The following is a 63,503-nucleotide window of genomic DNA, read 5'->3' as shown; positions in this document are numbered from 1 at the left end:
TTTCACTTGTATTTAGGCTTAGAGATCTGTCGACACTGACATTCAGCAAATGCTCATGCTGGTTATTTGTGGGCGGTGGCATCTAGGGTGGTTTGCGACTTTCTCCTTTGCGGATTTATGTGCCGTTTGGATTTTTATGATAAGCATGTACCATGTTAACCAAAAAAACATCAAAATCACTACTCAGAAACACTGAAGAAAACGTTATAGTGAGTGTAGCCAACACCAGCCTGGAGCAGGGGGGCTCCGTGGCCTGTCCTGGGCTCAGCCCACCTCCAATCACGGGTCAGTGGACACGGGAGGAGGCTTCTGGGGGCAGATGAGTCTCGCTGGGCCTTGAAGGGCAGGCTTGGAGCCTCTGTCTTGCCAGGCGTTCCAAGGATCTAACCTTCCTAGGTCTGCAAGGTAGACAGGTAGGTGGTGTCACCCCATCTTATGGGTGGGGAAACTGAGGCCAGAAAGAGAGAGAGCAGGGGCAGGGCATGGCAGAGCCCAGACCGCGGGTGCACAGCACAGGCTGGACAGGAGCCTTGTGCAGAAGCTGACAACAGAGCTCAGAGCGGGGGCCCGGACAGCAGTTGAGCGGGACCCCGAGGGCGAGTGTCCCAGGCGAGGGGAGGGAGGTCACTCATAGAGGCGCTGAGGGCGGACCTGGGGGCACAGTGGGGATGTCCTCTGACTAGAGAAAGAGGCTGCATGAGGAGGGGGCGGCGGTGAGGGCCGACCCACCCCCTGCAGACCTGGGCTGCCCGCAGCAGTGGGCAGTGAGGGGCTAGGCGGCACGAGCCGGTGGGGACCCCCAGGCCCAGAGAGGAGGGGCCAGGGAGACTGAAGCCCCAGTGCAGCAAAGTCCCTGTGTGACCGCGGCCACACCCGGCTCTCAACCGTGCCACCCTCCAGGAGGCCAGGAGGGCTCCGTCGCCTCCAGAGTCATCAGTTACGCAGCGAGTGGCAGGACTGGCTGCTGCTTCCTCGTCCTCCCCAGCCCAGGGCCTGGGACCTGCAGCTCAGGACTGGGCTTTGGACCCGCTGTCTGGCCACGTCTGACCGTCTGGGAGGTGGTCACCGCCTAGATAGCAGAGGGGCCACCTCCCAGAGGTCTGGCCCCCGAGTCCAGCCTGCTGCTGGGTGGCCTTGGCCCAGCGGGTCAGCCTTCTCACCATCCAGGCCCAGACCCGCACAGGGCCCAGGACACCTACCAGGAACATCAGTCCTGCCCCTCCTCACGTGGACCTCTGAAGCTCCCCCCTCCCTCCTCGCGGATGGAATTCCCAAACCCCGCTCCACCCTCCAGGACTCAGAAACCACCCCACAGGACAAGCTGGGGGTAAACAGTGCAGGCTTTGAAGTCTCATAAACTTTATCTGAATCACAGCTCTGCCACTCACCACCTTTGACCCAGGCTGAGTGCACTAACTTCTCAGAGCCCTGGGCTCTTCAGACGTAAGATGGAGACGATATTATCCACATGTGTCTCTGTCACAGGTAAGGGGCCTGCACACAGCAGAGGCCCCTCCTGCCAGCCCCGCCTCCGGGTCACATCCACGGCTTCCTTCCCACCTGATCCCACTCAGCTGACAGCCTTGGGCAGGCTGGGCCTCGTCTCCAGCAGCAGACAGCCAAGGACAACTGTCGACCCTCTCGGGTCTGGGGGAGGGCAGGGCAGGCTGTGGGCTGGACACCTGGTGATCACGGCTGCCCAGTGTGATAAGACCCCACATGCAGTTTAAGTCTTTGGGCAGCTGCATTTAAAGAAGTGAAAAGAAACAAGTGAAATTAATTTTAATAATATTTTTATTTAACGCAATATACCCAAAATATTAGGGCTTCCCTGGTGGCTCAGCTGGTAAAGAATCCGTCTGCAATGCAGGAGACCCTGGTTTGATTCCTGGGTCGGGAAGATCTGCTGGAGAAGGGATAGGCTACCCACTCCAGTATTCTTGGGCTTCCCTTGTGGCTCAGCTGGTAAAGAATCTGCCTGTAATGTCGGAGACCTGGGTTCGATCCCTGGGTTGGGAAGAGCCCCTGGAGAAGGGAAAGGCTACCCACTCCAGTATTCTGGCCAGGAGAATTCCATGGACTGTAGTCCATGGGGTCGCAAAGAGTCGGACACGACTGAATGACTCTCACTTTCGTCCAAAATATTATCACTTCAGTATGTAATCAATACAAAAAAGTTCCAATATTTTGACATTCTTTTTCTCCTATGAAGTATTTCTTCAGACTGGCCCCAAGGTTTCTCCCCACTTCACCCCACACATCAGTGACAGCCTGGGAGGGGTGTGAGTCCCAGGGTGAACCCACTCTCCCAGCTCCACCTCAGAGGGGAGCAGACACCCAGGCCCAGGCTTGGTGCTTCCCTGGAAGCAGCCAGAACCCCTGCCCCTGGGGAAGCCTGAGAGGCCCTGGCCTCCTGCCTGGTCTTGCCCACCGGGCGGCCGGGCGGGCTTGGGATCCTGGGGGGGTGGGGCATAGCCACACCTCATGGTGATACCCCCTCACTTCGGCCAGCACACATTGCCCACCTCAATCCTGGCATGTCTGTGGGTGGTTGTTGGGTGATGGGAACTCCCAGCCCAGCAGAGACGCCCACTGGGTGCACTCTCCCTTCTGCCCACTCCTCACCTCGACCCGGCCCCCTCCCTGGGGCAGCTGTGGGTCCTGGCAGGGCCCCCTCTTCATCTGTACAACTGGCAGGGACACCCCTTATAGGGCGTGAGAAACATACAAGGTCGCCGGTAAAGACCCAGGGCACACAGACGTCCTTGCTGAGTGCCTGGTCACTTCCTCCGTTCCCTCCTGCTAGGATACTGCCCCATGAGGGCCTCCTACCAGCCCCCTTCACAGTGAAGGGGTGTCCCCGGTGACCTGACCGCACCCCTCTCTGGACCAGGCCCGGTGTCAGGCCCTCAAAGTGGGTCTCTCAGAGCCCACAGCGCCCCTGGGCCCCTGGACCTGGGCGCAGAGCAGGGCTGCTCCTGGTGGCTCCCTCTGTATCTGCTTTTGGTATTAAAGTTTCAAATACTGTTATTTGAATATCCATTTGCTCATCTGGCTGTGCCGGGTCTCGGCTGCAGCACGGGGGATATTTCATTGCAGCGTCTGGAATCTCTAGCTGTGGCTGTGGGATCTAGTTCCCTGACCAGGGATCGAACCCGGGGCCCCTGCATTGGGAGTGTGGAGTCTTAGCCACTGGACCACCTGGGGGGGGTCCCCAAGTACTGATATTTGGAAGGAGACTTCTGGGGCCCCTAAATGTGTAAGTCTCACATTTACAGCCTCTTGCCTGATGGACTGGGACACGGAGGCGCCATCACACATAGCGAGATGCCGGCTGGGCGCTGAGGCTGAGGCTCTCATGACTGTGGTGGGGGGCGGGGGGCGGGGGCAGGTCTGCAGCAGGGGGCTGCCAACACCGGCAGGCCCCACTGCCCTTCCCCAGGCCAGGGTGGGGGCCGGCCTCCCCGGCAGCTCAGACTCACCCTCATCTGTCAACACCCAAGGGGCAGAGCGCCAGCCCCAAGCGCCCAGCTTCCTGGGGCCCCGGCGGGCACCACACTTGGGCAAGCGGAGAGCTCAGAGGCACGAGTGGTCTTAGCCTGGACCCTGCTAGCTCAGCGAAGTCACCAAATCGGGCTGGGGGCACCCAGGGGCCCTCCACTGAGGACACTCAGGGGCCCTCCACTGAGGACACTCAGGGGCCCTGTGTCCAGGAGGGCAAGGCCGTCGAGTAAAGGCTTTGCACACACAAATTGGCACCTGGAGGAGGTGGGGGGAGGGGGAGACAGGCCAGCGCGGGCAGTGGGGATGTAGGGGCCGGAGCCACAGGAGGGTCCCCGCCCGACGCTGCTGAGTGACTGCCCATCAGGCCCCGCCCCGCACGGCCGCGCTGCGCTCGGAGCTTCCCGGCCTCACCCGCCGGCGCAGGCCGCAAGTTCTTGCCTCCTTCTGGTCCTCAGCTCCTCTGCGGGGCGGGCAGGGTCCTGCTGAGTCCCAGGAGGCTCTGCCTGCCCGCGACCTCATCTCCCTGCGTCTACTGCCCGCCGCCCTCCTCCCTCGGCCAGGGCCGGTACACCGACGGCCGGGAGGGAAGGGGCCGTCACGGTCCTCGCGGAGAAGGGCTGGGAGCACGCAGATCACAGGGCGTGAGCTGCCGGCGGCCTGGGGAGGCAGGCTGGGAGCCGCGTCTCAGCGCGTGGGAAGCGGGGTGCAAGCTCGGGCAGCTCCCCTGACGCAGGCGGGGAAGGGGGGCAGGTGCCGCGCCAGCCGCCACCCGAGAGCCGCCGCAGGCCCGGGGCGGGGAGGCCCTCCAGCCGGCGTCCTGCGCACGCAGTGAGCGTTTCCTGGGAGTCCGGAGCCCACACCCTGGGCCTGGCCTCCTGGTGGGGCCGGGCGGCCTTGCCTACATCTGGAAGAGGAGGCTCCCGGGTGGCAGCTCCCTGGGCGAGGCCGGGCCTCGGGGCCGGGCGGGTCCACTAGCCACAGTGCCCAGGGATCGACAGAGCCGCACCCCCGCCGCCTGGAACAGTGGGAGCGCCTCATCCCACCTCCCGGGACCAAACACACTCCCGCCTCCCCGCCATGATATGGTCTGACCGGCCCTGGCCCTGTGGAAGCAGGAGCAAGCCTGGCTTCCACAGCTGCGGGGGGAGACCAGCAGCGTCCTGCCAGAGAAAGAAGAGGAGTTCGGCAGGCGCCCGCCCAGGGGCTGACAGGGAGCTTGGCGGTGCCTGAGATGCTGTCCAACACGGACCAACTCCCTAATCATTTAAACACGAAAGACACCTCTCAGGAAGTTTGAAAATGGAAAGCTCGGCAGCACGGGGGGCCTCCTTCCACCGAAAACCCAGGAACGGTGGGAGGAGCTTGCCTGCCCCCATCCCTCCTGCCCTGCGGCCCTACCCCAGCCCCCAGCTCCGTGGGTCGCAAGCACACACGGTCATTCCAGCCCGCTGTCCTGGGACAGCTGCAGCGGTGGAACAGGACAACGGACAGCGGTGGCACTCAGCGCCGGCTACAGGCTCCCTGAGTCCACGGCCCTGTGGGCGCCTGGCTGAGCTGTGAGCGGGGCTCAGCCTCAGGGGCGGCGCGGGCTGGCCTCCCATCCAACAGGGACTCCCACGTCCCCCAGCAGCTGGCCCTGAGCTAGGAGGGCATCCCGGCTCCCCCAGGAGGAGGGTGTGAGGGGCAGACAACACAGAGGAGAGCCCCGCAGAGGATGGCCAGGGGTGGGGTGCAGGCTGGCCCGGCTCCACCCTGGCCGTAGGTCTGGGGCTTTGCTAGGCAGGGCGGTCACCCCCAAGGAAGGTTGGTGCTGGCCGGCCACAGACCCAGGTGGGTGAGAAGGTCGCTGCCCTGGGAGATACTGAGAAGAAGAGCATGCCTGCCCAGGGGTCACCCTCCCGGGGCCTGTGCCTAGCCTGCCCCCACATCACGGTCATCATGTCCCAGGAGACAGCGAAGCAGGCCGTCCTCGGCCACGCCCTCCTCCGGCCACGCCCTCCACCGGCCACCCACCCGCCTGCTCCTGGCTGGACAGGAGGGGCCCCCACCGCCAGGGAGGGTGTCCCGTGTGAGCTTCTGCCCATGCCTGCCGTGGTGTCCTCTGCCAGCGCCCTGTCCACTCTCCTTGGCCAAGGCCATGCTCTGTCCTCGACGGGCCAGTCTGCAGTCCTGCCTGGGCCGCTGAGCCAGGCCCTGGGGGCTCCACGCTGGCAAGGCCCCTGGCAGCACTCCTTGACCCTCATAGGGACCCCGGCTCGCGGCCCGGGGAAAAGGGACGGGTCTGCCTGTCTTCCTGAGTCCCGGGGGAAGGTGCTGAGGACATCTAAGCGGGCCCGGGCGGCAGCGCCAGAGAGAAGGTGGCATCTGGCTGGGTCCTGCTGGCCCTGCCCACCGCCCACCCCCACAGGCCGTGAAGGACACCCAGACCTCAGGGGCCTGCCTCCCGACCACCCCTGGGAAGCCCCTCCTGGTGACACCCGGTGCCCGAGCCCCGACACTGAAGACCCCAGGCTAAGGATGGCGGAGGGTGGGGGGTGGGGGCTGGGGGAGACACCCCTCCGCCACGCTGGGGACAGGGCCCCTGGTGCAGCATGAAGGTCTCCCAGAGGACCCCGAGGAGGGAGAGGGAGGACCTGCTGGTGCCTACCCTGTGGTTCCGGCTCCAGACGCCTGCTCCGCCCCACGCAGCCCCCTTTACTGAAGGGACGGTTTGCTGGGCCCGCTGCAAAGCCTGTGGCGCCACCTGGTGGTTACCTCTGCGATGGCAGGCCGCCCGGCCCGGGACTCGGGAGGGTGCTAGTGTTCTTCCCTGGAGAATCCCGGGGACGGGGCAGCCTGGTGTGCTGCCGTCTATGGGGTCGCACAGAGTCGGACACGACTGAAGTGACTTAGCTTAGGGTTAGGTATGGACCTAACAGAAGCAGAAGATATTAAGAAGAGGTGGCAAGAATACACAGAAAAACTATATAAAAAAGATCTTCATGACCCAGATAACCACGACGGTGTGATCACTCACCTAGAGCCAGACATCCTGGAATGAGAAGTCAAGCGGGCCTTAGGAAGCATCACTATGAACAAAGCTAGTGGAGGTGATGGAATTCCAATTGAGCTATTTCAAATCCTAACAGATGATGCTGTGAAAGTGCTGCACTCAATATGCCAGCAAATTTGGAAAACTCAGCAGCGACCACAGGACTGGAAAAGGTCAGTTCTCATTCCAATCCCAAAGAAAGGCAAGGCCAAAGAATGCTCAGACTACCGCACAATTGCACTCATCTCACACGCTAGTAAAGTAATGCTCAAAATGCTCCAAGCCAAGCTTCAATAGTATGTGAACCGTGAGCTTCCAGATGTTCAAGCTGGATTTAGAAAAGGCAGAGGAACCAGAGATCAAATTGCCAAAATTCGCTGGGTCATCGAAAAAGCAAGAGAATATTACAGAAACATCTATTTCTGCTTTATTGACTATGCCAAAGCCTTTGACTGTGTGATTCACAACAAACTGGAAAATTCTTCAAGAGATGGGAATACCAGACCACCTGACTTGCCTCCTGAGAAATCTATGTGCAGATCAGGAAGCAACAGTTAGAACTGGACATGGAACAACAGACTGGTTCCAAATTGGGAAAGGAGTATGTCAAGGCTGTATATTGTCACCCTGCTTATTTAACTTATATGCAGAGTACATCATGAGAAACGCTGGGCTGGAAGAAGCACAAGCTGGAATCAAGATTGCCGGGAGAAATATCAATAACCTCAGATAAGCAGATGACACCACCTTTCTGACGGAAAGCGAAGAAGAACTTTCATAAAAAAAGCCTCGATGAAAGTGAAAGAGAGTGAAAAAGTTGGCTTAAAACTCAAGATTCAGAAAACGAAGATCATGGCATCCAGTCCCATCAGTTCAATGGCAAGTAGATGGGGAAACAATGGAAACAGTGACAGACTTTATTTTGGGGGGCTCCAAAATCACTGCAGATAGTGACTGCAGCCATGAAATTAAAAGATGCTTGTTCCTTGGAAGAAAAGCTATGACCAGCCTAGACAGCATATTAAAAAGCTGAGATGTTACTTTGCCGACAAAGGTCCATCCAGTCAAAGCTATGGTTTTTCCAGTAGTCATGAATAGATGTGAGAGTTGGACCATAAAGAAAGCTGAATGCCAAAGAATTGATGCTTTCGAACTATGGTGCTGGAGAAGACTCTTGAGAGTCCCTTGGACTGCTAGGAGATCCAACCAGTCCATCCTAAAGGAAATCAGTCCTGAATATTCATTGGAAGGAATGATGCTAAAGCTGAAACTCCAATTCTTTGGCCACCTGATGCAAAGAAGTGACTCATTGGAAAAGATCCTGATGCTGGGAAAGATTGAAGGTGGGAGGAGAAGAGGATGACAGAGGATGAGATGGTTGTATGACATCACTGACTCGATGGACATGAGTTTTAGTAAACTCCAGGAGTTAGTGATGGACAGAGAGGCCTGGCATGCTGCAGTCCATGGGGTCCCAAAGAGTCGGACATGACTGAGCAACTGAACTGGACTGAGGGGTTCCCCAGTGCCCCACCAGCCCCTCCCCCTCCAAGCCCTGCCCTGCCCACACCCTCCCCACTCCTGGCCCCCACGCTGCCAGACCCCACTGCCCACTTGCCTCTTCCTCCTCCTCCTCCAGCCACTCCTGGCTCACAGCCTGGCCCCCTGGTGTGAGCACAGGGTGGGGGGTCTGGGGGAGGGTCTGTGATCACCTCCACCGTGTCAATCAAAGCCTGGGCTGAAGGACAGTGAGTAACTTGCTCAAGGCCACATTTCCGGTAAACAACAGTGCTGGGATGGGAGGACACCGGCAGGACGCCCAGAGCTCCCTGTTGGGGTGGGGGGGCACGGCGTAGGGGCCCGGCGGAGCCCCAGGAGCCTGCAGCCTGGCACAGGCCCTCCCTGGGCGGTTGGGGGGACAGTGAAGAGAACACTAAACTGGGAGTTAGAATTTAAGCTAGCCCTGCCCTAACTGGCTGTGGGGCTCTGAGCAAGGCGCTCTCCCTCTCTGGGCCTTGTTGGTCCCTACAGGAAGTCATGCCAGATGATTTCCATGGGCTGGGGTCCCGGCCTTAGCTTCTTGGGTGCCCGAGTGTCCTCATCCAATGTCTGGAATGGGCCTCAGGCTGCAGGTGAGGGTGGTAACCCCTCCCCCTTCCACTGCAGGGAGCAGGGGAGCCAGGCCTCTGGTCCCCTCTGTCCCAGCAGCTGGAGTGAAGGAGGCCGGTCCAGGAGCTGGGGCTGACACCATCGAGTTTCGGCAGGGCTCAGAGTGCATTCCCACTCAGGACCCCGGAGGCAGGCAGGACCACAGTGCCAGCCAGTCTGGGGGAAGTCCGAAACTCAGGTGGTTGGGTGAGCTGCCCAAGGTCCCCCGGTGGGCAGCCAGATGTCCTCTACCTGCCATGCCCCGGGACCACTGCTTGGGGATGTCACACTCTCCTTCACCCCACCTCCCCGGGGTCCTGTCACTGAAGCTGCGGAGCCTGGGAGAGCTGCCGCCCTGGCCTCTCTACCTCTGAGGTTCATGGACCACGATGCCCAGGCTTGGCTCCAACCTCCTGGGCCTCCCACAGCCCTCTCCCCTGGGGCTGGAGCATCTTCCAGAGGCTGGTGGCCAGGGACTGGACAGGACACTCCAGGCGGGAGCCTGATGCCTGGGCCTGGTCCAGCCCTGGGCCAAGCAGCCCGTTATGGGCCTGGAGAAGCTGCACCAGGTCTCAGGAGAGACCACAACCAGTACGTTGGTCACCCCGTGGCCAGAGCTGTGTCCCCTGAAGCTCGGTCAGCTCCTACTCCAGGAGGCCCAGGCCACACACGGCCCTCTAACCCAAGACAGTGGGTCTCTTTCCTGTTGAGAAATGCCAAACTCCTGCCATTTATTATCACAGCCAGCATCACAACATTATTACTATCAGTGCTAATATTAGTGGTGGGCCCTCAGAGTAATTTTGACATGTACTGAAGTTTGGGAACTACCCTCACTCGGGAATGGGACATAATGTACGAGCCCCAGCGAACTGAAAATGTGAAGCCTCTTGTTTAAAAATGATTATGAATTTCAAGATAGCAAGAGCAGAACCTTAAGCCAAGTGAGAGCCTGTGCAAGTGTGGGCTCTCCCAACCACAACCGGAGCTGTCCCTAAACTCATTCTAAGACCCAGGAGTCCCATCTTCCACCCCCACACCACCCCGTGGGCTCACCACTGTCCTCAGCAGGAGGTTCCAAGGACTCCAGAAAGGTGGAAGTGAGAGTTGCTTGGTCGTGTCCCACTCTGCGACCCCATGGGCCATACAGTTCATGGAACTCTCCAGGCCAGAATACTGGGTGGGTAGCCTCTCCTGTCTCCAGGGGATCTTCCCAACCCAGGGATCGAACCAAGGTCTCCTGCATTGCGTGTGGATTATCTACCAGCCAAGCCGCAGAGGAAGCCCAAGAATACTGGAGTGGGTATCCTACCCCTTCTCCAGGGGATCTTCCCGACCCAGGGATGGAACCCAGATGGTAGCCCCAAGTCACATTTCATTGTCATTGGTTGGCTGCCGCCACGTTTTCGCAGCCAATGAGAGAGGGAGGCGTGGGCGTGTCCGGGAGGAGGGGCGGGGCTAAGGGGCACTGGGAGCTGCCTGGCGAGGCTAGCGCACCTGGGCTGTGAGGGCAGGTGTCCGCCACAGGTGCGCTCACAGGAAGAAAGTTACCATTGTTTTGTTCTCTTTTTCATTTCCTCTCACCACTGCAGACGTCCCCCAGCAATCCTATCTTATCTTCTATGACTCAATGCAGATGTACTTTGGAAATTATGTACAAATAAAAGGCAGTATCATGTAGCTTAAGAGACGGGCATGGGAAACATCTCCCCCGCTTTAAAATTTGGAACCGAAGACACGAAACTCAGTTGAATAAATCTGCAATGTTTGTGACCTGAATTCATGCATTCAATACTACTCTTTTGAGTAAGATATTTTACATTAAAAAACTTCTTAAAGTGAATTGGGAGAGGAAGGGGAGAAATGAGAGGGGTCTTTTGTATGTGTGTTCAGAGAAAGAGAGGAATTCTATTCAAGTGTTTTATGCAACAGTTACACACGAGTGTAAAAAAAGTATTTTTTTCTGTTTTAAAGAATGTTTAACAGAAAACTTCACGATACTTGCACAAGTGAAAGAAAAAGATCTTGGTAGGTTCCCTAAAGGCCTCCCCTTGGCCAAGCTGCAATTGTTTCCTTTTCCTCTAGCTCTGCACCCCCACCCTGAGGGTAACCACTGGCTGGAACCTGTGTGGATTAATCACCTATATCTCTTTATAGCTGTGCCACTTGTGTGCACATCTTTAAACAGCAGCCTGTTTAGTGTGCCTGGCATTGACCCAGACGTAAATGGATGGACACAGGTGTGTACGCATACATCATTTGTTTCTTTCTATCAAGTTGCTTTTGAGGTAAATCCATGTTGATTAGTAAAAGTTTTTCCAGTGAACGGATGGAAAAGTTGGACCATGAAGAAGGCTGAACACTCAAGAACTGATGCTTTTGAACTGCAGTGCTGCAGAAGACTCTTGAGAGTCCCTTGGACTGCAAGGAGATCAAACCAGTCCATCCTAAAGGACATCAACCCTGAATATTCATTGGAAGGACAGATGCTGGAGCTGAAGCTCCAACACTTTGGCCACCTGATGCAAAGACCAACTCACTGGAAAAGACCCTGATGCTGGGAAAGATTGAAGGCAGGAGGAGAAGGGGACGACAGAGGATGAGTGGCTGGATGACATCACCGACTCCATGGACATGAGTTTGAGCACTCTGGAAGATAGTGAAGAACAGGGCAGCCTGGCATGCTGCAGTCCATGGAGATGAAAAGAATTGGACCACAGCTTAGAGGCTGAACAACAGCATCGTGTTTCTCTTCCTGTCCATACTCTACCAATGTGGATACTGGGTTGTTCCCAGCCTGTGGCTCTTGTAACAGTCACAGTGCCGCCGTGAAACCTTTTCCGGGAGGCGCACACACGAACATTTCTGGTCTAGACTATACACCTGGGGGTGAAACTGCTGGGTCAGGAGGTATCCTTCCTGGGATGGTCAGTTTTATGTGTGAGTTGGCTGGGATCAGGGAGGCCCTGATGGCTGGTGAAACATGGCTTCGGGTGTGTCTGTGAGGTTGTTTCCAGAAGGCATTGCCATTGAAATCTGCAAACACTGCAGACAGTTCTCACCGGGGAGGTCTGAACAGAACAGGGAGGTGGAGGTGGGTGAGTCAGCTCTGTGTCCGAGCTGGGCCTCCACCTTCCGCTCTCAGTCATCCAGGGTGCAGGCTCCTGGGCCTTTGCAGTCACACCGGGATGTACACTGTTGACTCCCGGGGTCCAGCTCCTGGGAATTCGGGTCTGGGCTGGAACTCACCCGGCTCCCCTGGGCCTCCACAATGAGCCTCCCCAATCCCTCAGGGTAAGCCTCTTCCTATCCATCCATATGTAACCTCTTGGTTCTGTTTCTCTGGAGACCCTCACCCATGTGATTGCCACGCTTCACCTGCTCAGGTAACGGTGGACTTTCTCCCATTCAAACCCCTACCAGCTGTGGGCCAGAGTCCCACAGTCACCAGAACTGGGGCAGGCCATTAATTTTAGCCAGTCAGATAAAGGTGATGTGTTATACAACTGTGATTTAAATATTACAAATTAGGGTTTAGAGTTTAGGGTTACACATGAGGTTAAATATTTTTCCATGTATTTCTGAGCCTATAATTGTGTTACCTCTTCTTGGGAATGTCTGTTTGTGTCTTCTGTTCATTTTTCTCTTGAAATGTTTATCTTTTTTGCATTGATTTGAAGGAGTCTTTTAAAACATAATTATATTTATTCACTTTCAGCTTGGCTGGGTCTCCATTGCTATACGGGCTCCTCTCTAGCTGCAGGGTGTGGGGGCTCCTCTCTAGCTGCAGGGTGTGGGGGGCTCCTCTCTAGTTGCAGGGTGTGGGGGCTTTTCTCTAGCTGCTCCGGCTTCTCATTGTGGTGGGTTCTCTTGTTGCTGAGCACGGGCTCTCGGGTGCGAGGGCTTCCGTGATTGTGGCTTCTGGGCTCTAGAGCACAGGCTCAGGAGCTGAGATGCACAAGCTTTGTTGCTCCACAGGTGTTTTCCCAGCCCAGGGATTGAACCCATGTCTCCTGCATTGGCAGGCGGGTTCTTTACCACTGAGTCACCTGGGAAGCCCCTGAAGGGGTCTTTATAGCCACGAATCACGGACAGTCTCTCTGATGTGACTGGGCAGCAGATCTCTTGTCCATTCTGTGGCTTATTCTTGATGTTCTTTGTTCACTTTTGATAAAATGTGTTTAATTTTCATACATACATTTTTTTTTCCTTTTATGGCTTTGCTTTTGGAATCTGAACAAAAACCTTCCCTACCTCGAAGTAATATTTGCCTATTCTAGCATTTCCTAAGATTTAGCTTTGCCGCTTACACATACATTTTTCATACACCTGAAATTCATTTCCATGTTTAGACTAAGGTAGGGACTCAGTCTCAGTTGGTAGACCAGTTGTCCTGGAACAGACAGTAAACACCTCATCCCTTCCTGCTGATCTGTAACACCCACTGTGTCATGAATCAAGTTACCAAACAGGACTGGATTTATTCTTCCTGATCTTCTGTGTAATTTGTGTGAAACGCCCTGTTGGAATTTTTATTGAAAATGCATTGAATCTATAAATGCATTTGGGGACAGCTGATCGATGTCCTTGTGATATTACCTTCCTGGCCAGTGATGTAGTCTGTCCATTTACTTATGCCATTTAAAATTTCCTTCAAGAAAGCTTTATAATTTCTTCACTGTGCACATTTCATTAGACCAATTCCTAGGTATTCTACTTGCTGCTGTTCTAAATGATGGCTTCCCTGGGGGCTCAGTGGAAAAGAATCTGCCTGCCAGCACAGGAGACACAGGAGACCCGGGTTTGATCCCTGGGTCGAGAAGATCGCCTGCAGAAGGAGATGGCAACCCACTCCAATATTCTTGCCTGGGAAATCCCATGAACAAAGGAGCCTGGCAGGCTATAGTCCATGGGTAAGAGAGTTGGATGTGACTTAGCAACTGAACCACAAGAACTGTCCTTGTGGTTCTGGCATCAGATTAGACTAATCTTATTTAATAAGGTGAAAAAACCCCTTCTTTTTCTAGTCTCTGGAAAGATTGTTAAGATTGAAAATGTTCCTGAAACATTCCCACCTATCAGACTTCTGGGCTCTTCTTTGTGGGAAAATGCTTAGCAACCAACTGAATTTCTTCAACGGTATAGGACTCCTCAGGCTTTCTGTCTCTCCTTGAGTCTGTTTTGGTCAATGGTTTTATCTAGGAATTCACACATTGTTGAAATTTTCAAATGTCTAAATGTCATGTTAAAAAGTACCTTTTGTCTCTACTGAATCCGTGATATGCTCTCTTCTTCATTCCTAACGTTTATTTTTGCTATTGCTTGTTTCACTTGATTAAATCATAACAGAAGTTTGTCAGTATTTTAACCATTTCAAAAAGACAGTCTTTGAATTTGATTTTCCTGTTGAAAAACATGTGCTTTAAGTCACTGGTTCCTGCTCTTCATTGTTTCCTTCTAAGTTATTCAAAGCTTAAAAAAAAATTTTTTTTAAGCTATTTGCTCTATTTTTTAAAAAGTTGTTTCATTTATTAGGAAATTCCCTGGCTATCTGGTGGTTAGGACCCTTGCTCTCACTCCCAAGAGGCCCGAATTCCATCCCTGGTTGGGGAACTAGGATCCCCAGGATTTGCACAGGATTTGGTCAGACAGGGGTGGGCCAGAGACATGGGCTGGGGCTCAGGGAGGTCTCTCCACCACGCAGACCCTCAGGACATGCTCAGCTTTCACAGCCTTGGAACTAACTGCAGAAGAGCCCAGTTCCAATCAAACTCTTCCCTCCAGCCAGAAACCTGCCCTCCCCCCACCCATCACCCCCCACCCCCCAACCCCCCACTCCCCCCACCCCCCATCACCCTGGAGGCTGGCACAGAGACTCCGCACAGGAAATCAATCTCTCCCCAGTACGCAGACCCCAAATTCATTTGCAGAGGGTTTGTCTGTGTTAGCCAGCATTTTAATGAAGAAACAGCATACAGAAAGCATCTCCCCCTAGCGTGCAAGCATACACACACACACACACACACACACACACACACACACACGCCATGCAGCCCCGGCCCCGCCCAGGTCCTCTGACCCCTCGCTTTCCCCTCACCATGGGCACATGGACCCAGCTCTTCCCGCCCTCCCTCTAACAGCCCAGCCCAGGGTATCAAGGACTTAGGCTCCATCCTGCAGACAGACCCCTGCCTTCTGATCCCCAAGCGGGAGCCTTGCAGCCGTGCTGTCCAGCAACTCAGCTCAAGGCTGGGAGTCTGAACGCCTGCTTCCTCTGTGTCTTCCCTGAAGCCTCCACACCCCCCTGAAGGAGCTTCCCCCTCACTCGCCTCCCCCTGAGGCTCTGGGCATGGCCAGCATCCTCCACCCCCTTGGATGGGCTCCCCAGGCGGGTGTGGTGTGAGGAGTGGAGCTTCAGGGATCCGCGGTCATCCGGCAGCTGAGGGGCCGGGCAGGGCCATTCCAGGGTGCGGCGGGACTCATCGCTGGGCTCTGCAAAACACAGAGGACCAGGGTGCCCAGCTTGTCCCAAGGTGAACACAACCCCACAGGGGGCCAGGCCTGGGGGGCTCTGCTACGGGGCCACAGCCACCAGACGCTCTCTGAGTTTGGGCCAGGTTCTTCTTCCCCGGCCCCTAGGGTCCCCAGACACTAGTGTGCGCATGAGCCGGGAACTTCGAAATGTTCCTCCCCAGGGTTGAAAGGGTCATCACTGCACAAAAGTCAATTCTGAATAATTCAGAATGTTAGGAGTTACTTTCCCTTCTTGCTTTTCAAAATATAAGATGTTATCAGGGCAAAATGTTTTCTTATTAACACATATTATTTGTCTTACTGAAAAGGAGACTATTGACAAGAGAGCCTCGTGGCCTGGGGGCACTACGTGTCCGTCGCTGGGCATGTTCACAAAGGCGTGTAGCAGCTTTCTCTCTCGTTCAAAACAGGGGCAAGGGCAAGGCTGTTCTGGGACACTTAGGTGGGTGGCATGCAGCCCCTCAAACCAAGAGCTGCTCACCTGTGATCTTGCCCACCGCATCTTACAGGTGAGCAAACCAGGGCCCCAGGAAGACCAGAGGCAGACGTTAAGTCAGGGAGTTCACAGAGAGCCAGGCTGCGAACCTGCCCTCCTGGCCCCAGCCCACCCTCCCAGGGGGCTCCCTGAAGACAGCTGGGGCTGCTCTGGCTCTCCCCTGGCCCCCCCTCCCCGCAGCCAGTGCAAGCCCGAGCCGGGCAGCCTCACCCACGACGATGAGCGTGGCGGTGCTGACCGCCTGGCCCAGCGTGTTCTCGGCCACCGCCTTGTACTGGCCACCGTCCGTGGCGGAGACGCTGGGGATGACTAGGGAGCACACACCCATCACGTCGGTGGTGTAAGCGGCGGGGTGGTTGGCGAGGCTCTGGTCGTTCTTGAACCAGGAGACGTGGGGGCGTGGCTGGCCCTGCACGGCGCAGGTCATGCAGCACTCGCTGCCCAGGGGCAGCAGGTGGGGGCGCAGGCCCACCAGGAAGCGCGGCTTCTGGCTCAGGTCGGGCTCCCGGTAGCTTGGGGCCCTCGCCGCGACCTTGTCTGGCGGAAAGCGGAAGGTCAGAGAGCCGGAAAGGCGGTGGGGAGCCGGGAGTGGGAAGCTCCTGGTGGATTTTTTTCCCTCTGTACTACAAGCTAACACACACGCACTGTGGGCAAATTGGAACATACACGAAATCAAAAGAAGAAATGAAAACTGAGCAGAACCTAAACCTACGGATGACCACAGCTAGCATCTGATGTGGAAACTTCAGACGCTTTTCCATTTTAGAAAATCGTGAAAACGTACATCTGATTTTAGGGCCTGATTTTTCGGGCGACTACTTTGAAGTTTCGAATCTATCTGGCCGCAAAGGACTATCTTCAGAGAAGCACTGACCTCTGTCTACGGCATCGCCCGCCTCTGACTTGAGAAGCCCCAGGGCCCCGCAGGCACCGGGCCCTCGCGTTCTCCCCGCAGAGGCGGAGCCTGAGGACAGGGACGGGGACCCGCCTCCAACCCCGCCCCTGGCGCCCTGGACGCCGAGCTCACCAGGCGGCTGGCGCGGGACGACCCAGGGCTGGCGCGTGTCCGAGGGCTCGCTGTCGCCCAGCTCGTTCTTGGCCACCACGCGGAAGTGGTACTCGTGGCCCGGGAGGACGCCCACCAGGGTGAAGCGGCAGTTGTGCAGGCGCTCGGCCGCCGGACACCAGGGCGCGTGGGCCGAGGTGCGCATCAGCACCGCGTAGTGCAGCGGCGCGGCGCCCGCCTCCGCCTCGTCCGGGGAAGGCTCCCACTCGATGGCCACCGAGCCCAGCGTGCCCTCCCGCAGCACGATGGGCCCTGGCGCCCGCGGGCGCGCTGTGGGGACAGAGCGGGAAGGCTGGGGCTCGTGTGCGCCTGACTGGGCCGGGGGCCCGTGGTGAGCCCTGCCCGGGGCTCCAGTCCTGCCCAGGTTCCCATATCCTGCAAGGGCCTAAGTCCTGCCCCAAGTCCCCGAGTCCTGCCCGACCTGAGTCCCTGAGAACTGCCCCGCCTCCCTGTGTCCTGCCCCAGGGCCTGAGTCCTGCCTAAGTCCCCAAGTTCTACCCTGGGTCCCCGAATCCTGCCTGGGTTCCCAAGTCCTTCCCAGGGCCCCTCTTCCAAGGCCCTGGAAGACACCGTCTCCCCAGGCAGGGGAACCGGAGAGAACTGGGCCAGCCCCGCAGTTACTGCTGGAGTGCTGAACGCCTCTGAAGAGGCTCATTTGGATCCACCTCGTAAGTGACACAGCACACGGGAACAGAGTGGGGCTTCTGTAAGACCAAGTTACAGAGCCCCCGCTGTCGGCTGGTGGCTAGTTCTGGGTCTGAGAAAACCCCTCGGGGCCAGGCCGGGGGACCACCTTCATCCCAGGTGAGGACCACGGACAGTTCTTCCCAGCGCTCCTTGGGCCGATGGGATGGCAGTGACTGTCTCTGCTCACTGACCCAGAGGAAGGACAGCCGGGTCCTGAAGACTGTGCTCAGCTGTCCCCAGGCACCCAGAGCAGGAGGACGGTGAAGCCCCGCTCCCTCGGCCCCTCCTGCTCTCTCCCTCTGGGTGGGCACGCAGCAAGGGTCTGGGAGTGAGTCCAGCCCAGGGCAGGCCAGCCTCACCTGCCACCCTGAGACGGAAGCTGTAGGTGGCCTCCTCCCCGCGCAGGCTCCTCAGCACCACAGTGTAGACGCCACTGTCGTCGAGGCTGGCCGATGGGACCAGGAGCTGGGTGAGGCCGTCCTTGACGGAGGCCACACTCCGCTTAGGCAAAGGCAAGCCGTCCTTCAGCCAGGTCACCTCCGGGATGGGCGTGGCCTGGACACGGAGGAGAGGGGGTGAGAGGGGAGTTTGGTGGGAGGGACGGCTTTGCGCTGGGCTGGGATGTGGGTGCGAGGAGAGGCCCTGGGGCGGAGCTGGCCCGGGAGAGGCTGGTGGACAGGTGGGCATGGCGGGGTTGGGGGGAAATGAGCGGGTGAGGGAGAGGCAGGGCGGCCGAGGGGGTAAGGGCCTTGCACGTCGCACGCGTGCAGACACCTGGGCTTCGTTTTAAGAGCCATGGGCTGCTGTTGTGAGGTTTGACCAGGAAAGCATGATTGGCTCTGGGTTCACCGGACGAGGGGGCGCAAGGGCAGGGGGGAGTGGGGAGCGCTCGTGGGAGGGGAGCACTCGTGGGAGGAGTGTGCTGACCAGCTGGTGCCCAGGCCCAAAAGGCCAGTGGCTCAGGGGTCCCTGCAGGGGTCCAGCAGGGAGAGGATGGGGGCCTGACCCTGCCTGATGGCCGGGCCCCTCTCTCTCAGCACTGGGCGTGAGTCACCTGGGGCCACGAACAGTGACCGACCTCACGGGCTTGTCTGAGAACCCGAGAAATGACTATAGACGGGAAGCTCAGAGCAGACACTCAGTGCGTCTTCCACGTTTTGACATCATTACCACTGTGATCATCGTGGTCTTAGTTAAGAACACATGATTTAGAGATAGGCTGGGGTTTGAATCTGGCTCTGCCACCTGTGAGCTTCCTACACAGATGATGATGGTTTTAACAACAGCAATAGCAACAGTAATAATGATAGGTGATACATCCTGGGTACTTGCCACTTGCCCAGCACTGTTTATGTGCTTTCAATTACGGATTCCTTGAATCCTCAGAACAACTCTTTGAGATGTTACTACTGTTAAACACGTTTGACAGAGGACGTGGGAACACAGACGTTGAGATATGTGTCGAAAGTCAGTCAGTGCAGGCTGGGGTCAGAATTTGAATCCAGGCCACCCGGGCTTCTAACCACCCTGGCTGCTCAACCACGTGCCCACAGACAGGTGCTGCTGCTGGAGGTCGTCCTGAGTCAGAGGCAGGCTGCGTGCTCACACAACACCTTCTGAAGTCAAGGACCCCCTTCCCAGACCAAGGTGATGTGGGGTGGGCTTAGAGACGCAGTCCCGGGAGCCACCACCAGAGGGGCTTGCAGATGGGGGCGGAGCGGCAGCCGGCGCTCAGCACAGGGCTGTCTGCAGCGGGACCCCCACACTCCTCTCCGCCGCCGGACTTCCAGCACGAGCCCAGGTCCCCAACGAGCAGGGAAGAGAGGAGACCCTCAGGGCTGACACTGTCCCCCGAAGCTCAATACGTGTGCTCACCTCAAAGTAGATGGGCACGCGGACCGTGTCCCCAGCTCTGACTGTCAGCAAGTCCTTCATGCCGGCATCTGTGCGGAACTTGGGGCGGACTGGAACACATGGGGTGGCCTGTCAGCTCCCTCTGCACTTGGGCCCCAGCCCTGGTCACAGCCGGGTGGGGCTGCAGGGGGACGCTGGGCTGCCCTGGGACGCCGAGACCCCGTGGGACATGGGATGGGGGCCCCTGCAGGACCTGGAGAGGGGGCTGGAGGGGATTCCTGCAGGGGAGCTGTGCTGGGCAGCCTCGGGGTCAGGCCTGCATGGAAACACTCCTGTGTCTTGTGATGAGACAACGACCCACTTGAGGCAGGAAGTGGCGGGAGAGCCCTGGAGTGGGGGCAGGGCCAGGACAAGGCTCTGGGCTCTGGACACAGACTCGGGGAGCTCTTCTCTGTGCGTCCCCCTTATCGTCACATGGACACCTGGGCTCCACTGGGACAGCCCAGTTTCAGCTTGGGCCAAAGACAGGCCAGCTGCTCCAGCAATGAAAGCCCCCCTGGGAAGAGACGGTCCTGCTTCCAAGGAACAGGGCCTGGGGGCCCTCTGCTCTGACGGGAGCCGGGCAGGAGCTGAGAGGCACTGGGCCCTCTTGAGCCACACTCGGGAAGCAGCAAAGAGTGCTGGAGTGAGCCTGGGCCTTGGGGTCGGTCACCCAGGCTCTGCTGAGCGCCAGCGGCCAGGCCCAGGGCAGCGCACCCCTGACCCCTGACCTCGGTGTCCTCATCCGAAATCTGGGGAGAGTGCTGAGCTGGTAGGACTTGGCATGAGCCGTGATGAAAATGCATTTCTGCAAGGCCTCCCTTGCCCAGCGCCCTGTCCCTGCTAGGCGCCCAGGATGTGGCCCTTCTCTGAACTGGGGAGAGGCCCCGGGAAGGGCCTGGCCTGGAGGAGGGAAGGGGCCTCACCCGAGGCGGGCACGGCTTCCACCGCCGAGCCCAGGGCAGTGGGCTGGCCAGGGCCCCCGTCGTTCACGGCCGTCACCCGCAGCAGGTAGCTCTCCCGGGGCCGCAGCCCCTTGGCCGTGTAGGTGGTGCCCTGCACCGTGCCCGCGTGGCACGGGCTCCACTTCAGGCTGGCTGAGCTGAGCAGCTCCACCACGTAGCCCTGCGGTTCGTCCCCGTCCTGGGTGTCGGGCTGAGCCCAGCTCAGGGTGATGCTGGTGTGCGACGTGTCCGTGACCTGGAGATCCCTCACGGGCCCCGGGGGTCCTGGGCGGGCACCACGGGGCGTCAGGAGTGGCATCACCGCTCCTGAGGGAAGCCGCCCTCAGTGGACCCTCCCTGGGTGGGCAGCTGGGGGTTCCTTTCTCTTAAGCTCTTTGCTGAAGCTCCTGCCTGGGCCCAAACCCTGACTGTCCTGGGCTCTTCCTGCGTCTGCACTGCTGCCGCCGACCCCAGCTCTCCTCCTCCAGGAAGCCTCCCCCGACTCCTTCCACCCACTCCCCAGCCTGCCAACCCCCTTCCCCTAACTCCACCCGTAATTCCCAAAGCTGCTGTGTTCTTTGATGCGTCCTTGGGTGCCAGGATCCCTAAAGGCTAGAATTCTGCGTCTTTCTGTTCTGAGCTTTGAGCTCCTGGTCGAGACTGCCTCGGTGCCTGGTCCACACTCTGTGCTTTTTACCTGTAAAACGGGGCCCATCTGCCCGTGAGATTTTCATAGCAAAGCTGTGATGTGTATAAAGGGCTTTGTGGGCTGCACAGTGGCCCAGGGCTCTGGCCTCCCAGCCTGGGGCACCACTTGGGGGTACCCCCCAGACTCCTTGAGTCTGTCCAAGCCCCACAGCCACCCTGCTCAGGGCCTGGCTGACACGGAAGGACGCCTCCGGCCGATCCATAGCAGCCAGGAGCTTGCTGCACGCCTGGGGCTTGTCAGCAGTGGGCCCTTGAGGTTAACAGCTCAGGGAAGGTGCACAGGGCAGCCATGTGCTGTGGAGAGATGCTTTGACCGGTGTTTTGTGGGAAAGGTATTCTGTGCTCGAATTTGGAAAATGCGGATCAAACAAAGCGGGGCAGCTTTCTCTCCTGGTGTCCTGGCTGCCTGCCGTGGGCACTGGGACCACAGGTAGGGCAGTTCCGCTCTAGACCGGGAGTTTCCCAAGCCCGCACGTGCTTCCTGGGACCATGCCAGCACCCGGTAGGTGATGAGCGAATGGAAAATTGGCGGTGAGCCTCCTCTGAGACCCCCCACCCCCCAGGGATGACGCCTCCTCATGGGAGAGAGTGGGAGCTTGCAGCAATCGAGCCAGGGAGAGGCTGACCCGGGGACGTTCCGGGTGGGACTCTGCCAACCCCCACCTCTGGCCTGGGTCTGTCTCAGTGACGGCTCCCTAAATCATTCCTCACCCTCAAGGCCTTTCCACCTTCATTCCGCCCCTGACCCCGGCCCCCCGGGGGTCGGTACCCCACTTACTCATGGGGTCGCGGGCAAAGATGGCCTCCGACGGGGGTCCAGGCTCTCCCCGGCCGGAGGGGGCCACGGCCGTGACCCGGAACTCGTACTGCCAGCCTTGCCGCAGGTCCCCCACTGTCCACTTCTTCTCTGTGGGAGGCCCCTGCACATCAGTCCTGCCCAACGGGGCCGGCCTGGCCCTACATCTCCGCACGTCCTGCTGTCCCGCCGGGAGGCCCGGTCCCCTCAAGGCGGAGGGCGCTGTGCAGGGTCTCAGGGTCCCTGTGCGGTTCTGCCCCTGCCTTGCAGGGCAGCCTGGGGCAGGCGCCCCCAGCACTCAGCACCCCCCACCGCCTTGCAGGGCAGCCTGGGGCAGGCACCCCCAGTGCTTGGCGCCCCCGGCGCCTTAGACCTGCTGTCCCACCTCGATTAAAGGGAGCCTGTCAGTGGCGGAGCCCAAGGTTCCCTCTTTTCAGAGACACGGAGGCTGAGCCCCAAGGAGCACGGCCTGCCGGGCATTCTGAGCCCCTGTGTCCTTGGGCCTGGGCATGGGCTTTTCTAAGTTCATCTGGGCCCAGAAAGCAGTTTCTCAGAATCGACTCCGTAGGGCAGGCGTGCTGAACTGCTGCAGCCCGAAGGCCCAGGGCCCCTCTTCCGCAAGGGAAGCTCACGGTGTGATGCGCGTGCACCAGGCCTAGAGAGGGGCCCCTGCTCTCCGGAGCGAGCGAAGCCCAGCCCAGCACGGCCAGGCGAATGGAGAAGAACCAGTTAAGTCATCTGGCTTGATGCTGCCCCAACAAAAGACCCGGGCCAGGGGTCCAGCGAGGCTCTGGAAGCCAGGACGGTGCCAACCAACCCCAGGCCGCTCACCGGGCACTGGATCCTGGTTCACAGCCACCCAGGTGTTGCTTCCCTTCTTGCGCTTCTCGATCAGGTAGCCGAGGATGTGGGCGCTGCTGGGGCCCCGGGGCGCCGTCCAGGACAGAGTGACGCCCTGGCTGGAGGCCGATAGGATGGACGGTGGGGGCGGGGGCCCAGGCCGAGCTGCGGGGGGAGGAGGTGCTGGTTGGCCGGGGCCGGGAGAGGCCCCAGCTCCTGGGGGCGCCTGGAGGAGGAGCGGGCCCTGGGGGAGGCCACATGTGGCCCCTTCTGGGGGCGGCCAGGGTGGGAGCCAGCCCACAGTGGAGGCAGGAGTGACGGAAATAGGGAGGCACCTTGCCCTGGGGGAAAAGAGCCAGCCCTGAGCCCCTCCACCCCGAGCCCCTGGGAGGTGCCCCAGAAGGAGGAGCCTTGGAGAGCGGCTTTGCCGTCCACCCCGCCCCACAGAGCCACAGCTGGACAAGACCCCTGCGTCCTGCCCACTGATCCAGCCTCCAGGTCCCAGAGAAGCCTGGAGACCTCCCAGCCTCTGGGCACGGTGTGGAGCCCAGCAGTGTCCCCGCCCCGGTCCTCCTGTCCACTCACCCTCAGGTGCCACCAGCACCTCCTCGGACTCCAGGGCCTCTCCGGGCCCCTCCGCAGTCACGGCCCGCACGCGGTAGGCATACTTCTTGCCCTGCTCCGTGTGGGCGTCCGTGAAGGTGGTGCTGTCTGAGCAGGGCTCGCCCACCTTCAGCCACGCGCTCCGGCCGGCCTGCCGCCGCTCCACCTCATAGTGCTGCAGGGCCCGGCCGCCGTCGTCCTTCGGGGGCCGCCAGCGCAGGTGGACTCCAGCCCCATGGCCGTCCTGCACCTCCAGGGGGCCCTGCGGGGGCTGGGGCTTGTCTGGGGACCCCCAAGAGGAGCGGGAAGAGAGGGGGGGTCAGGGGGGCTGCACTCCCCCCTCAGTGGACACGCTTGCCTGCAGTGGAAGGCCTAGGCGGGCTTCACCTCGAGGGGCCCTGCTCTCCACCCCTGACACGCACAGCCCTCGGGAATGACCCGGAAGGCGCCCGCCTGCAGGGGCTCTTCAGCCCGGTCGCTGTGGGCTACAGAGTGGAGCCTCCCTGCCTGGGCTCTCCACGTGGACCACGAGGAGCCCGACTGATGTGACTCCAGGCAGGGGCCACCACCCACCCCATGACACCCCCAGGAGATACTTGGCCAGTCTCCCCCGAGGAGCCCCCCTGGTTAGCTGCATCTTCCAATCAGTGTGAGGAAGGCATGTCCAACTTGGGCAGGTTTGGTCATGGGCAGCGCACACACGGGGGTCAGTGTTGGGGGGGGCTAGGCGGGGCCCAGGACGGGGTGGGGGCCAGGCTGGCACCTAGGACTTGCAGGGTGAGCTCGGCCTGCGTGAAGCCGCCCTTGCTCCTCAGGGTGACGCCGTACTGGCCGCGGTCCTGCCTGCTGGCGCTGGGGAGGCACAGCCGCGTGAAGCCGTCCCCCACGGCGACCTGGGCGCCACGGCCACTGCCGCTGGCCACCTCCTCCCCATCCTTCCTCCAGGTGGCCTGGACCGGGAGGCAGCTCTGGAAGGGGACCTTCATGGTCACTGGCTTCCCAGCCTTGACCACCAACGGCTCCCTCAGCTGCGCGGTGACGTCCGGAGTGATGACTGGGGGGTCTGGGGGGCACAGGGCACGAGAGTCAGAGCTGCGGGAGGAGGGGCCCCGGGGGTCTGGATAGCACAGGGCCCGGGAGTCAGGGGTGGAGGTCCCCGGGGGCCAGACCTCCCCGAGGACACGCTGATGAGGAGGGGGAGTGTTCGGGCTGCTCGTTACAACAGCATCAACCTCTCGATGGAGAGCGAGACGGGACGTGGGCCACAGGCCAGGGACACATCCAGACTCGCAGCCCTGGCGTGCATCACTGGCTGAGGGCTGGCTGGGAGGGCGGGGCCGGGCCTCACCGTGGACGGTCAGCGTGGCCTCGCTCTGCTGGCCGCCGGCTGCAAAGCTGTACCTCCCGGCCCGCGTCCCATCCGCCTGGGTGATGACGAGCCTGTGCGCCAGCCCGTCCTGCTCGAAAGCAACTCTGTCCTGGGTGCTGAGCTGAGAACGGGGCCACAGAAGGCGGGTCACCCACCCCGTGCAGCCCCTCCCGAAGCTGGCCAGGGCCTGTTACTGCAGCTGCGAGAGGGAACGCCCGTTCGTGCTCGGCAGGAGCCAGGCCCCCCGTTTAGCGTCTCAGCTGTCCAACGACCCATGAAGTGGGCAGTGCTACTGGGCCAGAAATCAGCTGAGGACAAAGCTGAGCTCCAGAGTCCTGGGCCTACCCCCACTGAGGTGTTAGTAGAGGGGTGGGGGCTGCTCAGGGAGTCCAGAGCCCCAAGTACAGACTTCACCAGGTGCTGGGACAAGAAGGCAGGTTGGATGGTAGCAGGAGGGCCAGGGGTCTGTCCAGGGGGCACTGGGTGGAGTACACGTCTACTCAAAGAGTCAGCCCTTTCCAAACACACCAAGTTATTGGCCATGTAAACTTCTCCCAGAGTTGGCGCTGTTACAGCAAAGAGTGAAATCTCCTTCTTGCAAAGCCGCTGCTGTCTGCGCCCCTCTGCTTCACTCAGCCCTCCCCCGCAGGCTGGTTGGCAAAGCGGGGGTCAGCAGGGCTGGGGGGGCAGTACCTTGACTCCGTCCTTAAACCAGGCTCCGGGGCCCAGGTTGCGTGTGAGGGTGCAGGAGAGCACGGCGGCCTCCCCACGCTCCACCTCTGTGTCAGCCAGGCCCTGGGAGAAGTGGCCAGCGGGGCCTGGAGGGACACAGCGGGGAGGGGGGCTGGGTGCCCAGGGATCGCCTCGCCCAGCTTCCCGCTGCACCCTGGGGACCACACATCCTGCCAGTAAGGCCAGACCACCCCGTTTTCTCCGCAGGGCTCAGGCTGGTACAGGGGGTCTGGGGGCCCAGGGAGATGAAGGGGCCAAGGTCACCCAAGGGGACATCTGGGTGACCCACCAAGTCCAGTGCCTTGGACACAAGGGGTCAAGACAGACACCAGGAGGGCTCTCAGCCCCGAGAAGCCTGCGCCCCACCCGCTCAGGGAGGAAGAGTAGTTTCCTGATTAGAGAAAAGGTCCCTGGAAGTGGGGCTCAGGGACGGCAGCAAAGTCCTGGGCCCAGAGGCGGCCTGGGGGCAGCCCCGCCCCAGTGTCCAGGGAGACCCCTGCCCCCACCCCCAGGGCCAGGACAATGGAGAGGCACCTACCTCGGGCGTCCTCAGAGAAGCCGCCAGTGCCAGGCTTGCGTCTGGATCTGGGGCTCAGGGTGGCGTCCCTCTTCCGGCCGTAGGCGTCTGACCCGCCGTCTCTGCCAGCTCTGCCGCTGCCCAGGCGGCTGAGGGGCTCCCCAGGGTACCCCGTGTCCTCTCCGCCAGGCGGCTGCCCCAGGTCTCTGGCCTCGTCCGCACCCCCTCGCTTTGCTGCTCCAGGATCGACCCTGGACCAGGTCTGAGTCCTGCTCCTGTACGGGCCCAGCCTCCTCTCTGCCATGCTGGCCTCATCCACAGCCTCGTACTCTGCCAGGGCCTCTGGGCCGTGGGCCCTGTCATCCTCAGCGTCCAGGGAGCCCCTTCCTCTCCTGTGTCCTGCGCCCGGCGGAGCACCAGGCCCCTGACCCCACGACTCATCGCCAGGCTCTTTTCTGCCATAGCGACCATCCAAGCCATCCCGGGCTCCCTGTCGTCCCGAACCCCCAGGCTTTTGGGAGGAGCCGTCCTCCCCACCAGCAGAAGTCCCCTTTCTGGGGACACTTGAGTCCCCTGGGCCGCTAGCCCTGCTCCTTCCCAGACCCGAAGCTTTGCTATCCCAGAAGCCTGGGCTTTGCCCCCCACCAGCCTCCTCTCCATCTGGAGCCCCCTCCCAGCCCCAGGAGCCTTCTGGCCTTTCTTGGGTTCCCCTGCGAATGGCTTCTTCCCCCTGGAGGGAGCTCGAAGCCCAGGGGCCTGGGGGCTGGTCCCAGGCTCCAGAGCTGTCCTGGCCAGACCCCCAGTCTTCCCCGCCTGGGCCCCACACGTGTCTTTCCCCACGCCCACCGGCTGGCCCTGATGTGGATCTGCCCCTTTCTTCGGGCAACTGGCTGCCGTCCAGACCCTGGCCTGTGCCCACAGGGGCCCCTCGTCCGGCCCCCGCCCTCTTGCCACCCAGCTGTGCGGCCCCGGCACCCTGAGGGGCCAGTGCTCCCGGGGCAGATGCCGGACCCCTGCCTGCCACCCCTGGACCTGATCTCCAGGAGTCCTGGTCACGAGTGGATTCCTGAGCGGCTGACTCTGCCCAGGTCTCGCCCTGCAATGCCCCCCGACCATCAGGGACCCCAGAAGCCCCGCCCTCCCCACTGGGAGCCCCTCTTTCCCTGGGGTACCCCGGGAGCCCAGAGCCATCTTGCTGCCCTGTGATACCTGACTTCCCTTCAGAACTCACAGCCCCCCACGCCTCAGGGGTGCCTGCGCGTCCAGAGCCCCTCAAACCACTCTCGGAACCCCACCCATCTGAAAGCATCGATGGGCCTCCCGGAACCCCCAGCATCCCTGGGCCCCTGGGGCCGTCCCCATGAGCTACACCATCCACGGTACCTGGACGTCCGGCTATGCCAGAGCCCAGCCCCACACCTGCACCTCCCACCAGCCCCGTTCCTCTGCCCCCCTCTGGACCATCCTTGGGGCTTGTGCCACTGTAAGGCCCCTCTGAGGCCGCCCAGTATCCCGAGCCATGCCCCATGATCTCCTGGCCTCTGCGTCCACCGTCCTCTCCCACCCCAGCCAGTGAGCCTACTCCTCGAAATCCCCCTGACCCATCCCTGAAGCCCACCTCATCCTCTGGCCCCATTGCCACAGGTCCTTTGGAGTCTCCCCTGTAACCTCCCTTACTCCCTGACGCCATTCCCCTAGCCCCTGCCCCCATTCCTCCAGAACCCCCTAAACCATCACGATAACCAGCCTTAGCCCCTGAATCAACACCCCCAGAACCCCCAAAACCATCCCCATAACCAACCTTAGCCCCTGAGTCAACTCCCCCAGAACCCCCTAAACCATCCCTATAACCAGCCTTAGCCCCTGAATCAACTCCCCCAGAACCCCCTAAACCATCCCTATAACCAGCCTTAGCCCCTGAGTCAACTCCCTCAAAACCCCCAAAACCATCCTCTGCTCCCATTCCTCCAGAACCCCCTAAACCATCCCCATAACCAGCCTTAGCGCCTGCCCCCATTCCCCCAGAACCCCCTAAACCATCCCCATAACCAGCCTTAGCTCCTGAATCAACTCCCCCAGAACCCCCTAAACCATCCCTATAACCAGCCTTAGTGCCTGCCCCCAGTCCTCCAGAACCCCCTAAACCATCCCTATAACCAGCCTTACCTCCTGAATCAACACCCCTGGAACCCCCTAAACCATCCCCATAACCAGCCTTAGCGCCTTCCCCCATTCCTCCAGAACCCCCTAAACCATCCCGATAGCCAGCCTTAGCCCCTGAATCAACTCCTCCAGAACGCCCTAAACCATCCCGATAACTAGCCTTAGTGCCTGAATCAACAGCCCCAGAACCCCCTAAACCATCCCTATAACCAGCCTTACCTCCTGAATCAACACCCCTGGAATCCCCTAAACCATCGCCATAACCAGCCTTAGCGCCTGCCCCCATTCCTCCAGAACCCCCTAAACCATCCCCATAACCAGCCTTAGCCCCTGAATCAACTCCCCCAGAACCCCCTAAACCATCCCCATATCCAGCCTTAGTTCCTGAATCAACTCCCCCAGAACCCCCTAAACCATCCCTATAACCAGCTTTAGCACCCGCCCCCTTTCCTCCAGAACCCCCTAAACCACCCCTATAACCAGCCTTAGCCCCTGCCCCCATTCCTCCAGAACCCCCTAAACCATCCCCATAACCAGCCTTAACTCCTGAATCTACTCCCCCAGAACCCCCTAAACCATCCCTATAACCAGCCTTAGCCTCTGAGTCAACTCCCCCAGAACCCCCTAAACCATCCCCATAACCAGCCTTAGTCCCTGAGTCAACTCCCCCAGAACCCCCTAAACCATCCCTATAACCAGCCTTAGCCTCTGAGTCAACTCCCCCAGAACCCCCTAAACCATCCCTATAACCAGCTTTAGCGCCTGCCCCCATTCCTCCAGAACCCCCTAAACCATCCCCATAACCAGCCTTAGCTCCTGAATATACTCCCCCAGAACCCCCTAAACCATCCCTATAACCAGCCTTAGCCTCTGAGTCAACTCCCCCAGAACCCCCTAAACCATCCCCATAACCAGCCTTAGCCCCTGAATCAACTCTCCCAGAACCCCCTAAACCATCCTGATAACCAGCCTTAGCCCCTGAATCAAAACCCCCAGAACCTCCAAAACCATCCCTATAACCAGCCTTAGCGCCTGCCCCCATTCCTTCAGAACCCCCTAAACCACCCCTATAACCAGCCTTAGCTCCTGAATATACTCCCCCAGAACCCCCTAAACCATCCCTATAACCAGCCTTAGCCTCTGAGTCAACTCCCCCAGAACCCCCTAAACCATCCCCATAACCAGCCTTAGTCCCTGAGTCAACTCCCCCAGAACCCCCTAAACCATCCCTATAACCAGCCTTAGCCTCTGAGTCAACTCCCCCAGAACCCCCTAAACCATCCCCATAACCAGCCTTAGCCCCTGAATCAACTCTCCCAGAACCCCCTAAACCATCCTGATAACCAGCCTTAGTGCCTGCCCCCATTCCTTCAGAACCCCCTAAACCATCTCCATAACCAGCCTTAGGCCCTGAATCAACTCCCCTAGAGCCCCCTAAACCATCCCGATAACCAGCCTTAGCCCCTGAATCAAAACCCCCAGAACCTCCAAAACCATCCCTATAACCAGCCTTAGCGCCTGCCCCCATTCCTTCAGAACCCCCTAAACCATCTCCATAACCAGCCTTAGGCCCTGAATCAACTCCCCTAGAGCCCCCTAAACCATCCCGATAACCAGCCTTAGCCCCTGAATCAAAACCCCCAGAACCCCCTAAACCATCTCCATAACCAGCCTTAGCCCCTGCCCTCATTCCTCCAGAACCCCCTAAACCTTCTCTATAGCCTGCCTCACCCCGTAACCCTGACTCCCCAGAACCCCCCAAATCACCCCTGTGACCCGCCTTAGCCCCTGCCCCTATTCCTCCAGGGCCCCCCACACCATCTCTAAAGGCCGCCTCCCCAACTAGCTCTACCCCACCAGGCCCAAGACCCCTGGACCCTCCTCCATAAGCTGACCTGCCTCCTATCGACTGAGGCCCTAGAGCACCTGACCCATCCTCACAGCCCAGCGGTTCACCGGACACATCAGCCCACCGGCCCTCAACGGCCACTCCAGCGTGAGACGCTAACACCTGGGGGCCCCCGTGAGTGCCCCCGGGACCAGCCCCAGCTCCAGAGACCCCCACACCGAGGCCTCTGGCTCCACCCCTGTCATGCACTTGGCCTGCTGCTCGCAGAGACCCGGACACCCCAGAGCCGTCTTCACCCGCTGCTTCTCCAGAAGCCCCCAGCCCCCCCAGGGCTCTGCAGCTCCCATCATCTCCAGTCTGACCCCAAGGCCCTACTCCCCGCCAGCCCCCCAGCTCTGCCCCTGTGCGTCCCTCCCCAACAGTCTCTGCTGCAGCTGAGGCCCCCAGGCCACCTCTCCCCACTGACCCCGCTGGCCCAGGCTGGCCCAGGCCACCAGGAAGATGCTTGCCCCCAGGGCTGCTGTCTCCCCAGCCTCTGGAGGTGCCCCCAGCCTCTGCACACACCCTGCTCCCACCCATGGGGCCCCCGTCTGGGCCGAACGAGCCATTCTTGAGGCTTGCAGGTCCCTCAGACGCCCTTCCTGCAGGACCACGACCATCTCTGCCTCCAGACCACATGCCCCCGGGCACCTCTGAGCCCCAGCTGCCAGCAGCCCTGTCCCAAGACTCTGCTCCTCCTGGGCCCCTAGCACAGCTGAAACCTGTGGCTCCTGGCCCACCTAAGCCATCACTGAAACCAGCTCTATAGGCCGGGCCTGCTCCCCCGGGGTACCCGGAGCCCTCACCCAGCCCAGACTCCATCCCCTCCGGGCCTCCGAGGCCACCCACGTGGCCCACCCCACCTCTGGGTGCTTTCTCTCTGGAGCTCTGGGACCCATCCCAGAGACCTGGCTCAGACCCCATGGGCCCTGAGCCTCTCAACCAGTCTGTGTCTTCTAGGGTCCCACCAGGGCCTGAAGACTCACTGAGCCTGTGGCTTCTGGCATCAGACCCAGTCAGCCCCGCCGCCTGGGGGCCACCCTCACCCCCTTGCTCCCCACCGGACACTAGCGCTCCAGGCCTGCCGTGGGCCCCAGTTTTGCTGGGGTCGGACCCAGTCTCATCCCAAGGGCCTGGGCCCACAGCCTTGCCTGGAGCCCTCCAACCGGTGGTCCAGGCCCGGGGATCCTGGGCCCCACTGGAGCTGCGGCCCACCTCACCCAAGGCCCCCATGGACTCTGGGCCCTCCCCTGCCCTGAGCCCCCGTGGGCCGCCTCCCCAGCCCCTGGGACCCCCTGGGCCTCCGTCATCTGCCTCTGTCCCAGTTTTGGCCTCAGGAGCCCCGCGCCCCTGGAGGAAGCTTTCACCCCCAGATACAGGTGGCTCCTGGAGGTGCCGGCCTGCAGATGCCCCTGAGCCCCAGGAGCCCCTTGAATCCCCGTGGTCAGCAGCACTCCCTTTCTCAGAGCCCCGGGACTCAGGGCCCCTGCCTGCCATGGAGCCGGAGCCCCATCCTCCTATAGGCTCCAGCGCTCTGGGATCCCCTGCACGGCCGCCTCCAGCGCCCCCCGGGCCAGCCCTGTGGCCCCACCCTGGGCCTGCCATGCCTCTCCCCACCCCACCACTCAGGCCGTGCCCTCCCCTCAGCTCACCCAGGCTCCCCCCCTGCAGAATCTCTGACCCTTGCCCTTCTAAGCCAGCCCCCACAGGACCAACCTGGGCTCCCCACGGGGCCCGCTCCCCCAGCCCTCCAGCCTTAGGCTGCCAGGACCCCGCCTCCCAGGCTCCCATTGGCTCTGCACCGTCTCTGCGGCGACCTTGCTGTTGGCCTCCCGTGAGTCCCAGCCCGGATTCCAAGCCCCCTCCTACGCCCCCCGGAAGGCTCCAGTCCCCTTCTCTCCCTCCGTGGAGCTGGTCGACCCCAAGACCCGGGACTCTGCCTCCCTCCTCTTCCAGAAAGCCCTCTCTGGCCTGTCCAGGGCCCCAGGCTGCATGAGCTGCCTCCTCGTCCCCCGTCGAGGAGTGACCAGGCCCTCCCAGGCTGCCCCTGTCTGGGCTGGCTGTAGCCCCAGAGGCCAGCCGAGCTCTCTGGAGGAAGCTCCCTGTGGGGCCCCCCTCTCTGGATCTGTCCCCCTCCCCATGGGCGCTCCTGAAATCTTCTGGGCTCTGGCCTCCTTGTGCCTGCCTCTGGTGGTCAGCGTCTGCGATCAGAAGGCTCTTATCCTTCCCAGCTTTGGTAAGAGGTCACGCCCCCGGAGATAGAGAAGAGAAAAGCCCTGTTAAATCAGGCCGAGGCGCCTCTCAGACCCCAGTGGTTTCCCCAGTTGCCTGACCCTCAGTTTCCCCAACAGAGAAGCAAGCCAGCCATCTCTGGAGGAAGCCAGGCGGGCCAGCTCACTGGTGGCTCACCCCATCACCGCCTCCCCGGTCCTGTACCCGAGGCCCCAGCCCACCCTTCTCGGTGGTTCAGAAGGACTTTGGGAGAAAATACAAAACCCAAAAGCCATTTGCCACCGGCAGCTGCCTCACTGTTTTTTCTTCCCCTTTGAATCAACTTGTTCTATTGCCTGTCTTATGAATGTCAACTTTAGTTTCCTGGGGTCACCTTGAATCCAGAACCCTAAGGGGGTTTAAGGATGTTCTCTGGCCTGACCCAGGGGCTCCTCACCCGTAGCGGACCTAGCCCACTATCCTCAGCCCTGGCCAGGACCCCAGGGCCACCTTGTATCTGTGCCCAGTGGAGCAGACGCCACTAGGGAGGGTGGGCTCGCCGTGGAGGGCCTGCACTGCAGGCGTGGAGAATGGCTCTCGGGGACTGCCTTGGCCGAGGTGGGGAGAGCCCGGGGTCCCTGCTCACCTTCCACCACCAGCCAGGCACTGGAGGCATGGAGCTTGGTGCCCAGAGAGTAGAGGCCCATGTCGGAGAAGCGGACCCCTCGCACCAGCAGCCGGTGGGTCCGCCCGTCCGGGGACACGAACACCTCGTACTTGTCACTGAGGTGGAGAGGCTGGTGCTGGAACCTCCAGGCAGCGCTGGGGCAGGGGTTGGACAGGGTGCACTCGAAGACAGCGTCCCCCTGCTCCTCGCAGCGGATGTCGGCCAGCGGGACCACCACGCGGGGCGGGATGGCTGCAGGCAGACGCGGGGCATGAGCCGACGCGGGGCACCGGGAGCCCGGGGAGCCCGGGGCGCCCGGGGGCAGGCCGGCTGGGCCACAGCTGCCTGCCTCACCTCGGACAGGTCACCCCTCACCCCAGGTGTCAGATTCTCCACATAAAGTGAGGAGTTATAATTAGGCTGTGAACAGTGAGACGCGGCTGTGAGATTCTGGAATTCTAAATCTGAGCCTTCTCTCCGGGGGCAGGTAGGTTCAGGAAGGAGACGGACAGGCTGAGTACGGAGCCTTATACCTGTCGTCCGACCAATCCTCATGACCACCTTCAAGGCAGGTGTTGCCATTACCCTCTATGAGGCCTGAAAATTGAGGCTTTACAAGCTAAATGGCTCCTGCAGCTAAGAGGTGGTCCAGCCAGAATTCACAGGCAGGCCTGGCTGAGCCCAGGGTCCCTGCCCCCTTCCCTGTCCACCGCGCCGGGCCAGCTGGAGGTCTCATCCTTTTAGCCTGACTCAGCCTCATCCTCCATGGTTTATCTGCAGAAAGCTTCCCCCACCCTAAGGGTCAGCCCCCTCCAACGCCCCTGAGCTGCCAGGTGCTGGGAGGGGGGTGGTGTGGTGGAAAGGGACAGAGTTTGATGATGGAGAGAAGTACCATTCCTGGGGGGGATGGGGGAGGCAGGGAGGGGAGGGGTGAGACAGTGGAGCTTCTTGCCGGGGGTCATGGGGGCCATGCCTCAGAAGGGAGGCTGTGGAACTGGGCAGCTCTGGCCTGAGAGGGAGTGGATGCTGAGGATGGACCGTGAGCGAGGGCGAGAGCCCGCGTCCGAAACCCTCAGCGCCCAGCCCAGCACCAAGAGAACACGGACTGCAGCTTTTGAAAAGGGATCGTCAACATTTAACCATCAGGCACGGGCTCCTCTCCTGGACCATCCAGCAGCCCCGCTGGGAGGTGTGCGTGTGCCCACCCAGACGCTCAGGGCAGACCACTCACCGCTGGCCTCCAGCTCCGTGGAAAAGACGTGGGCATCCTCCACCCAGACCTGGTAAATGCCGGCGTCCTCTGGCTGCAGGTCCTGAATTTGGAACTGGTAGTGCTTCCCCAGACGCCGCAGACAGTGCTTGGTTTGGCTGTCGAAGCCACAGGGGACCATCTTGCCATCCTGGGGCCAGGGGAGGAAAAGGGGGGCGCAAGGCCTCCGTGGATCCACGGCTCCTCCTGCCCCCATCCTGCTCGCCGACGACCAGCCGTGTTCCCCACTGGCCTCGGCACCAAACGACGCGGGACCACGAGGGGTGGGGCAGAGAGGGGTGGGAAGGAGGCCCAGAGCGTGTGGCGGAGGGAAATACATGCTCTAGGAATATCCATGGCTCTGAGTAAACGATCTGCTGGCATTATGCAAGAGACACCCGAGAGAGCGCTGAGTCGGCAGGTGGGCTGGCGGAGCAGACCTCCTTCCTGAGCAGGGCAGGGAGGCAGCACGGTGGCTGGTCCCCCGTGCTCTCATTCATGAGGAACCAGAGTACTACCGGTGGCCCTTGCACACGCCCACTTCAGCCAAGCCCTGGACAGACTGGCTCCTTGCTGGTCATCCCTGACCCACCACAGCGTGCCTGGTGATTTTCTGACTTTGATGCGAAAGCGATGCACGTTCAGTAGAAATGCTGCTTGGAATTCTGATCTTTCCCAGGCTAGCGACGGGCAGTGCAGCCCCCATGGCCGGGTCACAAAGGTGACCCACCCAGACACTTAGAACGGCTCTGTACTAGGCCATCGTCTGGTTTTCACTTTGGGTACAGGCATGCCTGCTCAGTCGTTCAGGCGTGTTCGACTCTTTGCGACCCCATGGACTGTAGCCCACCAGGCTCCTCTCTCCGTGGGATTCTCTAGGCAAGAATACTGGAGTGGGTTGTCATTTCCTTCTCCAGGGGATCTTCCTGACCCAGGGATCGAATCCAGGTCTCCTACATTGCAGGCAGACGCTTTACCATCTAAGCCACCAGGGAAGACCATTATCAGCTATGCTGCTGCTGCTAAGTCGCTTCAGTCGTGTCCGACTCTGTGCGACCCCGTAGACAGCAGCCCACCAGGCTCCCCCATCCCTGGGATTCTCCAGGCAAGAACACTGGAGTGGGGTGCCATTTCCTTCTCCAATGCATGAAGGTGAAAAGTGAAAGTGAAGTCACTCAGTTGTGTCTGACTCTTAGCAACCCCATGGACTGCAGCCTACCAGGCTCCTCCATCCATGGGATTTTCCAGGCAAGAGTACTGGAGTGGGGTGCCATTGCCTTCTCCGATTATCAGCTATACTCCAATATAAAATAATTTTTTTTAAAGCAGTACATGGGGGACCAGGGAGTCTCTGTAGGGTGGAGTTAGCCATGTGGATGGCGGGGAAGGCCATGGTGGACAGAGGGACAGAGGAAGGAGGTGAGGCTGGTGAGAGGTGGGGAAAGGTGCACAGGAGGAGGGAGCTGGGGGGAGGGCGCACACACACTCATTTGTCAGCGAGACGCCCCGAGAGACTGGCCGGTCCTGCCTTATGCTGGTGCCACAAATGAGGCAGCCAGCACAGAGAGGCAAGCATCCTGCCTGAGGTCACACAGCCGGCAAGTGTGACCCCCCAGCCCACCCCCTCTAGATCCCTGCCCCACCCCCACCTGGGTCACTCCTCGTGGGGCCCATGCAGAGGTGTGTCTGGAAGAGAGCTCAGAGGCGAGGGGTGCACTTCTAAGAACCCTCTTCTGACCCAGTGCCCTGGCTGGACACCCTGGACCTGACCGCAGCAAAGCCGGAAGGGGCTCCACGGGGCGCAGGGCCCACCGCCCGTGTCCTCACCATCCCTTGCACGGATCCTCCCCGGGCCAGCAGCAGCCCTGCCAGGCCCCCTCCGCGATGCCCCAGGCTCACCTTGTACAGGTAAATCTTGCTCTCAGGACTCTTGAGGTCCAGCTCCAGGCCAAAAGTTGCGATCCCCTCCTTGTTGACTCGGACATGTCTCAGGTTGGCGATGGTGTTGAGGTACTAGGGGAGATGAACCCGTCGGGGGCCCTCTGAGTGCGCTCCTCGGGGCTCCGGGTCCCCAGGCCCCAGCCCCCCGAGCCCACGTGTGCTGGGTTACAAGGGGGAGGCGGGGTCCTGCGTCAAGGCTGTCTGCTCAGCAGGAAAGCTGGGCCCCTGGATGGAAGGTTGGATGAATCGCCTTCAAGCTGAAAACACTGTTCTCAAGGTGATGCAAGCAAGTGGCCTTGTGTTTCCAGAAGAGAGAGCAGACTTCTACTAGGGCTATATTAGACCCAGGGAAAACTTCCCGGCTCTCTTTCAGTTTGTAAGCGGCCGAAGCCCTCTCCCCGGAAGCCTTTAGAAATAAGACAGACCCCTAGCGTCGGGTGATGGCGTGCTGACCGCAGTGGGCGGACCTCAAGCCTTTGCCGAGTTCAGTGCTTTAAGCACATCCTCTGACCACCGCTCAGTAAGGGATGCCTGTAACACCCACTTTACAAGGAAGGGAACCAAGACCCAGAAGCCCTGACTTCTCCAAGGCCCCAGATGTCAGCGAGTGTCCGAGCCAGGCTTCAAAGCCAGGACGCAGGTCCTTAGCTGACGCCGCGTGGGGACAGGTCGGGGGCGGCCCCTCCGCGGCTGGCGCTCCAGACGTGAGCTCCCCCGACCCCACCCCCCGGGCGCCCCCGGCCGCGGCAGGGGCCGCGGGGCGGGCGGTACCGGCGCCAGCTTCTCCTCGCGCTCCTTGCTCATCCGCTGCAGCCGCCGCAGCATCCCGCGGAAGTCCACGATGCCGTACTTGAGGCAGATCTGCTCGTAGTCCTTCCGGTCCGCCGTCATCAGCAGCTGCCACACCTGCTCCATGTCCACCTTCTTCTTGGGGGCGGGAGGCGGGTCCCTGGGGAGCGGGGTGGGCAGGTCAGAGGCCGCGGGGCCCCCAGGGGCTGGTCGCCCACCGGGCCGGCCCCTGAGCGGGTGAGCGCTGCGCTGGCTTCCTGGAGGAAGAGGCCGCGGAGACTGCCCGCCGGCGGCACTGGAGGGGCCCAGAGACGGCCGCTCCAGCTCCCAGGAGAAACTCTCTCCTAACGACTGTCTTGCGGCTTTCAGACCAGGGTGTCTGAGGGGACATTATTTTGTGGCTCGAGTGGAGCACATTTTACAAACAACCCAGAGAGCGGAGATGATTTACTCAAGGACACAGAGCTTAGCACTGGAGCCTAGGGGCAGCGCTCCCAGCAAGCCCACGGCCAGCAGAAGCCCCGCTCCCCTGCCGTCGCTGGGGGGAGCGGCCAGTGCTCCCGGCTGGCAGCAGGGGCGGGCCTCCAGACCCCCTCCCCAGGACAGGCCCAGGCCCACCTCTTTTTCAACATCTTGCGGAAGTCCACCAGCTCCTTCCTGAAGTCTAGAAAAGGAAGAGGAATGAGCCCCAGCCTCAGGTGGGGCTCCGCGGGGCTCACGCAGGCTTCTCTGTAGGAACCCCGGGGGGCTGGGGGAAGGGGGCTGGAAAGGGTTCGGGGTTCGTGACAGACCACCGGGCTTTGGAAAGGAGCCCCCTCCTGTGGGCTGGTGATGTCCTGTGAAGCACCCCGAGGGCTTGACGAGGTGCGGGGAGCTGGCAGGGAGTAGCCCCTCCCCAAAAAACCCTAAGGAGGTTTGGGACAACTTTCCACCTACCCTCCTGGGGCTCCTTGGGCCTCTTCCGATTCTTCCGAAAGCCAACTAGACCATCAGGAAGAGAGGAGGCGGTTAATGTGGGCAGGCGGGGAGAGAAAGGAGAAACCCTGGTGGGCTTCGAGAACCAGCGGAGCCCACCCCTAGTCCTCTCTAAGGTTGGTGGCCACCCAGGAAGAGGAAGAACACGGCCGAGGGTCCGGCTATCTCCCGCTCAGAGCGTGACCAAGGGAAGCAGCCTGTTCCCCATATCCTTCAGGGCGGCCCACTCACATGTCGACAGGGCTGGGGGTGGCATGAATGTGGGGGGCAGCCGCTGGTGACTGCACACTGAAGGGCATCTAAGGGGCAGCTGTCCTCCCCCTCCACCTGAGAGCTGCCATTTCAGGGCCCCGGCCTGGGGCATCAAATACGCCCCCCGGGGAGGCCGGAGGGCAGGCCTCTCGCCTTCCCGGCTGCCCTCGAAACCAGGGATGGCCAGGAGGCGTGACCTGGGCAGTGGGCATTGAGAGCAGGAGCACACGAAATAAACGAGTGTTTAAATAATAATCTCTCTTCAAAATCCTAGCTTGCCACAGGTTTCCCATCTGTTTTGCACTGGTTACCTTAACAAGACAAGTTACCTATGCCTCTGTTCTCCAGGGGAGAAGTTCTCTAACTCAGTTTTCCTAAAACCTTAAAACTTTTACTGAAGAACAAAGAATTCACACTGTACAGGACAATATGAATTTCGTGCTTCTTTCCTTGGAAGTACTATTTTCACAGTTGTAAGATTCTTCTTTATTGAAGTATAGTTGATCTACAATAATATATTAGCTTTCGTTTCTTGATAAAAGGACCAGATGTCCCAGGGCCACTCCTTCCCGGCTTCCTGCCTGCACGTGGTTAGCCGGGTCTGTAGCAGCCAGCCTGCGAGGTCGGGGTGGCATAACCGCGGGAAGCGTCTGGCTCCCTCCAGCAGCCCCGAGCTCTGCCGGAGCCTGGATGCCACCCTGGGACTTGCCATTGTGGGCCTAGGAAAGTGGCTTTGCTTCTTGAGCCACACCGAGGAGGGTTTTCTGTTACTCATGCACAAAAGCATAACCAACTGAGAGATGAGATCCACTTTCAAGACACGTTTACTTTCGATTCCTTGCTGACAATTAATTTGAAATTTCGGAAACGAGCAAACCAAAGCAAAGCATGTCTGAGGCAGGATCTGGCCTTTGTGTTACCTGTCCCCCCCATCTCACCCCACTCCACGCAGACTTGTGCAAAGCAGCAGAAGCCAGGAGAGGAAACCGAAGCCCCCTGAGCAAGTTAGCAGAAGACTGGACTAGAAACCAACTTTCAGACCCCGACCTCACGCCTCAGGGCCGAGAGGACGTCACCCAGAACAGCTTGCAGGGCCGCCTGCGGGCGTGAGCCTCCCCAACCAGGGGCAGAGGCTGCGGGCAGCGGATGAAGCCTGGGGCCCCACACCTGGTGGGGCTGCGGCCTCCATGGCCCCCCACACCCTCCCAGCCTTAAGGCCTGACCCCCTTAGGGCTCTCCCACACCCTGAGCTCCAGTGGGGTAGGAGGGAGGGGGGCAGAGGCGGGGGGGGGGGGGGCAGGCCCACCTTCGATGACCGTGAGCCTGGCTGAGCACGTGGCCTCTCCATAGGCATTCACGGCAGTGCAGCGGTACACGTCCGTATCCTCGCCGGTCAGCTTACTGATCTGCAGAGAGGCCGAGGGCAGGGAACAGGGCTACCCCCCCTTCCTCCAGTCACTGGACATAACTACGTCATAAAGATGAACAAGGCAAGCTCTTGTCTTCATGGACCTCACCGTGTTCATCAGGAATGCAGACCCCGAGACCAAACCTAGGTCAGGGCTCTGGTGGGCAGAGGGTGGCTTCCCGGAGTCCAGCGGATCCGGGACTAACTACCGTCGCTGGTGTGTGCTGCAGGCCCCTTACCTAACCTTCCTGGACCTTAGCTTATTTACTTATAAAATGAGGATAATAATAGAACGTATAGAACCCTGGTCAGTGAGCTAGGATCTTGCAAGCTGTGCAGTGTGGCAAATAATATTAATAAAATAAATAAATAAACAAAAAAATTTGGCAGTTTCCTGGGAGTCCTTGGTTAAAACGCCAAGCTCCCAATGCAGGGTGCATGGGTTTGAACCCTGGTCAGGGAATTAAGATACTGTGTGCTGCGCAGCGTGGCCGAAATAATAATAATAATACCCCAAAGCGGCGAGCGGTCAGGATCAAAATATACAGTCTAGGTCAGACGATTAGCCCGGGAGCAGCTCGTAGTAGCTGTTCTGTGATGTGTGACTGTAAATATTACTGATGCTGACCTATATCGACTGAGTGCTCACTGCAGGTCGGGCCTGGAGGAGGTTTATTAGCTAAACCTTCAATGTTCATAAAAGCCCCATGAAGGAGGCGCTATCATCACCCCAATTCACAGAGGAAGAGAGAGAGAATAAGGTGACTTTTCAAGGCTGGGGTGGTAACCCAGGCAGCTTGCTTCCAGGGCTTGAAGGAAGCTCCAGCTCTCTGTCAGCAGAGGTTGGCCGGCCTGCTGGTCTACCTTGGCTCTGGGAGGAGAAGCGAGGACCCCCGCCCGGGAGGACCGCAGTCCCTACCTGCAGCACGTGCTCCCTGCTGCCCGTGCTGGACGAGACCTGGTACTTGCTGGAGCTGCTGAGGTCCCCTTTGGAGCAATGCCAGCGCACCCTGGGCCTGGGCTCCCCGCAGACCACAGCCCGGAATGTGGCGGTCTTCCCTGCAACCGGAAGAGGCGGGCAGGCAGTTTGACAGGTTGGGGGAGGACAGACGGGGATTTTAACGCATGCTCTCTGTGTTGCTCTGGGCACTTCAGCTGCTCAGTCCAAGAGGGGTGCCTGCCCTGGGTTCTGGGGACCCGAGGTCCCCAGGCAGGAGCGCAGTTTGAGGCACCCCAAGGACGCCCTCCCCCCGTCTGTGTGTGCCCCTGAGGGCCAGGGCGGGGCAGGGGCCTGAAGGACTCTCCGGGGACTGGGAAGGGGGAGTCCTGTGTGGGTCCTGTGTCCACTCTCTGGGGGAAGGACCATGACCTTGGAAAAGCCTGGTGGTGGTGCTCGAAGGGTCCGGTCCTGAGACCCGAGGTTCCAGCCTCGGGAAAGAGCCCAGCTCCGTCCCTGCCTGGAAGCCAGTGGGGCGGGGGGTGGGGGGTGTGCTTCCTGCCCTCAGGCCCCCAGCCCCGCCAGGAGTGTCTCAGCAGAGAACAGTTTGGAGTAAAGATGCAAGTCCCCCACCCCTGATGAGAGACGCAGTTTCTTGTGACAGCGTTGTTGGAGACAGAGTCAGATCTAGTCAGGGAGGGGGCGTTATTTTCCTTAGGCGAGAACAAGGGGCCCTGAACCCCACTGGGGGCCCGTGCTGGGGAAAGGGTGCCCGCTCACCCTCCCCATGGCCTGTTCCCTCTGCTTCCCAGGCTCCATTCTCTGCGGGCTGTGAGCCCTGGAGCTGCTGTAGGGCGGCCCCATTTCACTCCGTTTCGAGGGTGCCTCTGCAGAGCTGCTTGTGGGCCGGGAAAGGGAGGGTCCCAGGGCCGCCTCATGAGCCCCTGCTCCCCGGCTCACCACACCCCCACCCTCCTTCCCAGATGCCTGTCCCGGGGTAGGCCTGCACCCCTTTACCTCCCTTCTCCTCAGACCCCATGCCCTGCGGGGACCCGGCACCCCCAGGTGTAGGGTGAAGTGGCGGACACGGGTTGGGGGCTGGGCTGGAGCAGGCCCGGGGTCCCCCGTCCCCTCCAGTCCCCTCCCGGGCCTCACCCTCCTGCAGTGCCAAGGCGATGGGCCTCTGCACGAAGTCGGGTGTGCTGCAGCCTTTGGGCACCTCCTCCACCAGCTGCCAGATGTTCACGCCCGGCGTGGAGGACTTCTTGAGGGACTTCCCTGGAGGAGGTGATGGGAAGGGAGGTGGGCCTCAGCTTAGACCTGTCGCCGGAGGGGCAGCTGGCTTCTCAGCTCCTCTGGGGAGAAGGGCTTTGGGGTTTTCTAGCGGGTGTGGCAGTGGTCTTCCCACGTGTGAGTGCTGCCCCAGGGGAGTGGCCATGGGTGCCCTGGGGAGACCCCAGGAGGGTCCCAGGAGAGGGGGGTGAGGAAGGGAGAGCAGAAAAGGGCTCCTGGTGGGAATCGGGGCCCATGGCGGGGCTCTGCACCCCGGATTCAGGAAAACAAGTTCAAACCCAAATCCGGAACTAACAAGGCACATGCTCTTTGCCCTGCCCCCCGCCCTCTCCTGGCGGGCACCATGTGGGGTGAGTGGAGTCGAGGGGGCGCTTCTCCCACCTGCCATGGTTCCGGCTCCTCTTCGGCACTGACTGATCTGAGAACAGAAGAGGGGTTGCTGAGAAAGGTCCAGGCTGGTCACCCCGTCCTTCCCATACTTCGGCACCCCAGCCGGCCGGGAGCTCCTCTCCCCCACTCGCTGGCCCAGCATGGCCCACCTCCTGGAGACCAGGGAGGGTAGGGCACTGCCTGCTTGGAATCTCATCCAGGGAAAGGAAACCATGGGTGAGCTACAAGCTGTGCTGGAGATCTGGCCTGCTGGTGGGGCCCCAGGCCCAGGGGACGCTCAGAGCACGGCACACAGCCATCCCCAAGTCAGGAAGGCTAACTCCAGATCTCAGGGTCTCCCAGCTGTTTCCTGCCTGGCCCCTTGACTGGGGATGAGAACTCTCCAGCGGCATCCCCTGGGACTGCAGGCCCCTCCACCAGCCCTGAGAGTTTCGAGCAGGGCCCGCAGCCCTCCAGCTCCCACCCCACCCAATCTGGAATCCAGATCACCAGGCCTGTGGGCAAGGATCCCTAGGCTGCCCGTAAGGTCTTCTAGCCCAGGACATCCAGATCTCCATAAATCCATCCACCCCCTCCAAAGCCAGTGAGTTATAATGTCAGGTGGGCAAGAGTGCCTCCCAGACCCCCTCCACCACCAGCAGCACCCCTCTGACTCCCGCTCAACGGCATCCAACTGCCATCCATTGAGGCTGACGGGGCGGGCCGCCAGGAGAGGGCAGGGGGCCTGCGGCTGGGCTGGGCTGAGAGCAGTAAGGAGAGCTGTGAGTCGAGCAGGAAAGGGGTGTCTTGAAAGAACTTCCCAGCAGTCCCACCCCTGGTGCGGTTGGCCCGTGGCCAAGGGTTCCATTTTGGAGATTCCATTTCCTGCCCAAAGAGCCCTCAGTATAGAATCACATGACAGGGCACATTCCGTCCTCCAAGCAAGGAGCCTCCGTTTCACAACTGCCCACCCGCTGGCACCCCGGCCCCGGGGTGTCCCCCCCCAGCCCAGCCACTGCCCCAGCACGCTGGAATGCCGCAGTGCGCCAGCCGCGTTCTGGGGCGGTCACGGGCCACAGCCGCCGTTCCGCGGGGAGTCGCTGGGCAGGGCGAGGGGGACGGCGGGGAACCCAGCTGGCCGTGGCGGGGGTGACGGTGGGGGGCTCTGTCCCACCCACGCCCAGGACCACCACCCCTAGCCTGCCCACCGCCTCAACCCTGGCGCAGCAAGCGCGGACCTCTTAGTCAGCATCTTCCCCCTGTGTCTCCATCACCCTCGAGCGGCTCTCGGTTACTTACTCAGCGGTTCGTCACATGCCAAGAAGCATAATCCTCCCGCGTCTGTCCCTCCAGCCTCCTACCTCCAGACCCCAGCTGAGACGGGAGAGCGACTGAGCTCCCACGGGCACCCTGGGGCCCACTTTGACCAGCTCGCCTTCCCGACCTCTGCCTCTTCAGGAGTAAGCCAGATCCGGGACAAGGTCAAAGGCGAAGGCGAGAGATCCCTTTGGTTGGAGACCAGAGGGCCGTGGTCCTCATGGAGGGGAGGAGGCATTGGGGAGGAGACGCTCTGCTCCAAGCTTTCTCCCACTTTGGAGAAGAATTTTAACTCTCTGCACCAAACGGCAGCTTGAGCCCCTGCAAATGTCTCCCGGTCTCCCCCAGGCCCTCAGCCCTCCGCCCCCACCCCAGCTTCATCCAGCCCTCCTGCTTCCTGCTGCTCCAGCTTCTCGACGCGTAGGAGTCAGGGCAGGGAGAGACACCCGGGGCTCTTCTCCCTGTTTGACCGTGTTATTAATCAAGATGTGCCGAGTTCCAGACCGGAGGTCCTTATTCTGGACAGCTGCTCAGAGTATTTAAGCTGGTCGGCGTTGCCAGCTGAGCAGCGCCGGGAGAGTCTGTGCCTGGAGCAGAACTGCCCCGACAGACTCGCCGCAGCTCCGTCCTCCAAGTGTCCCCAGCCATCGGAGGGGATGCACCACCCAGGGGGCTCCTGGGTTCCTGCCCTCTGCCTGCCCTTCCTGAGCAGAGAAGGGCAACAGGATCCCAGCCTCGCCCTCTCTGCCCCCGCCCCGGTGGTCAGCCAGGTGTGCAGGGCCCACTGACCTGGGTGCACAGCCGACCTCCTGCCTCCCGGCCGCTCCCGCCTCCCCGTGGCCAGCTGCTGCCGGAGGCTCTGAATGGACTGCCGGTGGCCCGGTGGCGCCGGGACAGATGTAGGTCACGGCAGACTCCCGCTGCCCCCGCCCCTCCCACTCAGCCCGCCTCCCTCCTCCTCCTCCTCCAGCCTGGGCTTGGCAGGGCAGGGCCCCCCGGGGTTCCCGCCCTCGCCTCCCGGGAGGTCAGAGATGGAAGGTCCTGTGACATGGACTCATCCAACTCCTCGCGGAGCATTAAGCTCTCAGATTGGCTTGGTCAAGTCCGCCCTGCGTGGCCTCGCTTATATGATCCTCTTAGCAGGCGCCTTCTCATCATCCAGGGCCTTAATCTTTCCACTAAGCTGACCCCTGGGGACCCTTGACACCATAAGGCACGCAGACACCCAAAGTCACTGCCCTCGGGAATCGGCATCTGAAGTGGCACCAAACAAGCCCAGCCTTGGGGAGCGAGTCTCAGCCCCCGACAGATCAGAGGGTGTAACCCCTGAGGGGGCCAGGGGCAGGGTGAGACCCTGGGAGCCTACAGCCAGGAGGCCTCCCAGGAGGCAGTGCGCTTCCTGAGGTGGGAGAGCTGGCCCTGCCAGCTGGGCTGGGGGCTGAGGCCCGCAGGGCAGACGCCTGGGTATTAGGACATGCAGATGGAAGGCGGGCATCGGGGTGGGGGGCTGATAATAGGTTTCCTTTAGGACGGGGGGGCAGGCGGGCCCAGAAGGAGCCGGGGCACAGGGCCGCCCGGTCTGCTTGGGGACAACACCGTTTGCTCCTTCAGGACAGGGAACCGGTTTGTCTCCTCCAATAAGCAAGGCTTGATGGCAGATCCGGACACAGTGGAAGGCAGAGGGGCCAAGGTTCCTCTCAGGGGAGGGCACGGCGGTCACACACACCCCAGCACACTGCGGACCCGGGGCTCGCTCGTGTGTGTACTCGGGGCAGGTGTCTGATCTCTCACACTCAGGGGGTGTGTGTGTGTGTGCATGGGTACATACACACGGGTTGTGTGTTTCCTGCCTGTTTCTAACTCTGGGTATCAGAAGTTGGTGCTTTATTTATTCAACAAATAGGTGTTGAATGCCCCACCCACCCCTGGGACCCTGGGTCTAGCGCTGTGGTGGGCTCTGGGGAAACACAGGTGAGTGGAGACGGGGTGCTCCTCACGTCGGTCTAACGGGCAGACAGATGCTATCTAGCCGGTGACAAAGTGCCCTGCCTGCTCCAGAGGAACCCCGAGCAGGTGGGGAGCCAGAAAAGACCAGGGGGTTGGGCGTGGACAGGTGAGCTTTGGAGGCCGTGGTGAGACGTGATTTGTAATCCTGGCGGGGGACAGGATCCGTTTGCAGTTTTCAAGCAGCCCACTCTGCCGCAGGGCAGACAAGGGGCTGGAGGCGGCTGGGAGTCAGAGGCAAGAGCCCGGCTCCCAGGAGGGGGTCCGGTTGCCCCAAGTGCTCTGCCTCGTGGGGCCCTGCGGCCCTTCTCCAGGGGCTCCTGGACTGCAGTGCTGCGTCGTCTGGGCTAGCACGTAGTCTCCCCAGAGCCCGAGACGGCCCCCAGGCCTGCTCGGACGAGCCGGTCCGCTCTGCACTGGCTGCAGTTGAAATGTCAGGACTCTGATGAGTCGGGCCCACGGCTCTCACGTGTCCTCTACCCTCCGTCCTGCGTTCTATGCCCTCTGTCAAAGGAACGTGATGTGCAGCCAAGCCGGCCACGCACACCGTGAAGGTGAGAGTTCCCTGCATCACCCGTCCGGGGCCAGGCAGTGGCGTGGGCCTCTGTGATGGCGCAGGGTAAGAAAAGTGCACAAATGTGGTCGCCGAGCCCCCATCCCAGCCCTCCGCGGTATTTGCCGGCCGCCACGCTCGCTGACGTCGGTGTTCTGACTGTCCTCCAGGACCCTTCCCAGCGAGTCAGGGAATCTCACACCCTCCCCGAGCATGGCCTTCCTGGCCCTCCTGAGGGATGGAGGCGCAAGCCCGTGGGGCCCTTGATTAGCGGAAGGCTCCCCCCAGCCCCAGAAGCCCTCTGGGCAGGGGCTGTGCTGTCCTTTCTCCCTCAGTGACTCTGGGTGAAGACACGGCCCAGCTCACTACTGCTCTCCTGTCGCCACGGGGTGCAGAGCTCAGGCCCCCACGGGGCCCCTCTTGCTCCCCATGGCTTGGGGCGAGTGGGATGATCTCCGGAACCTTCTGGAGTCCTGTGACCTGCTTCCTGAGTGGGTTCCCGGGATAAGGCCCAGGGATCTGGAGGCCGGGTGACTTCCTCTGACGCGGGGGAGCACTTGAACTCAGAGGCCAGGGCCTCTGTGCAGGTTGGGTTAGGACCATCTCTGCCGGCCGGGGGTGCAAGCGAATGTGCTGGACAGGCTTCTGACTGAAGACCTGTACACACGTGCCCCCGTGCACATATCACAGTGACACCAGAAGACGGGACTCTGCAGAAAGGGAAAGGCCACACGCAGCCCTGCGGAGACGGCCCCAGAATCTGGGCCGCGGATGGGCCGGGGTCGGACCCAGGACTCCACTCTACCGCTCCGTCCCTGGGGAGGCACAGCTGAGAGCTCGTGGGCGTACACCCCTGCCCCGCCTCCCTCCAGCCCCCAGCTGCTCTCCGGACCCATCCATACCCACCCCCAGCACGCAGCTGTCTGTGCCCCTCCCCGACCCCCCCAGCTCCAGCCCGCCACCGGTCAAGCTCAGTTCACGTCTTTCTCACCTCCTGCTTGTGACGAACCCCTGTGGCCTCCCAGGAATGAAGCCCTCGGCCCCGAGGACAATTTCATGCTTAAAAGGCAGCTTTCAGCATCGGAGACGCGAGCCCGGGCCCACGCTCTCACTCGAAAGGGCCTGCAGACCCGAGGCCACAGGCGGGCAGAGCCCCCGCTCTGGCTTCCAGGCCTCGGCGCGCCCCGTCTCCTGGGGCAGGTGGGGCCTCCCAGGGCTCGGGGCCAGACAGAACCTTCCAGAGCCTCCAGCAGCAACAAGAAGAGCTCCCTTCCGGTGGGACACTCGAGTCTTTGACGACTCGATCTGCACCATCTTTCTTTACGTGAACACGGCCGCCGCACAATAGCTACTCTGAGCCTCTCCAGGGCCCGACATTTGCTCTGTCATGAAACGCTCCCCACGACAAGCCAGCTTTCCCCAGAGTCATCCCTGTCCTGTTTGCTGGGTGCCTTGTGCTTTCCGGCCCTGCCGCTTGCTTTTTTACAGCTGGAGATGGAACCCCTTAATGCCCTTCCTCCGTCCCCCACCTGCACCCCCATCACCCGTCTGCTCTCTGTGTCTCCTGGGGCTCTAACCCGACTCATCCCTGTTCAGAGACGCACTGAGATGCAGGGGAGGGCGACCCACCTCGAGGCAGCCGATGAATGGCCAGGGTGGCAGCGGATAAGGGGGGAGGGGAAGTCCCCAATGACCAGCCCAGACAGCGGGTCCATGGAGGCGGCTGTCGGGTCAGCAGCGGGAGGGTGACCGGCTCCTGCTCACGGACGCACGCTCACCGCACAGGTGAGCCTGTGTGTTGCCCAGCACGTCACGGGGCTGACTGTGCACAGAGCACACACTCACTGCCCCCAGCCGCTGCCGGGTGCTCACCCCGGAGCGACGTCCGCCCTCGTGACGGCCCTAGAGGTGGACTCACTGCGTCGGCTCACGGAGAAGGAAGCCGGCCTGAGAGCCGTCGCCCAGGGGTCCCTCGAGCCACTGCTCATGAGTGATCCAGGCTGGGGCAGCGAGGGTGGGCTGATCCTGTTACAGCTCAGCCTCCTTCCCCTGACGTTCTGACTTTGAAAAATTAGACAAAAGTCAACATTTTCGAATGTAAAATAATGATGATAAGGAAGTCGACATTTTCAGCCTCCATGCTGTATTCTCTGCTTTCTCTGCTGAGCCTCGTTGAAAGGCACACCAGGGTGTCTCAGAAGTTGAGAAGGGCCCGCCTGCTTGCAATTTTTGAGCCTGCTGGTATTTTTTTCAAGGAAGAAATGATAAAACAGGGCTAAAACATGAGTAGTAACCTGAAACTGCTATAGCGTTGTTTGTTAATCAGCTGTGTGTTCAGTTGCCCAGTCGTGTCCGACTCTGTGACCCCGTGGGCGCCTCTGTGGGACTGTCCCAGGAAGAGTCCTGGAGCAGCTGCCGTTTCCTCCTCCAGGGGATCTTCCTCACTCGGGGACTGAGCTCGTGTCCTCTATGTCTCCTGCATTGCAGGCAGATTCTTTACCACTGAGCCAGCAGGGAAATCCCATTAATTAGCTATACCCCAATACAAACTTAAAAATATATAAAATATGAGCAGCCTATTTTAAACATTTACACTCGAGCACTCAACACCTGTAGCCCATGTGCCAGGCACGGTCGTGGCTCCAACCACAGATGACCACCGGCTAGTCCTCGGGGCCCTGCCAGCTGTGCAACGTGGGTGTGAACACCACCTGTGCACGAAGATGTAAGACGTGTCCTTGTCTTTCGCTCCCTTCAGTGTCTTCTCTGACCACAGGAATGACCCGCTGGAGATCGTGGGGGCCCTGCCCTGGGAGCCTGGAGGCCGCCCAGCTCAGTCTCCTGACTTAGACGCTGGGGCCCCTTGGAGCCCCAAGCCGTGCAGAAGCCTGTTTGTCCTGAATCTGAGCTCCTGGAGGTGGCCAAGCTTTCTCCACCCACCGTCACGCTCCCCTACTCCCGACCGGCACGCTTGTCGGCTCCAGCTCGGGCACGCCGGCCTCTCGACCCCCGCGTTCACCCTCCCTCCTGTCCGCAGGATGACACCCCCCCGCCCTCCAGTGACCCCCACGCGGAGTGTCCTGTCCCTGTGACCCCACAGGCTCGCCTGCGCTCCTGTCTCAGGCCTGTCTCCCTCTGAGCCAGGGGACCCAGGGCCCATGATGCCTGCCTCCGCCCTGCGCCCAGGGTGGTTTCTCCCGCACACACAGCCCCCCGGGCTGGCGGGTGGTCAGAAGCCTCTCTACCCTGTGCCCTGCCCGCCCCGCAAGGACGCGTCCCCTCTGGGCAAAGGAGAGCTCCGCCTGTCCTGGGAGAGCCTCTGGGCTGGAAGGGCCTGCTCCAGCCGGCCCACCCCCGCCGGCAGTCGTAGTGATTTCTGCGCCTGCCAGAAAGCTGATATTTGTTTTGGAGTGGGTGAGGAGCCGCGAGAGGTTGCCAGGCAGAGAAGTGACAGGGCTGTGTTTTAGGAAGACCTCTTGGGTGTCAAGTGTTGGCTAAATTGAGTGGAGAAACGCTGAAGTCAGGACCTGTCTCCCCAGTAGACTGGCACTCCCAGGGGAGGGGCTGTGTCTCCCACATCAGCCCAGGGCTTCCAAGGACGGGGATGGAGACCCCCACCCCTATGCCTAAGCCCAAGACACCCCCAGGGAGAGCTTGACGCTGTGGGCTGCTTGACCTGAGGGAAATTGAGCCACTGGGCCACAGCTGCCCCCGGACCCCCACGCCCACTGCCCAGCTGGGGCCAGGACCCCTGGAGGGCACAGTCTGAGGCTGCCCGCCTCCGGTCCCAAGGGCAGCAGGGCTGCCTCTCAGGGTCGGCTGTGCTCCGTCTGGCACCAGCTCCCCGAATTCCCAGCAGCCTGGCCGCACGCAGCTGGTGCTAAAGATCAGGCTGAAACCCCATCCCCGACCGGCGGCGTGGCCTGGGGGCGCCGTGCCCAAGCAGGATGCCATGGGCAGGGTCCAGCCCAGGGCTGGGCAGGAAGCTAGGCTGCGGCCAGCTAGGGACTCGGGTCCTCGGGGGCCCAGCCGTGGAGGAGACGTGGCTGTCAACGCCCTGCTGAGAAACCCACGGATGAGACCCCCCCCAGGGGCCCGGAGCGGAGACCGCCTGCCCTGAGGTGGAGGGCTGGCTTCTTTCTGATGGCACCATCTCTCCTTCCTCCTCAGAGAGCTTCCGTCCAACCGGGAGGCTGCAGCTGCACGGCCAGGCTGCAGGAAACGGCGTCTGTCGCCGCCCCAGGCAGCACTGGCGGCCACAGTAGGGGTGCGGACCTGCAGGTTCTGAGCCTCCACAGCGGGCGGCTGAGCGGCCTGGGCCCCGTGGTGTCACTAATCACTGCGCCTGCCTTTCCGGTCCCCCCCGGGGCGGTGGGCAGCCTCTGCCCGCCTCCTCCTCCGACTGTCCGAGGCCACTCCGCTGACCGATCCTTGTGTTTACTGACCCTCTCCCCAGTTCGCAATGTAACCCCCACCCCACTGGGAGAGACTGTCTTCTTTCCTAAGTTGAGAGTGTGCTTGGCCCTCACTGGTTGAGGGAATGACCACCTCCCAACCCCACCCAGAGGGTCTTTGGGGTGCAGACACTTCCGGTCACCACTGCTTGGCTTCAGGCGGGCACATGGGGACCGCTGGGAAGGATGACACCTGAAAGGCAGGGAAGCGCTCTGCGCTCTGGGCAGGAAAACTGGGGGGAGGGGTGAGCCTCCAAATGGAGCGGGGCCACTAGGAATCACACAGGTGCTTCAGCAGCAGTTGTTAGAAGAGCGCTTGGTCACAGCCTCAAAGTGGGGCCTGGCAGTTGGGGGGCGGGGCGTAGGATTAGTCGAGGGACCTTCCTTCCTCCACCCTCGCTGCATCGTCCCCAAGCCATCCACTCCCCTGATTCTGGGTGGAGAGGAAAGTGAAGTGAAAGCCAACGTCGCTCAGTCGTGTCCCACTGTTTGTGATCCCATGGACTGTAGCCTGCCAGGCTCCTCTGTCCATGGGGTTCTCCAGGCCAGAAAACTGGAGTGGGTAGCCGTCCCCTTCTCCAGCGGATCTTCCCAACCCAGGAATCGAACTGGGGTCTCCTGCGTTGCAGGCGGATTCTTTACCAGCTGAGCCACCAGGGAAGCCCTGGGTGGAGAGGGAGGCTTGGTTAACATCCGAAGACCCAGAGGGAAACAGTCCACAGGCAAACCCCGCTTCCCTTTATCGATCAGGGGCTCAGCTCCCCAACCCGAATCAGACGCGCGAAGTGTTGGAACTCCAGCAAAGAGTTACATGTTCTCAAACACAGATACCAGAGCAGCAGCAGGCGGTAACCCCCGGGTACAGGAGGACCCAGGTCACGACGTAAGGATGAGACTCGCACTTTACGAGGGCCGTCCAGTGAGACACAGGCACGGTCTGCAGACAGCGGAGGAGCCAGCCTGAGAGGCCTCGGTGCTTTAGACACGTCACCTCCCTAACCTCCGCCAAATGTTTCTACCGCAATTGGTCCCCATGCAGTTAACTTCTCAAACCTGGCTCCAAATAAATACTTGATTTCTTTTCCAAAGCCTACAGTTCAAGATCCCAGGAGGTGTGGGCTGCTGTCAGAGTCCAGTTGACGATGGAAGGTTCAGGAGGACGCGACATGCTTGACCAGATGGTCCAGGGCCAGATGACCAAAGGCCCTGACCTCCTGCCAGGTGCGTCCCGGGCTCTTGCAGGCTTGGGCCCCTCTAAGCCCACAGCTATCCTGCATGGGGCTCCTGCGGCCATGAGACGCTAGGGCTGGGGAGCCCTGATGACCCAGCCACACAGCTGGGAAGGCAGCCAGGTGGACATGCCTCTTTGTCCCTCAAAACAGGGGTTTCTCCATTTATAAAATGAGAGACCCAGGTCTGCTCGCCTGCAAGCCTGTCCAGTCCCCGCTGCAGAGCTTCCTCCTAGGAACCAGAAAAGACAGGAAAGGAAAGGAAAGAAAGCAAGGAAGGAGAGAGGAGAAGAGAGAGAGAGAATCCCTACCCCCGCAAAACAAGGAGAATCCCAGTGGAGCCGTAATCCGGCACCAGGCACGGCGGAAGGCAACCGAGCCTTCGGTTTGCTGGCTCAGTGACTTTGATGCTGCTCCTTCCAAACGCCCAGCCAGCACCCACAAGTGACTTCAGGACCCGGAGGTGCACCTTCCCCTAGGTCCCCACTTCCCTCTTCCTAAAACCCTCACGCCTCCCACCGTCCTCGGAGAGAATTCTGGAGAATGCCCCCAGGCCTCCCCTGGGCTCCCCACCGACCACATCCGGGGAGGGGGCACCTGCCAGCCTAGGTCCTTGGATGCCTGCCCCGGGGAGACTGACAGCGGCCGGCTGGGTCTCACTAATGCCCACGGCGGAAAAGGGATTTACTGCCTGGTGACGGGTTTGTGCTCCTGGAGGCATGCGTGATGGGGCCCCAGTGTGCTGGCTCCAGGGACTGGGAGCCTGACCACCTGAGGCCCAGTCGCGTCCCAGCCTGGTGTCCACCCTGGAGGAAGTAGCCCTGGGCCCACATATGGCCCTCTTATATAGGCATGATCTGAACCGTGTGGCGGGACACGGTGCCTGGAGCTCGTGGGTCCCTCGGGGGCCTGTAGGCTTTCCTCTGCTCCCCGGTGACGGTTCTGCTGATGATACAGCGAAGGCCGACGTCCTCTGAGACCGGCCCAGACTTACCTGTCTGCAAAGGCTTGGGGCAGATGTGAGCTCAGGCCTCCTGGGGCCAGAAGGCTTTATTTACAAAAATTATGGGGATGAAACACCTGCCCTTATGTGGTGGGTAGCATGAGCATTTAAAGGAAGAAAAATGTCATCTCCTGGCTTCCTGAGATCGGTCACAAATGTTCGCAAGCTAGAAAGACCAAGCCCACACTTTGGGCTGTTGTGGTTGTTCAGTTGCTAAGTCGTGTCTGACTCTTCGCAACCCAGGGACTGCAGCACGCCAGGCTTCTCTACCCTTCACTATCTCCTGGAGTTTGCTCAGACTGACGCCGGTAGAGTCAGTGGTGCCGTCAGACCGTCTCATCCTCTGCTGCTCCCTCCTCCTGCCTCAGTCTTTTCCAGCATCAGGGTCTTCTCCAGTGAGTCGGCTCTTTGCATCAGGTGGCCAAATATTGGAGCTTCAGCTTCACCATCAGTCCTTCCAGTGAGTATTTAGGGTTGATTTCCTTTAGCGTTGACTGATTGTTTGATCTCCTTGTTGTCCAAGGGACTCTGAAGAGCCTTCTCCAGCACTACAGTTCCGAAGCATCGACTCTCTGGTACGCACCCTTCTTTATGGGCCAATAAACTGGGCAGAGATAAAATCCAGGGGAATTTGGTGGTGGAAGTGAACAGCCAATGACCTTATCACCTGGTCAACACTAGTGGACATTTGTGATCTAGAAGTGATGGGGTCTGCCCCAGGGTTTAATTCTATGGATAATGCTGATACAATTCCCTAGTCACATAAGCATAGTCTGATCTCAAACTTATTTATTTGTTTACAGGTTGCATAGCAGGTGGGACTCAGTTCCCCAACCAGGGATTGAACCTGGGTCCACAGCAGTGCGACCACGAGTCCTAACCGCTGCACCGCCGGGGGGTTCTCTAAACGTATTGAACATGTTTTCTCATTGGGGAAAGAGGATGACACTGTTCTCAGTGGAAAGGGTGTGAACTCTTGAATCAGATGGACTCGGGTTTAAACACCACTTTTACAACCTGGAGGCTGTGAGCTGGAGTGGCTGAGACAGAGGGAAGCAGAGGGAATTTTGTCAGCCAGGCAGAGGGTCATCAATCACCAGGGCCATGGGCCGTGGTGATGAGTGGCCTCGTACTCTGAATAAGACAGCAAGCTGCTGGGTGTCCTGAGCCCAGGGATCATGAGATCTGACGTGAGCTGGTAGTTTTTAATATTTATTTATTTATTTTATTATGTGGCCGTGCTGGGTCTTCGTGGCTGTGCGCGGGTTTTCTCTAGCTGTGGTGAGCGGGGGCTCCTCTCTAGTTGCGGTGAGCAGGCTTCTCGCTGCAGTGGTGTCTCTTGCTGCCGAGCACGGGCTCTAGACACATGCACTCAGTAACTGGGGTGCACAGGTTTAGTTGCCCCACAGCATGAGGAACCTTCCTGGACCAGGGACCGAACCCATGTCCCCTGCCTGTGCAGGTGGATTCTTAACCCCTGGAGCACCAGGGAAGTCCCTGGTGTGTGTTTCTAAAGGGCCCCTCTGGCTGCTGGAAGGGAAATAAGAGGGCGTGCAGGGGAGCAGTTGGCTTCCCGGGGAGCCAGGGGTAAGGAAGCCCCTGCCAGTGTAGGAGACGCAAGAGACGCGGGTGCGATCCCTGGGTCAGGAAACCCAGAGCAGGAAGTGGCAACCCCTCCAGCGTCCTCGCCTGGGAAATCCCACGGACAGAGGAGTCCACGGGGCCGCAGAAGAGCCGGACACGCCTGGGCAGGCACACGCCGCCGGGGGAGGACATGAGCGGCCCTGCAGTCATTCGGAGAGAAGAGGTGCCTGGGACCGCAGGGGAGGGAGAGCTGCTCAGGTTCTAAAAGCACCTGCAGGCAGGGCAATGACGGTGTGGCTGGACCGCCACAGTCTGGCATTGAGTATCGGGGGTTACATCAGGTGTCGTTCCCCTGGACCGAGCTCCCGGGCAGAAGCGTGAGCCTCTATCATCCATCGATGGAGCCCAGCTCAGCCAGACTTGAAGAACAGTGAACCACGGCTGCACCCGCCTGCCCTGACCCCATGCCCTCCTGCCCGCCCCGCCGCCCCGCCCCAGAGGACTGAGGGTCGGCTGTGATGAGGCGAGGGGCAGGGAGGGCGGGAGCAGGAAGCCTGAAAACCCCAAGGCTGAAAGGGGAGCGGTGAGGGGAGGGCCCGCGAGGAGAGAGAAACAGGCCGGGATGATGGCGAGGACTTTCCCGGCGGTTCAGAGGTTAGGAATCTGCTCTTCCACTGCAGAAGTCACGGGTTCAATCCCTGGTCGGGGACTAGGATCCCACATGCTGCGTGGTGCAGTGCAGCCAAAAAGAAGAAGAATTAAAGGAGGAAGGCAACAAGATGAGTGCGGCTGACCTGACGCTGGCTCTAGGGCAGCCCGCCAGCCACGTGGCTCAGGGGACAGGGAGGGGGCTGCCTGCACACCTGACGGAGGCGCCGGCCGTGCTCCCCGCTGGGTCCCGAGGACGCAAACACACCTTGGCGCCAGGAGGCTTAGCCTTCAGACGGAGGGCCCTGCCTGGGCCCGATCTGCAGAGAAGAGTCTCACACTGGCCAGCAAACCTTCCTGCCCACCCGAAGCCCCCCGGCTGCCTTGAGCCCTGTTTGGATGTCACTTAATCCTCCCTGAAGGGGGGGGTCACTTTCTTTCTATCAAGCACTATTCTTCAAAGCCTGCAAAGGCCCTCCTCTGCCAGAATCCTTCCCCGGTTCATTTCTCTTCAGCCACACTGCCCCCTGCCCTCCCGTTCCAGCTGGTGCCATCCCAGCGTCGCACACGCCCTCCTGTGAGCAGTCCCCTCTGTCCTTTGTACCCCCCAAGGAGAGGTGGCACCATCGTCTCCCTCTGGCCATCCCCACTGCCCCATCCTGGGTGCCGCCTGGGAGTTACTCAGCCTTGGGAGCCGCGCCAGGAGATGGGAGCCTTCAGGCAGAAACCTGAGCAGATGCAGCTGATCACGTGTTCGCAGATGACCGCGAGGAGAGGGGAGGGTCGGGCCTGGTGGGCGGGATGGTGGCCGTGGCCGCCTGGTGCTGCCGGGGAGCCAGGCCCAGCGTCCTTCCCGCGTGACCTACGGGCGGTGCCCTTGACGGCCGGAGAAGGTTTAATGGGTCTCAGCGCTGGTGTTTAATGAGCCGGCCAGGCTGTTAATTGTCTCGTCAGCTTTTCTGCCAGGGCCACTCTCTGGCGAGGACAGGAGGCGAGAGGCTGCAGAGCGGCCTGGAGTCATGAGGGCAGGTGTCTGTGCAGCCGGGGAGGCCCCGAGGGCAGTCAGGCTCCTGCCTCCAGGGTCCCCAGGGCAAGGAGCAGAGCAGAGGCCAGGAGTAGGAGGAAACGATGTCTTTGTCTGAGATCTATTTTTGCTGTTTTGCTCATCACCGAGGCCTGGCTGAGTTGTCAGGCAGGCTCTTCCCAGTTGCGGTTCCCCCCCACCCCCACCCAAAGGTCATCCCATCAAAGACACAGAACGCTGAAATCACGAGAGGCAGCCACTCCCCACTCGCAGGCCAGTGTAGTGGGGCTGTGAGCCCGGGGGCCCTGGGGCTGTGACGGTGGGCATGTTCTCTGGCCCAACGAAGAGCTGACAGACGTCACCAGACAGGCTCACCGGGAGGCGAGGAGAGGTGGGCGTGGAGGAGAGAAGCCTTGAGAACAGGGCTCTCTCCGTCCCCCTCCCCGCCTGCTCCTCCCCAGCCCCCCTGGACCTCAGCCCTGGCGGGTGGTCCTGGGCCCGCGTGGAGCAGCGCCACCCCTGCAGTGACCACGACAGGGGAGGGGGCCAGGGACACGGCAGGAGCTGGACAGGGGGCAGGGAGGGTGGGCTGCGGTTTCAATTCAAATTCCCATGGGCTTTTGACCTGATTTTCTTCAGCTTGCCTCCCAGGCTACCCAACTCTACAGCACCCATGTCCGCCCCTCCTGTCCACTGGGGACGTGGGTTAGTCTGACGCTGATCCTTGGGAGACGGCTATTGTACCCAGTGGGGTACTTCAGTGCCTCTGGACTGGAAGCCTGGCCTCTGTGCCCTAGCCGGGAGGTGGGGGCTGAGGGTAAGCAGTAGCAATGCGAAATTCTGACCCCAGAGCTGCCAACAACAGGTGAGTTCAGAAACCTCCTTTTAACAAGAAGACCCCTCCAACCACTCAGAGATAATGTTCACTCTCCAGACGGTTCCTTCACAGACACAGATGCCAAGTGTGACTCCATGCTGGATCTGTGACTTTCAGTCCAGTTCAGTCACTAAGTGTGTCCAGCTCTTTGCGACCCCAAGGACTGCAGCACACCAGGCTTCCCTGTCCATCACCAACTCCTGGAGTTTGCTCAAACTCATGTCTATCAAGTCGGTGATGCCATCCAACCATCTCATCCTCTGTCGTCCCCTTCTCCTCCTGCCTTCAGTCCTTCCCAGCATCAGGGTCTTTTCCAATGAGTCAGGTTTCTCGTATCCGGTCCCATCACTTCATGGCAAGTAGATGGGGAAACAATGGAAAATAACATGGGGCCAAAGTATTGGAGCTTCAGCTTCAGCATCAGTCCTTCCAGTGAATGTTCAGGACCGATCTCCTTTAGGATGGACTGATTTGATCTCCTTACAGTCCAAGGGACTCTCAAGAGTCTTCTCCAACACCACAGTTACAATGCATCAGCTTTCTTTATGGTCCAACTCTCACATCCATACATGACTACTGGAAAAACCATAGCTTTGACTAGATGGACCTTTGTTGGCAAAGTAATGCTTTTGAATATGCTGTCATATTAAAAAGTCTCTGCTTTTGAATATGCTGTCTAGCTTTTCTTCCAAGGAACAAGCATCTTTTAATTTCACGGCTGTAGTCACCATCTGCAGTGATTTTGGAGCCCAAGAAAATAAAGTCTGTCACTGTTTCCATTGTTTCCCCATCTATTTGCCATGAAGTGATGGGACAGGATGCCATGATCTTCATTTTTTGAATGTCGAGTTTTAAGCCAACTTTTTCACTCTCCTCTTTCACTTTCATCAAGAGGCTCTTTAGTTCCTCTTCACTTTCTGCCATAAAGGTGGTGTCATCTGCGTATCTGAGGTTATTGGTGCTTCTCCCGGCAATCTTGATTCCAGCTTGTGCGGCATCCAGCCTGGCATTTTGCATGATGTACTCTGCATGTAAGTTAAATAAGCATATAAGTTAAAAATCTGTGACTGTAACCTTGGTTTTTCCTTGCTTTTGTGATTATAATGATACATAATGACCTGCCTGGGGAGCCCTGCCCCTCTGCTGAAGAGATTAACACACTCCCGTTCTGATGTTGCCCATTCCTGGAGATATTTGAAAGATAATGGTCTTTCTTTCCTCACCTCCTCCCTTTCTCTGTCCTGTAAAAGAAACTGGCATCCAAACCCCAACAAGATGATTAATTTGAGACAGTACTTGGCCATCTTCTCAGTCAGATCGCTTTCTGACTAAAGTCACATTCCTTGCCTCAACTCCTCATCTCTGTTAATCGGCCTGTCATGGCGCAAGCAGTTGGAGCTTGGACTCGGTAACACTACCACAAGCATACACAACACCCCACAAACACACACCATGAAAACACTATAAACACACACAACCATCCCGCAAGCATACGCAACACCCACAGATGCACCATGAAAACATTGTAAACACACACAACCATCCCGCAAGCATATGCAACACCCACGGATACACCATGAAAACATTGTAAACACACACAACCATCCCACAAGCATATGCAACACCCACAGACACACCATGAAAACACTGTAAACACACACAACCACCAACACCCCACAAGCATGTACCACGAACACACCACAGACACGCACCATGAACACACCATAAACACACCATAAACACACACACCACAAACACACAGCAGGAACACAGTAACTTCCTACTTGTGACAGTGTTGACTGCAAGCAGCACTCGCCAGGAGCGTTTGCCGACTGAACACCACAGCAGCGTCTGCCGTGGCTCAGACGGTAAAGCGTTGTCTGTGATGTCTGCAGTGCGGGAGACCCGGGTTCGATCCCTGGGTCAGGAAGATGCCCTGGAGAAGGAAACGGCAACCCACTCCAGTACTCTTGTCTAGAAAATCCCATGGATGGAGGAGCTTGGTGCAGGCTACCATCCATGGGGTCGCAAAGAGTCGGGCACGACTGAGCAACTTCACTTCACTTCTCTTCACTTCTGTGGAGACTGAACACCGGGCTGCTGCAGCTGTTGATCTCAAGACCCCCTGAGGGAGTTCAGGGTGGGGTAAGGCACTCTGTGCTCCAGGGAATCTGGTGGGACAGGTCTCTACATTGTTAGATATTTTCAGGAACTGGTTTCCTGATCCCAATCCTTGTATCCCCTCATATCTAGAAAATCACTACATCCCTTCATGGTGACATCAGCTCCACATGACTAGCAGGAGTAAGAGCCTGATTGCACTGAGCGCCCCCTTCAGCATCACCTTATCTGCTGGCCTCCCCCACCTCTCCAGAGCAGCCTCTCGGAGCTGTCTGGGGCGCTGTCTCCCGGGCTGCAGTCCTCGTTTTGCTGTAAATAGAACTTCACTCACAGCTCTTCACTTGTCCATCTCTTCCAGTTGACAAAGGGAAACTAAGCAACAGGCAGTGACAGGCACAAGGGAGACAGGAAGTCTTGTTTCAGCGAGGCTGAGGAAAGTGTCACCCCAACCCCTGCCCTCCCCAGGCGAAGCCGCTGAGGGAAGGCACTGGCCTCTGTCCAGACAGCCTGGCCGTGTGTTCAGGTGTCAGTCCATGGAATCGAGATGAAATGGAAAGACTGTCTCTGTCACCACAGAAAGGACTATGAACAGAGAAGGTGGGTGTCCCTGGAGAGAGAGCTGGGCGGAGCCTTCTTGACAGAAGAGAAGCCATTTTTGGCCTGAGCCACTTTGTGACCTGAGCCTGGACCCAGTGCTTGTCCTTGAACAGGTCTTAGAAACCAACAATCTCAAGGGAAAAAATGAACAACTGTTACCTGGCAAGAGCTATAACAACAGCGATGATAATACATCTGTTGTGAAGACTCCCAGTTCTGAGTCGGTGGTGAAGATCAGCTTGAAGCTTGGCCACCAGATAGACAGTGACACGTGAGAGGAGGACATTGACCTTTTCTGACCCTATGACTTCAGTCAGCTAAAGGCTGGACTCTGTGCACCTCTGCCCCAATCATATGCCGACTTCTCCCCTGCCCAAGCCCTTTCATGAACATACCTGTGCCCTTAGCTTAAAACCCCCCGAGTCCTGCTGCTGAGGAGACACCACTCTGGGAAAGATCCCCGTTTTCTCCTTACTGGTTATAATAATAACAAGAAATAATAATAACCCTTCCTTCCAATCTCTGGCTTGGTTGCATTTTCTGGCTCAGCGCTCACCAAGAGGCAAACCCAATTTGGGGGGTAACCGTTTGCCCCAGATTGGGACTCGAGCCCTTGTGCTGGGACTCAAACCCCGCCAAATGCCTGTTTGGGACTTAAACCCACATGGCTGGGATTCAAACCAAGCCAAAACCCTGCTTGGGACTTGAGCCCACCTGGCTGGGACTCAAACCCAGCCAAAACCCATGGTACCTGGTTTCAGGACCTAATGAAACTCAGGTTCTTGATGTCTCATCGCAGAAAGAATTCAATGAGAGAAAGAGTGATAGGTAAGAAGCAGATTTATTCCAATTCAAAGAGAAGCGCACTCCACAGACAGAGTGTGGGCCGTGGCAGAGGGCGAGTGCAGACCCGAAATTTGGGAGGTTACTTTCTATGGGCTGGGTAATTTCATATACTAATGGGAGGGAGGGTTATCCCAACTATTCTGGGGAAGGGGTGGGATTTCCAGGATGGGGGCCACCAGCCCCTCCTTGGTCTTTCGGCAGAGCCTCGGAACTGCCATGGCACCTCTGGGTGTGTCGTTTCACCTGCCGATTGAGGGTCAAGGTCCAGCCTTGTCTGCCACCTTGGTCTCATTTGGGTCTGACTGGTTTATGTTGTGTCCTTCTTTCAGAAGTTGTGCCCTGCCCCTGTCCCTCATGTTACAGCAGGACCTCTGCCCCCTCCAGCTTCCTGGGCAGTTTAAAGAGGGCGTGACACACACATTCATTCCCACAGTAGCTACGGGAATCTCTGCCCATGATGTGGGTGAGACCCATGCTCTCATTGCATCAGTATCTGTCCAGCAGCTGCTGTGTGCTGGGAGAGAGCTGAGGTCCTGCCTCCAGGGTTTTCAGTCTGACTCACATTCTAGCGGGAGATCCAGGAAAGCATGTGATTATGAAGCAGGAGGGAAGACGGCAGGGCTCAGCTTCTGAAATAATGAAATAGCCCGAGGACACGACATAAACTGATTCGACCCAGTGGGTCCATGATGGCAGATGAGTCCACGCCCACTGGACCTGGGGCCTCAGTGTACACTCACTGTGACACACGGCAAGCTAAGTGACACACCCAGAGTCAGCATGACTGTTCTGAGACTGACCGCCAAGTACCAAAAGGTGGAAGTATGTTTGTGCTTACCCACTCATGCCCAACTCTGCGACCCCCTGAACTGTAGCCCAACAGGACCTTTTCTCCATGGGATTCTCCAAGCAACAATACTGGACTGAGTGGGTGGTGGTCCAATTCCTGGAAATCCCACCCCTTCCCCAAAATATCTGGAACAATCCTCCCACTCATTAGTTTATGATATTACTCAGCCCATAAAAACTAACCACACCAGATTCCGGAGCCTCTCACCTTCTCAGACGCCCCACACTCCGTCTGTACAGCGTGAGTCTCTCTAAATGAATCCACTTCTAACCTATCACTTTGTCTCTCACTGAATTCTTTCTGCCATGAGACAGCAAGAATCTGAGCTTCACGAAGTTCTGAGATCAGGTGTGTGATCTCAGTTAAAAGATCACAGGGTGAAGTCCCAGTGTGAGGTTCACTTCAGTTCAGTTGCTCAGTCGTGTCCAACTCTCTGCGACCCCGTGGACAGCAGCACTCCCTGTCCATCAGCAACTCCCGGAGCCCGCTCAAACCCACGTCCATCGAGTCAGTGATGCCATCCCACCATCTCATCCTCTGTCGTCCCCTTCTCCTCCTGCCTTCAGTCCTTCCCAGCATCAGGGTCTTTTCCAGTGAGTCAGTTCTTCGTATCAGGTGGCCAAAGTATTGGAGCTTCAGCATTAGCATCTGTCTTTCCAATGGATATTCAGAACTGATTTCCTTTAGGATGGACTGGTTAGATCTCCTTGCAGTCCAAGAGAGTCTCCAGAGTCTTCTCCAACACCACAGTTCAAAAGCATCAGTTCTTTGGCACTCAGCTTTCTTTATGGTCCAACTCTCCCATCCATACATGACTACTGGAAAAACCATAGCTCTGACTAGATGGACCTTTGTTGGCAAAGTAATGTCTCTGCTTTTTTAATATGCTATCTAGGCTGGTCATTGCTTTTCTTCCAAGGAGCACGCGTCTTTTCATTTCAGGGCTGCAGTCACCACCTACAGTGATTTTGGAGCCCCCCAAAAATAAAGTCTGCCACTGTTTCCATTGTTTCCCCATCTATTTGCCATGAAGTGATGGGACCAGATGCCACGATCTTAGTTTTTTGAATGCTGAGTTTTAAGCCAACTTTTTCACTCTCCTCTTTCACTTTTATCAACAGGCTCTTTAGTTCCTCTTCAGTTTCTCCCATAAGGGTGGTGTCATCTGCATATCTGAGGTGATTGACATTTCTCTCAGCAATCTTGATTCCAGCTTGCACTTCATCCAGCCTGGCATTTTGCATGATGTTCTCTTATATAAGTTAAATAAGCAGGGTGACAGTATACAGACTTGATGTACTCCTTTCCCGATTTGGAACAAGTCTGTTGTTCAATGTCCAATTCTAACTGTTGTTTCTTGACCTGCATACAAATTTCTCAGGATACAGGTAAGATGGTTTGATATTCCCATCTCTTGAAGAATTTTGCACTGTTTGTTGTGATCTACACAGTGAAAAGCTTTGGTGTAGTCAATAAAGCAGAAGTAGATGCTTTTTCTGGAACTCTTTTGCTTTTTCTATGATCCAATGGATGTTGGCAACTTGATTTTTGGTTCCTCTACCTTTTCTAAAACCAGCTTGAACATCTGGAAGTTCACGGTTCATGTACTGTTGAAGCCTGGCTTGGAGAATTTTGAGCATTATTTTGCTAGCTTGTGAAATGAGTGCAATTGTGCAGTAGTTTGAACATTCTTTGGCATTGGCCTTCTTTGGGGTTGGAATGAAAACTGACCTTTTCCAGTCCTGTGGCCACTGCTGAGTTTTCCAAATTCATGGGCGTATTGAGTGCAGCATTTTCACAGCATCAATTCTTAGGAATTCCATCTGGAATTCCATCACCTCCACTAGCTTTGTTCGGAGTGATGCTTTCTAAGGAATGTGACTTCACATTCCAGGATATCTGGCTCTAGGTGAGCGATCACACCATCGTGGTTATCTGGGTCATGAAGATCTTTTTTGTTTTGTAGTTTTTCTGTGTATTCTTGCCACCTCTTCTTAATATTTTCAGCTTCTGTTAGGTCCATACCATTTCTGTTCTTTATCAAGCCCATCTTTGCATGAAATGTTCCCTTGGTATCTGTAGTTTTCTTGAAGAGATCTCTAGTCTTTCCCATTCTGTTGTTTTCCTCTATTTCTTTGCACTGATCACTGAGGAAGGCTTTCTTATCTCTCCTTGCTATTCTTTGGAACTCTGCATTCAGATGGGTATGTCTTTCCTTTTCTCCTTTGCCTTTTGCTTCTCTTCTTTTCACAGCTATTTGTAAGCCCTCCTCAGACAGCCATTTTGCTTTTTTGCATTTCTTTTTCTTGGTGATGGTCTTGATCCCTGCCTCCTGTACCATGTCACGAACCTCCGTCCATAGTTCATCTGGCACTTTGTCTATCAG

The 63,503-nt window shown here is 59.3% G+C and overlaps 1 protein-coding gene across 2 annotated transcripts; it reads right to left on the bottom strand.

Annotated features, from left to right (window-relative positions):
• Positions 1-14,626: 14,626 nt before the first annotated feature.
• Positions 14,627-44,180, bottom strand: IGFN1 (immunoglobulin like and fibronectin type III domain containing 1). Of its 2 annotated transcripts, XM_052654081.1 has the most exons (25): positions 44,117-44,180; positions 42,023-42,059; positions 41,504-41,626; positions 40,331-40,470; positions 39,310-39,409; positions 37,713-37,757; positions 37,395-37,440; positions 36,759-36,936; positions 35,946-36,059; positions 34,029-34,197; positions 32,777-33,049; positions 32,091-32,150; positions 25,890-25,997; positions 25,313-25,437; positions 24,599-24,740; positions 24,014-24,313; positions 23,233-23,532; positions 22,639-22,812; positions 21,790-21,918; positions 20,286-20,588; positions 19,342-19,430; positions 17,826-18,021; positions 16,741-17,049; positions 15,924-16,250; positions 14,627-15,175 (listed from the first exon to the last, which is right to left on the bottom strand). In XM_052654081.1, exons 2-25 carry the CDS (start codon positions 42,027-42,029, stop codon positions 14,922-14,924), a joined length of 4,011 nt encoding a protein of 1,336 aa, XP_052510041.1. In that variant the 5' UTR covers positions 42,030-42,059; positions 44,117-44,180; the 3' UTR covers positions 14,627-14,921. The 2 variants fall into 2 exon arrangements, with proteins under 2 accessions (XP_052510041.1, XP_052510042.1); XM_052654082.1 differs by lacking the exons at positions 14,627-15,175; positions 32,091-32,150; positions 32,777-33,049; ... (8 more) ...; positions 42,023-42,059; positions 44,117-44,180 and having other exon boundaries at positions 16,241-16,357; positions 25,890-27,537.
• Between the last annotated feature and the right edge of the window lie 19,323 nt (positions 44,181-63,503).

This window comes from Budorcas taxicolor, chromosome 16, assembly GCF_023091745.1.
Source record: "Budorcas taxicolor isolate Tak-1 chromosome 16, Takin1.1, whole genome shotgun sequence".
NCBI classification, from domain to species: Eukaryota; Metazoa; Chordata; class Mammalia; order Artiodactyla; family Bovidae; genus Budorcas; species Budorcas taxicolor.
Note: the sequence above shows the minus strand (reverse complement) of the source record. Positions and strands in the feature narration are given on the sequence as shown.

Coding starts and splice junctions, on each gene's coding strand:
- IGFN1 (XM_052654081.1), bottom strand. Junction 24,314..24,598: donor GGCCACGCTGACCGTCCACG/GTGAGGCCCGGC, acceptor TGTGCCCCCCAG/ACCCCCCAGTCATCACTCCG. Junction 23,533..24,013: donor GCTCACCCTGCAAGTCCTAG/GTGCCAGCCTGG, acceptor GGGGGTCCCCAG/ACAAGCCCCAGCCCCCGCAG.